This window comes from Coregonus clupeaformis, unplaced genomic scaffold (genome assembly GCF_020615455.1).
Source record: "Coregonus clupeaformis isolate EN_2021a unplaced genomic scaffold, ASM2061545v1 scaf1420, whole genome shotgun sequence".
Lineage (NCBI taxonomy): Eukaryota > Metazoa > Chordata > Actinopteri > Salmoniformes > Salmonidae > Coregonus > Coregonus clupeaformis.
In genome coordinates, this window is record NW_025534874.1 from 1,372 (window position 1) to 73,460 (window position 72,089).

At 45.4% G+C, this 72,089-nt stretch overlaps 2 protein-coding genes across 2 annotated transcripts in view; both read right to left on the reverse strand.

Annotated features, from left to right (window-relative positions):
• Positions 1-18,457: 18,457 nt before the first annotated feature.
• On the reverse strand, positions 18,458-35,030 carry LOC121579376 (NACHT, LRR and PYD domains-containing protein 3-like; the record flags this gene model as incomplete). Its single annotated transcript, XM_045218181.1, has 18 exons — positions 34,880-35,030; positions 30,829-31,022; positions 28,737-30,666; positions 28,587-28,653; positions 28,481-28,518; positions 27,119-27,293; positions 26,589-26,761; positions 26,082-26,128; positions 25,383-25,944; positions 23,793-23,839; positions 23,176-23,213; positions 22,547-22,611; positions 22,200-22,414; positions 21,753-22,012; positions 21,012-21,146; positions 20,754-20,886; positions 20,641-20,670; positions 18,458-18,575 (listed from the first exon to the last, which is right to left on the reverse strand). Coding segments are annotated over exons 1-18 (4,346 nt in total), but the record flags the coding sequence as incomplete, so codon positions are not given.
• Positions 35,031-60,152: 25,122 nt separating this feature from the next.
• Positions 60,153-72,089, reverse strand: part of LOC121561643 (protein NLRC3-like) — a 20,597-nt gene continuing 8,660 nt past the window's right edge. Inside the window, exons 9-18 of the mRNA XM_045218180.1 lie at positions 66,353-66,411; positions 65,710-65,747; positions 64,919-64,983; positions 64,572-64,786; positions 64,125-64,384; positions 63,840-63,965; positions 63,542-63,674; positions 63,427-63,456; positions 60,985-61,267; positions 60,153-60,192 (exon numbers count right to left, since the gene is read on the reverse strand). Of these exons, the coding sequence (XP_045074115.1) occupies positions 60,186-60,192; positions 60,985-61,267; positions 63,427-63,456; positions 63,542-63,674; positions 63,840-63,965; positions 64,125-64,384; positions 64,572-64,786; positions 64,919-64,983; positions 65,710-65,747; positions 66,353-66,411 (1,216 nt within the window). The 3' untranslated portion in view covers positions 60,153-60,185. The remainder of the gene's footprint in view (positions 60,193-60,984; positions 61,268-63,426; positions 63,457-63,541; positions 63,675-63,839; positions 63,966-64,124; positions 64,385-64,571; positions 64,787-64,918; positions 64,984-65,709; positions 65,748-66,352; positions 66,412-72,089) is intronic.

Here is a 72,089-nt window from a genome sequence, read left to right on the forward strand (position 1 = left end):
CCCCCACCACCCAACAGACTCTTACCTGCCCCCCCACCACTCAACAGACTCTTACCCTGCCCCCACCACCCCCCAACGGACTCTTACTCCTGCCCCCACCACCCCCCAACGGACTCTTACCCTGCCCCCCACCACCACCCAACAGACTCTTACCCTGCCCCCACCACCACCCAACAGACTCTTACCTCTGCCCCCACCCAACAGACTCTTACCCTGCCCCCACCCAACAGACTCTTACCCTGCCCCCACCACCAATCAATCAATCAATCAATTTTATTTTATATAGCCCTTCTTACATCAGCTAATATCTCGAAGTGCTGTACAGAAACCCAGCCTAAAACCCCAAACAGCTAGTAATGCAGGTGTAGAAGCACGGTGGCTAGGGAAAAACTCCCTAGAAAGGCAAAACCTAGGAAGAAACCTGAGAGGAACCAGGCTATGAGGGGTGGCCAGTCCTCTTCTGGCTGTGCCGGGTGGAGATTATAACAGAACCATGCCAAGATGTTCAAAAATGTTCATAAGTGACAAGCATGGTCAAATAATAATCAGGAATAAATCTCAGTTGGCTTTTCATAGCCGATCATTAGAGTTTAAAACAGCAGGTCTGGGACAGGTAGGGGTTCCATAACCGCAGGCAGAACAGTTTAAACTGGAATAGCAGCAAGGCCAGGCGGACTGGGGACAGCAAGAGTCACCACGGCCGGTAGTCCCGGCGTATGGTCCTAGGGCTCAGGTCTCTCAGTTGGCTTTTCATAGCCGATCATTTAGAGTTGAAAACAGCAGGTCTGGGACAGGTAGGGGTTTCGTAGCCGTATGGCAGAACAGTTGAAACTGGAATAGCAGCAAGGCCAGGCGGACTGGGGACAGCAAGGTGTCATCATGCCCGGTAGTCCTGACGTATGGTCCTAGGCTCAGGTTCTCAGAGAGAGAGAGAACGAGAGAATTAGAGAGCATACTTAAATTCACACAGGACACTGGATAAGACAGGAGAAGTACTCAGGTATAACCAACTAACCCCAGCCCCCGACACATAAACTACTGCAGCATAAATACTGGAGGCTGAGACAGGAGCGGTCCGGAGACACTGTGGCCCCATCCGAAGAAACCCGGACAGGCCAAACAGGAAGGATATAACCCCACCCACTCGCCAAAGCACAGCCCCGCACCACTAGAGGGATATCCCCAACCACCAACCTACAATCCTGAGACAAGGCCGAATATAGCCCACAGAGGTCTCCACCACAGCACAAACCAAGGGGGCGCCAGCCCAGACAGGAAGATCACGTCAGTAACTCAACCCACTCAAGTGACGCACCCCTCCCAGGGACGGCATGAAAGAGCACCAGCAAGCCAGTGACTCAGCCCCTGCAACAGGGTTAGAGGCAGAGAACCCCAGTGGAGAGGGGAACCGGCCTGGCAGAGACAGCAAGGGGCTGTTCGTTGCTCCAGCCTTTCCGTTCACCTTACACTCCTGGGCCAGACTACACTCAATCATATGACCTACTGAAGAGATAAGTCTTCAGTAAAGACTTAAAGGTTGAGACCGAGTCACGCGTCTCTCACATGGGTAGGGCAGACTGTTCCATAAAAATGGAGATCTATAGGAGAAAGCCCTGCCTCCCCGCTGTTTGCTTAGAAATTCTAGGGACAATTAGGAGGCCTGCGTCTTGTGACCGTAGCGTACGTATTGGTATGTACGGCAGGACCAACTTCGGAAAGATAGGTAGGAGCAAGCCCATGTAACGCTTTATAGGTTAACAGTAAAACCTTGAAATCAGCCCTTGCCTTAACAGGAAGCCAGTGTAGGGAAGCTAGCACTGGAGTAATATGATCAAATTTCTTGGTTCTAGTCAGGATTCTAGCAGCCGTATTTAGCACTAACCTGAAGTTTATTTAGTGCTTTATCCGGGGTAGCCGGAAAATAGAGCATTGCAGTAGTCCAATCTAGAAGTAACAAATGCATGGATCAATTTTTCTGCATCATTTTTGGACAGAAAATTTCTGATTTTTGCAATGTTACGTAGATGGAAAAAAGCTGTCCTTGAAACAGTCTTGATATGTTCGTCAAAAGAGAGATCAGGGTCAAGAGTAACGCCTAGGTCCTTCACAGTTTTATTTGAGACGACTTTACAACCATCAAGATTAATTGTCAGATTTAACAGAAGATCTCTTTGTTTCTTGGGACCTAGAACAAGCATCTCTGTTTTGTCCGAGTTTAAAAGTAAAAAAGTTTTCAGCCATCCACTTCCTTATGTCTGAAACACAGGCTTCTAGCGAGGGCAATTTTGGGGCTTCACCATGCTTCATTGAAATGTACAGCTGTGTGTCATCCGCATAGCAGTGAAAGTTAACATTATGTTTTCGAATAACATCCCCAAGAGGTAAAATATATAGTGAAAACAATAGTGATCCTAAAACGGAACCTTGAGGAACACCGAAATGTACAGTTGATTTGTCGGAGGACAGACCATTCACAGAGACAAACTGATATCTTTCCGACAGGTAGGATCTAAACCAGGCCAGAACTTGTCCGTGTAGACCAATTTGGGTTTCCAGTCTCTCCAAAAGAATGTGGTGATCGATGGTGTCAAAGGCAGCACTAAGGTCTAGTAGCACGAGGACAGATGCAGAGCCTCGGTCTGACGCCATTAAAAGGTCATTTACCACCTTCACAAGTGCAGTCTCAGTGCTATGATGGGGTCTAAAAACCAGACTGAAGCATTTCGTATACATTGTTTGTCTTCAGAAAGGCAGTGAGTTGCTGCGCAACAGCTTTTTCTAAAATTTTTGAGAGGAATGGAAGATTCGATATAGGCCGATAGTTTTTTATATTTTCCGGGTCAAGGTTTGGCTTTTTTCAAGAGAGGCTTTATCACTGCCACTTTTAGTGAGTTTGGTACACATCCGGTGGATAGAGAGCTGTTTATTATGTTCAACATAGGAGGGCCAAGCACAGGAAGCAGCTCCTTCAGCAGTTTAGTAGAATAGGATCCAGTATGCAGCTTGAAGGTTTAGAGGCCATGATTATTTTCATCATTGTGTCAAGAGATATAGTACTAAAACACTTAAGTGTCTCTCCCGATCCCAGGCCCTCGCAGAGCTGTGCAGATCCAGGACAGCTAAGCCCTGGAGGAATACGCAGATTCAAAGAGGAGTCCGTAATTTGCTTTCTAATGGTCATGATCTTTTCCTCAAAGAAGTTCATGAATTTATCACTGCTGAAGTGAAAACCATCCTCTCTTGGGGAATGCTGCTTTTTAGTTAGCTTTGCAACAGTATCAAAAAGAAATTTTGGATTGTTCTTATTTTCCTCGATTAATTTGGAAAAGTAGGATGATCGAGCAGCAGTGAGGGCTCTTCGGTACTGCACGGTACTGTCTTTCCAAGCTAGTCGGAAGACTTCCAGTTTGGTGTGCGCCATTTCGTTCCAATTTCCTGGAAGCTTGCTTCAAAGCTCGGGTATTTTCTGTATACCAGGGAGCTGGTTTCTTATGACAAATGTTTTTCGTTTTTTGGTGCAACTGCATCTAGGGTATTGCGCAAGGTTAAATTGAGTTCCTCAGTTAAGTGGTTAACTGATTTTTGTCCTCTGACGTCCTTGGGTAGGCAGAAGGAGTCTGGAAGGGCATCAATGAATTTTTGTGTTGTCTGAGAATTTATAGCACGACTTTTGATGCTCCTTGGTTGGGGTCTGAGCAGATTATTTGTTGCGATTGCAAACGTAATAAAATGGTGGTCCGATAGTCCAGGATTTTGTGGAAAAACATTAAGATCTACAACATTTATTCCATGGGACAAAACTAGGTCCAGAGTATGACTGTGGCAGTGAGTAGGTCCAGAGACATGTTGGACAAAACCCACTGAGTCGATAATGGCTCCGAAAGACTTTTGGAGTGGGTCTGTGGACTTCTCCATGTGAATATTAAAATCACCAAAAAATTAGAATATGATCTGCTATGACTACAAGGTCTGATAGGAATTCAGGAAACTCAGAGAGGAACGCTGTATATGGCCCAGGAGGCCTGTAAACAGTAGCTATAAAAAGTGATTGAGTAGGCTGCATAGATTTCATGACTAGAAGCTCGAAAGATGAAAACGTCATTTTTTTTTGTAAATTGAAATTTGCTATCGTAAATGTTAGCAACACCTCCGCCTTTCGGGATGCACGGGAATATGGTCACTAGTGTAACCAGGAGGTGAGGCCTCATTTAACACAGCAAATTCATCAGGCTTAAGCCATGTTTCAGTCAGGCCAATCACATCAAGATTATGATCAGTGATTAGTTCATTGACTATGACTGCCTTTGAAGTGAGGGATCTAACATTAAGTAACCCTATTTTTGAGATGTGAGGTATCACGATCTCTTTCAATAATGGCAGGAATGGAGGAGGTCTTTATCCTAATAAGATTGCTAGGGTGAACACCACCATGTTTAGTTTTGCCCAACCTAGGTCGAGGCACAGACACAGTCTCAATGGGTATGGCTGAGCTGACTACACTGACTATGCTATTGGCAGACTCCACTAAGCTGGCAGGTTGGCTAACAGCCTGCTGCCTGGCCTGCACCCTATTTCACTGTGGGGCTAGAGGAGTTAGAGCCCTATCTATGTTGGTAGATAAGAGGAGAGCAACCCCTCCAGCTAGGATGGAGTCCGTCACTCCTCAGCAGGTCAGGCTTGATCCTGTTTGTGGGTGAGTCCCAGAAAGAGGGCCAATTATCCACAAATGTTATCTTTTGGGAGGGGCAGAAAACAGTTTTCAACCAGCGATTGAGTGCTGAGACTCTGCTGTAGAGCTCGTCACTTCCCCTAACTGGGAGGGGGCCAGAGACAATTACTCGATGCCGACACATCTTTCTAGCTGATTTACACGCTGAAGCTATGTTGCACTTGGTGACCTCTGACTGTTTCATCCTAACATCGTTGGTGCCGACGTGGATAACAATATCTCTATACTCTCTACACTCGCCAGTTTTAGCTTTAGCCAGCACCATCTTTTAGATTAGCCTTAACGTCGGTAGCCCTGCCCCTGGTAAACAGTGTATGATCGCTGGGTGATTCGTTTTAAGTCTAATACTGCGGGTAATGGAGTCGCCAATGACTAGGGTTTTCAATTTGTCAGAGCTAATGGTGGGAGCCTTCGAGTCTCAGACCCCGTAACGGGAGGAGTAGAGACTAGAGAAGACTCAGACTCAGACTCCGACTCGCTACATAATGGGGAAAACCGGTTGAAGGTTTCTGTCGGCTGAATGAGCGACACCGGTTGAGCATTCCAACAGTATTTCTCCAGAAGCCATGAGAAAGTTGTCCGGCTCTGCGGGGACTGTGCGGGGATTTATACTAACGTTACTGTCTGTACTTGCTGGTGGCACAGACGCTGTTTCTTCCTTTCCTACACTGATATTACTCTTGCCTAACGATTGCGTCTGAAGCTGGGCTTGTAGCACAGCTATTCTCGCCGTAAGGCGAATTCTCCTGTATATTATGAGTACAGCGACTGCAATTAGAAGACATCATGTTAATGTTACTACTTAGCTCGGCTGTTGAAGATGTTGATGAACCATGTCCAGATGAAGCGTCCGGGAGTGAAAAAAGTTGAATAAGGGAAAAAAGTTGCGATGGAAAAAAGGAAAATAACGTAAAGTTGGCAAAGCTAAAGCGCACAGGAAAGTGACTCTTCTGTCTCGGGATAAACGTCCGGGGTGAAAAAGTTTAACGAAAAAGATGAGTGAGGACAAAACTAAAAAGTTGGTAAATTTAGTTGAACACAGAGATTAATTAAACGTTTATTAAAAGTAAAACGTGAATAGTTTGGCAGGTAGCCAAGTAGCAACAAACAGCAGAGCAGCACGGAGACAATGCGGAAGCGAGACGGAAGTCACGTGCTGTCCTGGAGAGTTACAGCAGGTGGCAGCGGGAGGAACCACCCAACAGACTCTTACCCTGCCCCCACCACCACCCAACAGACTCTTACCCTGCCCCCACCACCACCCAACAGACTCTTACCCTGCTCCCACCACCACCCAACAGACTCTTACCCTGCCCCCACCACCACCCAACAGACTCTTACCCTGCCCCCACCACCACCCAACAGACTCTTACCCTGCCCCACCACCCAACAGACTCTTACCCTGCCCCACCACCCAACAGACTCTTACCCTGCCCCCACCACCCAACGGACTCTTACCCTGCCCTCACCACCCAACGGACTCTTACCCTGCCCTCACCACCTAACGGACTCTTACCCTGCCCTCACCACCCAACGGACTCTTACCCTGCCCCCCACCACCCAACGGACTCTTAACCTGCCCCCACCACCCAACGGACTCTTAACCTGCCCCCACCACCCAACGGACTCTTACACTGCCCTCACCACCCAACGGGACTCTTACCCTGCCCTCACCACCCAACGGACTCTTACCCTGCCCTCACCACCCAACGGACTCTTACCCTGCCCCACCACCCAACGGACTCTTACCCTGCCCCCCACCACCCAACGGACTCTTACCCTCCCCTACCACCCAACTGACTCTTACCCTGCCCCCACCACCCAACAGACTCTTACCCTGCCCCCACCACCACCCAACCGACTCTTACCCTGCCCCCACCACCCACCAACGGACTCTTACCCTGCCCCACCACCCCCCAACGGACTCTTACCCTGCCCCACCACCACCCAACGGACTCTTACCCTGCCCCCACCACCCAACAGACTCTTACCCTGCCCCCCACCACCACCCAACAGACTCTTACCCTGCCCCCCACCACCACCCAACAGACTCTTACCCTGCCCCCACCACCACCCAACAGACTCTTACCCTGCCCCCACCACCCAACAGACTCTTACCCTGACCCCACCACCCAACAGACTCTTACCTTGCCCCCACCACCCAACAGACTCTTACCCTGCCCCCACCACCCAACGGACTCTTACCCTGCCCTCACCACCCAACGGACTCTTACCCTGCCCCCACCACCCAACGGACTCTTACCCTGCCCCCCACCACCCAACGGACTCTTACCCTGCCCCCACCACCCAACGGACTCTTACCCTGCCCCCACCACCCCCAACGGACTCTTACCCTGCCCCCACCACCACCCAACGGACTCTTACCCTGCCCCCACCACCCAACAGACTCTTACCCTGCCCCCACCACCACCCAACAGACTCTTACCCTGCCCCCACCACCACCCAACAGACTCTTACCCTGCCCCCACCACCACCCAAAAGACTCTTACCTGCCCCCACCACCCAACAGACTCTTACCCTGACCCCACCACCCAACAGACTCTTACCTTGCCCCCACCACCCAACAGACTCTTACCCTGCCCCCACCACCCAACGGACTCTTACCCTGCCCTCACCACCCAACGGACTCTTACCCTGCCCCCACCACCCAACGGACTCTTACCCTGCCCCCACCACCCAACGGACTCTTACCTGCCCCCCACCACCCAACGGACTCTTACCTGCCCCCCACCACCCAACAGACTCTTAACCTGCCCCCACCACCCAACGGACTCTTACCCTGCCTCACCACCCAACGGACTCTTACCCTGCCCTCACCACCCAACGGACTCTTACCCTGCCCTCACCACCCAACGGACTCTTACCCTGCCCCCACCACCCAACGGACTCTTACCCTGCCCCCCACCACCCAACGGACTCTTACCCTGCCCCCACCACCCAACGGACTCTTACCCTGCCCCCACCACCACCCAACGGACTCTTACCCTGCCCCCACCAACCAACAGACTTTTACCCTGCCCCCACCACCACCCAACGGACTCTCACCCTGCCCCACCACCACCCAACAGACTCTCACCCTGCCCCCACCACCACCCAACAGACTCTTACCCTGCCCCCACCACCACCCAAAGACCTCTTACCCTGCCCCACCACCACCCATTAGACTCTTACCCTGCCCCCCACCACCACCCAACAGACTCTTACCCTGCCCCCACCACCACCTAACAGACTCTTACCCTGCCCCCCCACCACCACCCAACAGACTCTTACCCTGCCCCCACCACCACCCAACAGACTCTTACTCTGCCCCCACCACCACCCAACAGACTCTTACCCTACCCCCACCACCCCACACAACAGACTCTTACCCTGCCCCCACCACCACCCAACAGACTCTTACCCTGCCCCCACCACCACCCAACAGACTCTTACCCTGCCCCCACCACCACCCAACAGACTCTTACCCTGCCCCACCACCACCCAACAGACTCTTACCCTGCCCTCACCACCACCCAACAGACTCTTACCCTGCCCCCACCACCACCCAACAGACTCTTACCCTGCCCCCACCACCACCCAACAGACTCTTACCCTGCCCCCACCACCACCCAACAGACTCTTACCCTGCCCCCACCACCACCCAACAGACTCTTACCCTGCCCCCACCACCACCCAACGGACTCTTACCCTGCCCCCACCACCCAACGGACTCTTACCCTGCCCTCACCACCCAACGGACTCTTACCCTGCCCTCACCACCCAACCGACTCTTACCCTGCCCTCACCACCCAACTGACTCTTACCCTGCCTCACCACCCAACGGACTCTTACCCTTCCCCACCACCCAACGGACTCTTACCCTGCCCCCCACCACCCAACGGACTCTTAACCTGCCCCCACCACCCAACGGATTCTTACCCTGCCCCACCACCTAACGGACTCTTACCCTGCCCTCACCACCCAACGGACTCTTACCCTGCCCCAACGCTACCCTGCCCTCACCACCCAACGGACTCTTACCCTGCCCTCACCACCCAGCGGACTCTCACCCCTGCCCTCACCACCCAACGGACTCTTACCCTGCCCTCACCACCCAACGGACTCTTACCCTGCCCCCACCACCCAACAGACTCTTAACCTGCCCCACCACCCAACGGACTCTTACCCTGCCCCCACCACCCAACGGGACTCTTACCCTGCCCTCACCACCCAACGGACTCTTACCCTGCCCTCACCACCCAACGGACTCTTACCCTGCCCCCACCACCACCCAACAGACTCTTACCCTGCCCCCACCACCACCCAACAGACTCTTACCCTGCCCCCACCACCACCCAACAGACTCTTACCCTGCCCCCACCACCCAACAGACTCTTACCCTGCCCCCCACCACCCAACAGACTCTTACCTTTCCCCACCACCCAACGGACTCTTACCTGCCCTCACCACCCAACGGACTCTTACCCTGCCCTCACCACCCAACGGACTCTTACCCTGCCCCCACCACCCAACGGACTCTTACCCTGCCCCCACCACCCAACGGACTCTTACCCTGCCCTCACCACCCAACGGATTCTTACCCTGCCCTCACCACCAACGGACTCTTACCCTGCCCTCACCACCCAACGGACTCTTACCCTGCCCCACCACCACCCAACGGACGCTAACCCTGCCCCCACCACCCAACGGACTCTTACCCTGCCCCCACCACCCAACTGACTCTTACCCTGCCCCCACCACCACCCAACAGACTCTTACCCTGCCCCCACCACCACCCAACAGACTCTTACCCTGCCCCCACCACCACCCAACAGACTATTACCCTGCCCCCACCACCACCCAACAGACTCTTACACTGCCCCCACCACCACCCAACAGACTCTTACCCTGCCCCCCACCACCACCCAACAGACTCTTACCCTGCCCCCACCACCACCCAACAGACTCTTACCCTGCCCCCACCACCACCCAACAGACTCTTACCCTGCCCCCACCACCACCCAACAGACTCTTACCCTGCCCCACCACCACCCAACAGACTCTTACCCTGCCCCCAACACCACCCAACAGACTCTTACCCTGCCCCCACCACCACCCAACAGACTCTTACCCTGCCCCCACCACCACCCAACAGACTCTTACCCTGCCCCCCCCACCACCCAACAGACTCTTACCCTGCCCCCCACCACCCAACAGACTCTTACCCTGCCCCCACCACCCAACGGACTCTTACCCTGCCCCTCACCACCCAACGGACTCTTACCCTGCCCTCACCACCCAACGGACTCTTACCCTGCCCTCACCACCCAACGGACTCTTACCCTGCCCCCACCACCCAACGGACTCTTTCACCTCTGCCCCCACCACCCAACGGACTCTTACCCTGCCCCCACCACCCAACGGACTCTTACCCTGCCCCCACCACCCAACGGACTCTTACCCTGCCCCCCACCACCCAACGGACTCTTTACCCTGCCCCCACCACCCAACGGACTCTTACCCTGCCCTCACCACCCAACGGACTCTTACCCTGCCCTCACCACCCAACGGACTCTTACCCTGCCCCCACCACCCAACGGACTCTTACCCTGCCCCACCACCCAACGGACTCTTACCCTGCCCCCCACCACCCAACGGACTCTTACCCTGCCCCCACCACCCAACGTCTCTTACCCTGCCCCCACCACCACCCAACGGACTCTCACCCTGCCCCACCACCACCCAACAGACTCTTACCCTGCCCCACCACCACCCAACAGACTCTTACCCTGCCCCCACCACCACCCAAAAGACTCTTACCCTGCCCCCACCACCACCCAACAGACTCTTGCCCTGCCCCCACCACCACCCAACAGACTCTTACCCTGCCCCCACCACCACCCAACAGATTCTTACCCTGCCCCCACCACCACCCAACAGACTCTTACCCTGCCCCCACCACCACCCAACAGACTCTTACCCTGCCCCAAACACCACCCAACAGACTCTTACCCTGCCCCCACCACCACCCAACAGACTCTTATCCTGCCCCACCACCACCCAACAGACTCTTACCCTAACCCCACCACCACACAACAGACTCTTACCCTGCCCCCACCACCACCCAACAGACTCTTACCCTGCCCCCCACCACCACCCAACAGACTCTTACCCTGCCCCCCACCACCCAACAGACTCTTACCCTGCCCCCCACCACCCAACAGACTCTCACCCTGCCCCCACCACCACCCCACAGACTCTTAACCTGCCCCCACCACCACCCAACAGACTATTACCCTGCCCCACCACCACCCAACAGACTCTTACCCTGCCCCCACCACCACCCAACAGACTCTTACCCTGCCCCCACCACCACCCAACAGACTCTTACCCTGCCCCCACCACCACCCAACAGACTCTTACCCTGCCCCCCACCACCACCCAACAGACTCTTACCTCCCCCCACCACCACCCAACAGACTCTTACCCTGCCCCCACCACCACCCAACAGACTCTTACCCTGCCCCCACCACCACCCAACAGACTCTTACCCTGCCCCCACCACCACCCAACAGACTCTTACCCTGCCCCCACCACCACCCAACAGACTCTTACCCTGCCCCCACCACCCAACAGACTCTTACCCTGCCCCCACCACCCAACAGACTCTTACCCTGCCCCCACCACCCAACGGACTCTTACCCTGCCCTCACCACCCAACGGACTCTTACCCTGCCCTCACCACCCAACGGACTCTTACCCTGCCCCCACCACCCAACGGACTCTTACCCTGCCCCCACCACCCAACGGACTCTTACCCTGCCCCCACCACCCAACGGACTCTTACCCTGCCCCCACCACCCAACGGACTCTTACCCTGCCCCCACCACCCAACGGACTCTTACCCTGCCCCCACCACCCAACGGACTCTTACCCTGCCCCCACCACCCAACGGACTCTTACCCTGCCCTCACCACCCAACGGACTCTTACCCTGCCCTCACCACCCAACGGACTCTTACCCTGCCCCCACCACCCAACGGACTCTTACCCTGCCCCCACCACCCAACGGACTCTTACCCTGCCCCACCACCCAACGGACTCTTACCCTGCCCCCACCACCCAACGTCTCTTACCCTGCCCCCACCACCACCCAACGGACTCTCACCCTGCCCCACCACCACCCAACGGACTCTTACCCTGCCCCCCACCACCACCCAACAGACTCTTACCCTGCCCCCACCACCACCCAAAAGACTCTTACCCTGCCCCCACCACCACCCAACAGACTCTTACCCTGCCCCCACCACCACCCAACAGACTCTTACCCTGCCCCCACCACCACCCAACAGATTCTTACCCTGCCCCCACCACCACCCAACAGACTCTTACCCTGCCCCCACCACCACCCAACAGACTCTTACCTGCCCCAACACCACCCAACAGACTCTTACCCTGCCCCCACCACCACCCAACAGACTCTTATCCTGCCCCCACCACCACCCAACAGACTCTTACCCTCCCCCACCACCACACAACAGACTCTTACCCTGCCCCCCACCACCACCCAACAGACTCTTACCCTGCCCCCACCACCACCCAACAGACTCTTACCCTGCCCCCACCACCCAACAGACTCTTACCCTGCCCCCACCACCCAACAGACTCTCACCCTGCCCCCACCACCACCCAACAGACTCTTACCCTGCCCCCACCACCACCCAACAGACTCTTACCTGCCCCCACCACCACCCAACAGACTCTTACCCTGCCCCCACCACCACCCAACAGACTCTTACCCTGCCCCCACCACCACCCAACAGACTCTTACCCTGCCCCCACCACCCAACAGACTCTTACCCTGCCCCCACCACCCAACGGACTCTTACCCTGCCCTCACCACCCAACGGACTCTTACCCTGCCCCCACCACCCAACGGACTCTTACCCTGCCCCACCACCCAACGGACTCTTACCCTGCCCCCACCACCCAACGGACTCTTACCCTGCCCCCCACCACCCAACGGACTCTTACCCTGCCCCACCACCCAACGGACTCTTACCCTGCCCCCACCACCCAACGGACTCTTACCCTGCCCCCACCACCCAACGGACTCTTACCCTGCCCTCACCACCCAACGGACTCTTACCCTGCCCTCACCACCCAACGGACTCTTACCCTGCCCTCACCACCCAACGGACTCTTACCCTGCCCCCACCACCCAACGGACTCTTACCCTGCCCCCACCACCCAACGGACTCTTACCCTGCCCCCACCACCCAACGGACTCTTACCCTGCCCCACCACCCAACGGACTCTTACCCTGCCCCCACCACCACCCAACGGACTCTCACCCTGCCCCACCACCACCCAACGGACTCTCACCCTGCCCCCACCACCACCCAACAGACTCTTACCCTGCCCCCACCACCACCCAACAGACTCTTACCCTGCCCCCACCACCACCCAAAAGACTCTTACCCTGCCCCCACCACCACCCAACAGACTCTTACCCTGCCCCCACCACCACCCAACAGACTCTTACCCTGCCCCCACCACCACCCAACAGATTCTTACCCTGCCCCCACCACCACCCAACAGACTCTTACCCTGCCCCCACCACCACCCAACAGACTCTTACCCTGCCCCAACACCACCCAACAGACTCTTACCCTGCCCCCCACCACCACCCAACAGACTCTTATCCTGCCCCCACCACCACCCAACAGACTCTTACCCTAACCCCACCACCACACAACAGACTCTTACTCCTGCCCCCACCACCACCCAACAGACTCTTACCCTGCCCCCCACCACCACCCAACAGACTCTTACCCTGCCCCCACCACCCAACAGACTCTTACCCTGCCCCCACCACCCAACAGACTCTCACCCTGCCCCCACCACCACCCAACAGACTCTTACCCTGCCCCCACCACCACCCAACAGACTCTTACCCGGCCCCCACCACCCAACAGACTCTTACCTGCCCCCCCCATCCAGTTGTAAATGTCTACATATTATTATCATCTTTATCTTGTCTCATTCACTTCTCTTGATTTGATTTGATTTATTTTGACCTGCGCTGTTGGAGCCCAGAGCACCAGATTTTGCGTCCCTCTCCATGTGACTAATAAACTCATCTAATCTAATTAACGATGGGATTTTAAAGTGTTTTCTAAAATTGATTATTATAATAATTGTATTATTAGTAATAGTGTTATTGCTATTATTATTAATAGTAGCATCATAAATGTTATTTGTATTACTGCTGTTACCATGACAACTGTCTAGTAATCATTACTTTTAATGCTGTTAACAAATGTCAATGCTATAATATTATTTGCGCTTTTAAGGCGATTGACTTTTTTGCTTTTTTCTTATTGTTAAACAACATTCTAAGTCTGCTAACATTTCCTCACAAAATGTTACGAATTTCAGTATAGAAAAAATCACAATCATCATTGCGGGACTTTTATTTTGAAGGAAAATCGCCGAGGTCACGACCTTATCCTTTCTAGGTCTTGTCTATTCATACTGGCGGAACGGAGGTGAAGCGAAGTAGCGGCACCATTGATCTACAATAAGAGGTAGACCCGTTCCTCTACTTCATTATAAATGGACTTCCTATTTCAACACAGTGGGAGGATTCAACACCCATAGGTTCATGTAAAGTCTTCATACACTTAATACAAGTATTCAGCCTATAAGTTAAGATTCTATCTAGTAAAACTGCAATTACATTTTTGTATTTAATGATTGTATTTAATGAGGTGATGTTTTGCAGTGCTACCAGGAGGTGGCAGTGTGACACAACAACCAGGTTTGGCAGAAGGACTCCAGACCAGTGGTTCCCAACCTGTGGTCCTTGGGGGGTGGTGCAGGTGGTCCTCAATTACTTTTTAGATTGTAGTATTTTATTATTCAAAAATAATAACAGTTGGGAGTATTAATGGTATTATAAGCAATTTTACATTCCTTTTCACAATGCAACTAGTTTATAATAATAGACCTTTACAGGTTTTGTTACATTCACATCTATTGATAGAATTTGACCAGCAATATATTTGATGTGAAAAAAGAACAGCGACTCCGTGAATGGTGGTCCTCAAGAGCTTTGGACGGTGATTTGATGGTCTCCAGAATGGGAACGTTTGGGAACCGCTGAGCTAGACAGTCACATCTGTGTGGTAACATGATAGGATGGAAAACCAATGATATACAATGATTCTGCTAACCCAAAACAGACTGATTATAATGTATAGTATATGACGTTACATTGAACTAATCACAGTAATCAGAGACCAACTCACACACAGTATATACAAAGACACACACACACACAAAATACATTCCTTTAATTGACATGTGTATAGATGGGGGCTGATTGGTCCTTCAGCCACTCTCAAGTCATTGGTAAAGAGGTGAGAGGTTGAACAGCTCCTTATATGTCCTTCAGCCACTCTCAAGTCATTGGTAAAGGGGAGAGAGGTTGAACAGCTCCTTATATGTCCTTCAGCCACTCTCAAGTCATTGGTAAAGGGGAGAGAGGTTGAACAGCTCCTTATATGTCCTTCAGCCACTCTCAAGTCATTGGTAAAGGGGTGAGAGGTTGAACAGCTCCTTATATGTCCTTCAGCCACTCTCCAAGTCATTGGTAAAGGGGTGAGAGGTTGAACAGCTCCTTATATGTCCTTCAGCCACTCTCAAGTCATTGGTAAAGGGGTGAGAGGTTGAACAGCTCTTATATGTCCTTCAGCCACTCTCAAGTCATTGGTAAAGGGGAGAGAGGTTGAGCAGCTCCTTATGTCTGTCAATGGTCAATGTGCTCTCACTGAGAAAACTGCTGATAGACTGAGGTGGTTGTGTTGATATCCAGACCCCTCTCATTAACCTCTATCAGGCCAACACTGTACAATATATTCATAAAATACATTTCTGTGGTTTTAAGATGAATGACAAATTCTCAGAGCCATTTTCCAGGACACATTCACAGTGAGTATGCAAATACAGTAAGTAAATTCCAATAACATCACAATACATGAATGCGTACTTAATGCGTATACAATGAAATTTAAAATCTAAAGTTTAAAAAGACATCAGGTAGGTAGGTGTGTTGGTGTGAGAGAGAGACAGAGTTGTATCAACATGTTCTGCTAGATAGGGGTCCAGCTAGGTACCTAGTGGAGGACTAACTGACCCTCCTGCTAGATAGGGGGTCCAGCTAGGTACCTAGTGGAGGACTAACTGACCCTCCTGCTAGATAGGGGTCCATCCTAGGTACCTAGTGGAGGACTAACTGACCCTCCTGCTAGATAGGGGTCCATACCTAGGTACCTAGTGGAGGACTAACTGACCCTCCTGCTAGATAGGGGTCCATGCCTAGGTACTCTAGTGGAGGACTAACTGACCCTCCTGCTAGATAGGGGTCCATGCTAGGTACCTAGTGGAGGACTAACTGAACCTCCTGCTAGATAGGGGTCCAGCTAGGTACCCAGTGGAGGACTAACTGACCCTCCTCTGCTAGATAGGGGTCCAGCTAGGTACCTAGTGGAGGACTAACTGACCCTCCTGCTAGATAGGGGGTCCACTAGGTACCTAGTGGAGGACTAACTGACCCTCCTGCTAGATAGGGGTCCAGCTAGGTACCTAGTGGAGGACTAACTGACCCTCCTGCTAGATAGGGGTCCAGCTAGGTACTAGTGGAGGACTAACTGACCCTCCTGCTAGATAGGGGTCCAGCTAGGTACCTAGTGGAGGACTAACTGACCTCCTGCTAGATAGGGGTCCAGCTAGGTACCTAGTGGAGGACTAACTGACCCTCCTGCTAGATAGGGGTCCAGCTAGGTACCTAGTGGAGGACTAACTGACCTCCTGCTAGATAGGGGTCCAGCTAGGTACCTAGTGGAGGACTAACTGATCCTCCTGCTAGATAGGGGTCCAGCTAGGTACCTAGTGGAGGACTAACTGACCCTCCTGCTAGATAGGGGTCCAGCTAGGTACCTAGTGGAGGACTAACTGACCCTCCTGCTAGATAGGGGTCCAGCTAGGTACCTAGTGGAGGACTAACTGACCCTCCTGCTAGATAGGGGTCCAGCTAGGTACCTAGTGGAGGGACTAACTGATCCTCCTGCTAGATAGGGGTCCAGCTAGGTACCTAGTGGAGGACTAACTGACCCTCCTGCTAGATAGGGGTCCAGCTAGGTACCTAGTGGAGGACTAACTGACCCTCCTGCTAGATAGGGGTCCAGCTAGGTACCTAGTGGAGGACTAACTGACCCTCCTGCTAGATAGGGGTCCAGCTAGGTACCTAGTGGAGGACTAACTGATCCTCCTGCTAGATAGGGGTCCAGCTAGGTACCTAGTGGAGGACTAACTGACCCTCCTGCTAGATAGGGGTCCAGCTAGGTACCTAGTGGAGGACTAACTGACCCTCCTGCTAGATAGGGGTCCAGCTAGGTACCTAGTGGAGGACTAACTGACCCTCCTGCTAGATAGGGGTCCAGCTAGGTACCTAGTGGAGGGACTAACTGATCCTCCCTGCTAGATAGGGGTCCAGCTAGGTACCTAGTGGAGGACTAACTGACCCTCCTGCTAGATAGGGGGTCCAGCTAGGTACCTAGTGGAGGACTAACTGACCCTCCTGCTAGATAGGGGTCCAGCTAGGTACCTAGTGGAGGACTAACTGACCCTCCTGCTAGATAGGGGGTCCAGCTAGGTACCTAGTGGAGGACTAACTGACCCTCCTGCTAGATAGGGGTCCAGCTAGGTACCTAGTGGAGGACTAACTGACCCTCCTGCTAGATAGGGGGTCAGCTAGGTACCTAGTGGAGGACTAACTGACCCTCCTGCTAGATAGGGGTCCAGCTAGGTACCTAGTGGAGGACTAACTGATCCTCCTGCTAGATAGGGGTCCAGCTAGGTACCTAGTGGAGGACTAACCTGACCCTCCTGCTAGATAGGGGTCCAGCTAGGTACCTAGTGGAGGACCAACTGACCCTCCTGCTAGATAGGTCCAGCTAGGTACCTAGTGGGAAGACTAACTGACCCTCCTGCTAGATAGGGGGTCCAGCTAGGTACCTAGTGGAGACTAATTGACCCTCCTGCTAGATAGGGGTCCAGCTAGGTACCTAGTGGAGGACTAACTGACCCTCCTGCTAGATAGGGGGTCCAGCTAGGTACCTAGTGGAGGACTAACTGACCCTCCTGCTAGATAGGGGTCCAGCTAGGTACCTAGTGGAGGACTAACTGACCCTCCTGCTAGATAGGGGGTCCAGCTAGGTACCTAGTGGAGGACTAACTGATCCTCCTGCTAGAGTCCACACCTCCAGGAGGCTGCAGAAGGAGAGGAGGCTGTGTGGCTGGACCTTTGGTTGGTTTATTGCTATTATAGTGGTCATGTTTGATTGACATTTTCTGTAAATTTTTGGGAGCCTGAATTAAAGCAACAGACAACAAGACCACGTTGAACCACCCTGCCTGTCTATTCTGCCTGGTCTCCCCACACCCAGGGGTTGGGTCACAACTGTAGATCTGAAGCCGTGACCAAAGACAGGGGTCCAGCTCCCCAAGAAGGTTGATCATCCTGGAACACCTGACTCAGTTCCTTTTCTCAACACCATGTCGATGATGTAACGTGCCTTATCTGCCCTGCTTCACTTTCTCCTTTGCTGACTCCCATTTCCTCCTGGTTGGTGACTGTGTGTTTGCAGGAGTCCGTCCAGCAGACCTTCCAGGACAGGTCCTGACACTGCGTTTCACAAACTCTGTCAGTACAGAACGCAGCTGCTGCTCTGTAGAACCAGTCAGACTGCTCTCAGCCGGACGCCCTGCCCCCAACACAGCACCTAGAGAGGCGGGTTACAAAATAACTACATTTGTTCATTCACATTTCAGACATTTAGAAACAGACTTCTTTCAGAGTGACCTACAGTAAAAGTCTTCATTGTATTATTAATCTTTGCTATTAAGAACACATTCTGTAACAATAACAATACCTGCATCCAATAAACCACATCACACCACTACTGTTTCATTCATATTTAGAGTCAGTTTTCACAACGGTAGAAAAACAGGCCAGGGCATTCAGAGCCAGGCTAATCTACCTCTCACGTCCCCTGGGAGGAGATGTATTGGGGCATTCAGAACCAGGCTAATCTACATCAAGTCCTGGAGGAGATGTCATGTCAGACCAGGCTAATCTACATCACGTCCTGGAGGAGATGTCATTCAGAACCCAGGCTAATCTGCATCCGTCCTGGAGGAGATGTCATTGGGGCATTCAGAACCAGGCTAATCTGCATCGGGTCCTGAGGAGATGTCATTCAGAACCAGGCTAATCTACATCACGTCCTGGAGGAGATGTGTGGGCATTCAGAACCAGGCTAATCTACATCAAATCCCTGGAGGAGATGTCATTAGCATTCAGAACCAGGCTAATCTACATCAAGTCCTGGAGGAGATGTCATTCAGAACCAGGCTAATCTAGGCATCAAGTCCTGGAGGAGATGTCATTGGGCATTCAGAACCAGGCTAATCTACATCAAGTCCTGGAGGAGATGTCATTCAGAACCAGGCTAATCTACATCACGTCCCGGGAGGAGATGTCATTCAGAACCAGGCTAATCTACATCACGTCCTGGAGGAGATGTCATTGGGGTTCAGAACCAGGCTGATCTACATCAAGTCCTGGAGAGATGTCATTCAGAACCAGGCTAATCTACATCACGTCCTGGAGGAGATGTCATTCAGAACCAGGCTGATCTACATCAAATCCTGGAGGAGATGTCATTGGGCATTCAGAACCAGGCTAATCTACATCAAGTCCTGGAGGAGATGTCAGTTCAGAACCAGGCTAATCTACATCAAGTCCTGGAGGAGATGTCATTGGGGCATTCAGAACCAGGCTAATCTACATCACGTCCTGGAGGAGATGTCATTCAGAACCAAGCTAATCTACATCAAGTCCTGGAGGAGATGTCAGCATTCAGAACCAGGCTAATCTACATCAAGTCCTGGAGGAGATGTCATTCAGACCAGGCTAATCTACATCAAGTCCTGGAGGGAGATGTCATTCAGAACCAGGCTAATCTACATCACGTCCTGGAGGAGATGTCATTCAGAACCAGGCTAATCTACATCACGTCCTGGAGGAGATGTCATTGGGGCAATTCAGAACCAGGCTAATCTACATCAAGTCCTGGAGGAGATGTCATTCAGAACCAGGCTAATCTACATCACGTCCTGGAGAGATGTCATTCAGAACCAGGCTAATCTACATCAAATCCTGGAGGAGATGTCATTGGGGCATTCAGAACCAGGCTAATCTACATCAAGTCCTGGAGGAGATGTCATTCAGAACCAGGCTAATCTACATCAAGTCCTGGAGGAGATGTCATTGGGGGCATTCAGAACCAGGCTAATCTACATCACGTCCTGGAGGAGATGTCATTCAGAACCAGGCTAATCTACATCAAGTCCTGGAGGAGATGTCATTGGGGCATTCAGAACCAGGCTAATCTACATCAAGTCCTGGAGGAGATGTCATTCAGAACCAGGCTAATCTACATCAAGTCCTGGAGGAGATGTCATTCCAGAATCAGGCTAATCTACATCACGTCCTGGAGGAGATGTCATTCAGAACCAGGCTAATCTACATCAAGTCCTGGAGGAGATGTCATTCAGAACCAGGCTAATCTACATCAAGTCCTGGAGGAGATGTGCATTCAGAACCAGGCTAATCTACATCAAGTCCTGGAGGAGATGTCATTCAGAACCAGGCTAATCACATCAAGTCCTGGAGGAGATGTCATTGATCTTGAAGACAGCCTTTTTATAATCAGGACTAGTCCAACAGTAAACCATGTCGACTGGCCCTCAAGCCATTGGTTTGTACCTCTCATGTTTACTTACTAGTTGAATGGGTTTCAGGGATGTATTCATCTGAAAGAAAACAAAAAGAGGTTATAATCACTAAATAGCATCTGTCAGAAAATAACAGAGTTATGATTGACATATTCTCCTACCTGTTGGTACCATATCTCTCCATACTGTCCTCTCATCATCCCCGATTAACTCCATCTCAATGTCAACCCCTGTGTTTCTCATAACCATCTTACAACAGCTTGGTGTGGTGTCTGCAGGTAACAGCTGAATCTTCTGTAGAAGGTCATATGGTGCAACGATTGAGACAACAGACAGAGAGAGAGAAAGAAATAGAATGATATTCCAGTTATTAATATATAATATGACAGATTCATGTCCTCAGCCTGCTAAAACTGCACCTCTGGATTGATGGAGGAGGAATGGGGATTCTTGACTGCAAACCAACTGTTCAGCTTTAAGGACCCGTTTGGACTTGACAGCACCAATTCTGAATATCCTTGGGACACCTGATGTTTCTCCCGGTCCCGAACAGCCTACAAAATGAGCAGTGTAGTAGTCAGTCTGAACAATGTAGTCTAATAATTCACACAACATGCAGCTCACTGAGCAATCCTTTTTTGTCAACATCAAAAAAATGTGTACACTATTTTTTATTTATTTTACCCTTATTTTACCAGGTAATTGACTGAGAAGAGAGTCTATTTTACAGCAACGACCTCGGGAAGTGTTACAGGGGAAAGGGGATGAATGAGCCAATTGGAAGCTGGGGATGATTAGGTGGCCGTGATGGTATGAGGGCCAGATAGTAATTTAGCTAGGACACCGGGGAACACCCCTACTCTTATGATAAGTGCCATGGGATCTTTAGTGTTCACAGAGAGTCAGGAAACATGTTTAACGTCCCATGCGAAAGACAGCACACTACTCAGGGCAATGTCCCCTTCACTGCCCCGGGGCATTGGGTTCTCCTTCGAACAGAGAGAAGAGTGCCGTCTACTGGCTCTTCAAATGAATGAAACAGAAATAGATTTCTCACAGAGCTGCATGTTGTCTTTGTAATCTATAGATTTTCAACAAACTATCAGCTTTCCTTTAGTAAGTTTCAACATACTGGTGTCACTTCAATGATGGTGCCTCACCTCTTTCTGACTGGAGTTTCTGAGGAGCATGTACAGCCGTGAAATTACTGTTGCCTTTTTTACTGCCATATAGAGGACCACGTCACAGTGGACAGCTACGTTCCAAAAAAATATATAGCTCAGTATAACAGCGATAGCTGAGAACTTGGGATGGAGAATCTTAGCATGGAATCTGGTGACCTCATGCACTTCCTCAACAGACACTCCATGTTCCTCTACATGAAGAATCTTCATCTCATTCCTCAGGGAATGGTTGGTCCCTGAACAACACAATAAAAAGGAGACAGAAAGACAAATATTGTATTATTCAAACAACTAAAACACAAAGAATATGCGGTACCAGATCACAGTAAACTCAAATTCCCAGAATATTCATTCATTCATTCAGGAATTGAAACTCAGTTACATGGAAATGTCTTTCTGAATACTATGTGAATATGCTTTTACCTAAACAGACAAAGTGTGGCAGATGAACTTCCTCCAGTTCACCTAACTCCATAGTGATGTCCAGCAATGGACCACCTTGTCCGTACTGCATGTCTTTCAGAAGTTGACTGTAGGGTTCCCAGTTCCTGAAGTGATACTTCAGAATGACATCTCTCTCACACACCCAGCGGAGCCCAGACACTGTGCACTCATAACGCCCTTTGGGTGTCCTGTGCCTGAGGGCAACAACAATATTTGGTAGAGAGGGTCAATCGTCAAATGGAGAGGTTGGATTAGAAGCCTATTCCCAAAGGTAACGGGGAAATACACTAGCAAGTGGAATGAAATGTTAAAAGTAGTTATTTTACCTGAACATTGTCACTTCCTGGACAGTGGAAGTCAACGGTTCAATCTGAAGCCAGTGTGTGGAGTACTGAACAAGGACAAGCATGTCAGTTATACATATGGGGCCAGTTTCCTGGACACAGATTGAGTCTAGTGCTGGACTTAAAGCATGATCAATGGAAGTTTCAATAGAAAGTTTTTTAAGGTCCAAGATTAGGCTTAATCTTTGTCCGGGAAACTGGCCCATTAAATGAACAAAGTAATTTATCTAATGTATTTATTCAATGTTACATGGAATGCTGGTGATTGATCCAATTAAACTGTCTAATGACAAAATATGACAGAAGTTAAAATCCTGTATTCCTACAAGCAGAACACAGGACTGTCTATATCCCAGTATGAATGGTTGGTCAGTACACACCTGGCTTTCAGACTGTGTTTATATTACTAAAGCAGAACACAGGACTGTCTATATCCCAGTATGAATGGTTGGTCAGTACACACCTGGCTTTCAGACTGTGTTTATATTACTAAAGCAGAACACAGGACTGTCTATATCCCAGTATGAATGGTTGGTCAGTACACACCTGGCTTTCAGACTGTGCCTGACTCCTGAAGGTATGTAAAAGTGAGAATTGACATTATGACTAACCTCAACATGGTCACAAGTCTTACAGCTCTGAGGAATCCCTGAAGTCAAAAATAGTTGTTATTTAATGGACAATCTCATGTAATAACTAATTAATCATTATTAAATAGACTTGTAATACAAATCTATATAAGTGAGCAACAGTCTCATTAGTGTTATATTAATGAATGTTTGTGGAAGCAGGAAACAACATGGTTCTGGTCCATGTTTTGGAGATGTTGGGGGCCTGATTTCTGGTAGATCCCAGGATGAGAGCTTAAAGGTAGAGTGAGCTAAATGATGTTGTACGAGCAACACCGCAGATATTGTGATGAGCAAGATGCCTGACTTCTCTCTCACACAGTAACTGCCCATGTGCACGGGTTCTCTTCACTCTTACAGCGTGGTAGCCACGGGACCAAAACAGAGGAGTTTAGCATCGCGCTCCAACGCCCTTAGTTGTTGTAGAAGTTTACCCACTATGCTGTTTTACTTTGTGCATCTACATCATATTGCTGACTCTACCTTTAAGTTTGTTTTGACCAAATAGATCATGATTGTGTTCCTTGCCTGGGACTCAAGTATAATGAACGCTTTAAAAGTATTTTGATTGAAAAACAATTAAATCAGTTAACGCTCACATTTCTCAGGTCCAGGCTTGATACAACACTCTCCACCATGGTCTCTGCTGTTGGGAAAGCAGAAGGATAGACTGTGATTAAACTAAATACAACTTATAAAGGCTTTATATAGCATACATACATTCTTCATAAGCAATACAAAAGGGTGTATAAAGGGTGACAGAACCACTCCCTATGTAGGGTGCATTGCCAAATGTGACATAACACTATGTCAACTTCCATGAAGTCAATACTGATGGTGACATTACAGGTGACATTGCTTATCTTGATGAAAGCCCCTAGAGACGTGAAGTCACCAGGTATAATTTTAACAGGTTCTGATGCCCTCTTGTGGTTAGAGTGAAACTGACACTACAGTGAGACATAGGAGAGGAAACATCTGTACATCCAACAGAACACATTAAAAACACACCACCACCACTAATCTAACTGTCTGTAGGTCCAACAGAACACATTAAAACACACCACTACTACTAATCTAACTGTCTGTAGGTCCAACAGAACACATTGAAACACACCACTACTACTAATCTAACTGTCTGTAGGTCCAACAGAACACATTAAAACACACCACCACTACTAATCTAACTGTCTGTAGGTCCAACAGAACACATTAAAACACACCACTACTACTAATCTAACTGTCTGTAGGTCCAACAGAACACATTAAAACACACCACTACTACTAATCTAACTGTCTGTAGGTCCAACAGAACACATTAAAACACACCACTACTAATCTAACTGTCTGTAGGTCCAACAGAACACATTAAAAACACACCACTACTACTAATCTAACTGTCTGTAGGTCCAACAGAACACATTAAAAACACACCACCACCACTAATCGAACTGTATGTAGGTCCAACAGAACACATTAAAACACACCACTACTACTAATCTAACTGTCTGTAGGTCCAACAGAACACATTAAAACACACCACTACTACTAATCTAACTGTCTGTAGGTCCAACAGAACACATTAAAAACACCACTACTACTAATCTAACTGTCTGTAGGTCCAACAGAACACATTAAAACACACCACTACTACTAATCTAACTGTCTGTAGGTCCAACAGAACACATTAAAACACACCACTACTACTAATCTAACTGTCTGTAGGTCCAACAGAACACATTAAAACACACCACTACTACTAATCTAACTGTCTGTAGGTCCAACAGAACACATTAAAACACACCACTACTACTAATCTAACTGTCTGTAGGTCCAACAGAACACATTAAAACACACCACTACTACTAATCTAACTGTCTGTAGGTCCAACAGAACACATTAAAACACACCACCACTACTAATCTAACTGTCTGTAGGTCCAACAGAACACATTAAAACACACCACTACTACTAATCTAACTGTCTGTAGGTCCAACAGAACACATTAAAACACACCACCACCACTAATCTAACTGTCTGTAGGTCCAACAGAACACATTAAAACACACCACTACTACTAATCTAACTGTCTGTAGGTCCAACAGAACACATTAAAACACACCAATACTAATCTAATTGTAGGAATGATTCCAGAGGAAAACACATGATAAAACATTGCTATGACTCACCTTTGAATGTGTTGGTCATCTATCTGACACAGGGTCACTGAGGAGGAGGAAACCACAAACCTAAACCCAGGATAGAGGGGTTCAGTGAATGTGGTGTGTTCTGTGTAAAGGTGTGTCAGTGTACCAGAGGAGGACACACTATAGAAGGACAAAGTACCAGCTGGCCAGTCCAGATACACTCCAACTCTGTTAGAAACAGGACCAGGGATGGATCTGCTGACTCCAGCATGGTAAAACTGGTACAAGTCATATCCACTGTCATAGCATAATAAACACCAGGACTTCCTACTGTATCCAATCCAACTGTCCTTCTCCTTTCCCATCCTCTGCATTCCTTTGTACACCACACCAATGTAAGCCCCGTCACCATCCTTCTCCACCTCCCAGTAATAACGAGATCCAGATAAGCCTTCTCTGCAGAGAACTTGGTAATGATGGTCAAATCTGTCTGGATGGTCTTCATAATGCTGCTTCTCCTCCACCTGTGTCACCTTCCTGTTCCTCTCAGACAGTATCAGGTTTGGGTTTGCTGTATTTGGGTCCAGGGTGAGATGACAGGCATCTGTAGACAAAAGGAGAGTTTAATCAAACCACATCTTCATATAAAATGTAGTTTTTGTAGGTACAGAACAAGTATTGATTAGTTACTATGTTACTGTAGTTCTGAATATGTAGTTAATTAGGATTGAAGAGACTTACATTTCCTCAGCCCTGGTTTCACCCTGAACTCTCCACCATGATCCACACTGTAGGAGAAACAGGTTATTGACTGACAAAGACCTAATACAGCAGTCAACATTTAAACCATATTGTTGTGTTCTGGTGCACTATCCAAGTTCATTACTAGAGACATACAGGTATTCTATCCTACCTACTGCATTCAGAACAGAGTACAATTCATTACTAGAGAAATACAGAGTATTCTACCCTACCTACTGCATACAGAACAGAGTACAATTCATTACTAGAGACATACAGGTATTCTATCCTACCTACTGCATACAGAACAGAGTACAATTCCAAAAGGATATCAGAGATGCAGAAGAAGAGTATTCATGTGGTGATGATGTATGCTGTGTTGGAGTGCTAAGCCTGCTGGGTAAACGTCCCCTGTATTCTACCATCATGTCCTCATGTTACTGAACCTACTACACTACATAGGACACAACCACTGCTCACACTATTAGGACATCTATTCTGACTTACTTCAGCTTCATCAGTTTATCTGTGGGATCCACCAGAGCAGCTGAAAGCAGTCCCCCTGCAGAGTCTCCTGGGTGATTGTAGCTCAGGTCCAGCTCTTTCAGGTGGGAGGGGTTTGACGTCAGAGCTGAAGACAGAGCAGCACAGCCCTCCTCTGTGACCAGACAGCCAGACAGCCTACAGAGAGACACAACAGCTGTCTAGGTTGGTGGACTGGTGTCAATCATCTTGTAGGACACCCATATATTTGTCCATGACACAAACATTGTCATGAAACATCAGATGTTCAGAGTATTTGTTTTACTAAGCTCAGTACCGACCTGAATGAAACAGCTGTACATACCCCAGTGTGTGTAGTTTACAGTCTGGATCCTCCAGTCCAGCAGAGGGCAGTGTAACTCAGCTCAGTACCGACCTGACTGAAACAGCTGTACTTACCCCAGTGTGTGTAGTTTACAGTCTGGATCCTCCAGTCCTGCAGAGGGCAGTGTAACTCAGCTCAGTACCGACCTGACTGAAACAGCTGTACTTACCCCCAGTGTGTGTAGTTTACAGTCTGGATCCTCCAGTCCAGCAGACAGCAGTGTAACTCCTGAGTCCTGCAGGTCATTGTCTCTCAGCTCCAGTTGTTTCAGTTGTGAGTTGGGTGAACTCAGGACTGAGGCCAGATCTGAACAGCAACCCTCTGTCAGACCACACTGACCTAGACTAGAGGACAGAAGAGCACATGATTAACAAATGTTTAAAACATCCACATAATAACTCATACTGAAGAAAGTTAACTCACACTAGTGTCTGTATGTTGCAGAGTGGACTGGTTAGTCCAACACAGAGCAGCTTCACTCCTCTGTCTCCCAGGTCATTGTAGCTGAGGTCCAGTTCTCTCAGGGGGGAGTTTGGTGTCTGCAGAGCTGAAGCCAGAGTCTCACAGGATTCATATGTGAGTTTACAGCCAGACAGTCTGGAGAGAGGAGATATGTTGATACACTTAAATATGCAAAGCTTTAAGAATAATGAGATGCATTAAGATAATAACAGAAGGACACATGATTAACCAATGTTAAAAACATACTAACTCACTCAAGATATTTACCTTAGTTTTATATATGTTATGTATGTTTCTGGATATGTCCCAAAAATGTTAAAATAATGTTAAAAACATACACATACTAACTATACTGAACAGAAATATAAACCCAACATGTAAAGTGTAGGTCCCACGTTTCATGAGCTGAAATAAAAGATCCCAGATATGTTCCATACGCACAAAAGCTTATTTCTCTCAAATGTTGTGCATAAATTTGTTTAGATCCCTGTTAGTGAGCATTTCTCCTTTGTTAAGATAATCCATTTTGTTAAGATAATCCATTCACCTGACAGGTGTGGTATATCAAGAAGCTGATTAAACAGCATGATCATTACACAGGTGCACCTTGTGCTGGGGACAATAAAAGGCCACTCTGAAATGTGCAGTTTTGTCACACAACACAATGCCACAGATGTGTCAAGTTTTGAGGGAGCGTGCAATTGGCATGCTGACTGCAGGAATGTCCACCAGAGCTGTTGCTAGAGAATCTTATGTTAATTTATCTTCCATAAACCGCCTCCAACATCGTTTTAGAGAATTTGGCAGTACATCCAACCGGCCTCACAACCGCAGATATAGTGATATACTGATAAATATGCAAAGCTTTAAGAATAATGAGATGCATTAAGACAATAACAGAAGGACACATGATTAACCAATGTTAAAAACATACTAACTCACTCAAGTCATTTAACCTTAGTTTGATATATTTATCACATTTGATGTATGTTCCTGCATATTTACCAAGACGTTCAAATAATGTTTAAAACATACACATAATAACTCATACTGAAGATAGTTAACTCACACTAGTGTCTGTATGTTGCAGAGTGGACTGGTTAGTCCAACACAGAGCAGCTCCACTCCTCTGTCTCCCAGGTCATTGTAGCTGAGGTCCAGTTCTCTCAGGGGGAGTTTGGTGTCTGCAGAGCTGAAGCCAGAGTCTCACAGGATTTATATGTTAGTTTACAGTGATCCAGTCTGGAGAGAGGAGATCATCTGTTAGATATACAAATCCTTCAGAATAATGATAATGTATACATCAACTCAATAGCAGAACTTACAGTGCTCTCTTGCAGGTTTTCACTACCGGCAGCAACCTCTGATAACCTGTCTCTGATGTGGTGTATGTCTTCAGGTCAAACTCCTCCAGCACCTCCTCTGACATCAGTAACAGGTAGGCCAGGGCTGAACATTGGTCAGGTTTTAGTCTTGTTACTGAAAGAGTTCCTGATCGCAGGGAGGTTTGCATGTCTTCAACTAGAGAGTTGGCACCAAGTTCATTCAGACAGTGGAACAAGTTGATGATCCTTTCTGGTGAGGATTCCCTTTTGATCTTGTCTGAAAGGTACCTGACTGTTCTCTCGACTGTTTCCGCATTGCTCTGTGTTGTACTTCCTGTCTGTGTCAGAAGGCCTCGTAACAGATTCTGATTGGACTCCAGTGAGAGGCCCAGAAGGAAGCGGAGGAACAGGTCCAGGTGTCCATTCTCACTCTTCAAGGCCTGGTCCACTGCTCTCCTGTGTAAGTCATACAACGGGTCTGACTTCATGTCTCTGTACTGTTGTGTGATGACATTTTGGAGTAGGGTTGGAGTGGTTGCTTCATCAGAGTCATCGTCAGAGGAATAATCATCACTGACTGAAAACGCTTCATCATCATCATCATCGTAGTCATCATAACCACTAGTGACTGCTTCATGGGGGAAAACATTTTCCTTCTTGTCCAGACATGATTCTAAAGCATGCACTGCTGCTAGAAACTCCTGAATGCTCAGATGCACAAAGCTGTAGACCTTCTCTTGGTTCAGCCCAGATTCTTCTTTAAAGATCTCTGTACACAATGCTGAGTACTCTGATGCCTCTGTGACATCAAGGCCACACTCTCTCAGGTCCTCCTCATAGAAGATCAGGTTGCCCTTCTGCAGCTGTTGGAAAGCCAGCTCTGCCAGTTTCAGGATCATCTCTTTGTCTGACTGAGACAGTTCCTTTGGGTTTGTCTCTGTGGCTTTGTTGTACTTCTTGTTCTTCACAATTATTTGGATGCGCGTGAAGTGTGTGAACATCTGGGTCAGAGTTTTGGGGACTTCATCCTTCTCTGCCTCTTTCAGCATCATCTCAAGGACAGTGGCTGATATCCAACAGAAGACTGGCATGTGGCACATGATGTGGAGGCTCCTTGATGTCTTCATGTGTTTGATGATTTCATTGGCCAGATTCTGATCTGTGATTTTCTTCCTGAAGTACTCCTCCTTCTGTGGATCATTGAACCCTCGTACCTCTGTCACCTGGTCAACACATTCAGGTGGGATCTGATTGGCTGCTGCAGGCCGTGAGGTTATCCAGAGGAGAGCAGAGGGAAGCAGATTCCCCTTGATGAGGTTTGTCAGCAGCACGTCCACTGAGGTTGGCTTCGTGACATCACAGCACCTCTCATTGTTTTTGAAGTCTAGAGGAAGTCGACACTCATCCAGACCATCAAAAATGAAAACAGTTTTGGTTTCACCATCTTCAATGCTGTCAATCTCTTTCAGCTCTGAGAAGTAGTGGGAAAGAAGTTGCATCAGACTGTATTGGTCCTTTTTCAGGTTCAGATCACGGAAAGGAAGAGGAAACATGAAATGAACGTCCTGATTTGCTTTTCCCTCTGCCCAGTCAAGGATGACCTTCTGCACAGAGACTGTTTTTCCAATGCCAGCGATTCCTTTTGTCAGCACAGTTCTGATAGGTTTGTCTTGTCCAGGTAAAGGCTTGAAGATGTCGTTGCATTTGATTGGTGTCTCTTGTGTGGTTTGTTTCTTGGATGCCATCTCTATCTGTCTCACCTCATGTTCATAATTGACCCCTCCACTTCCACCCTCTGTGATGTAGAGCTCTGTGTAGACGTCCTTTAACAGACTTTGGTTTCCATGGTGTCCAATTCCTTCAGATATGTGTTGATACTTGTGTTTCAGTTTAGCCTTAATGTCTTGTTGGACTGTCAGAAGAGTTTGACCTGTAGGGAAAACAATGAGATTGATATTAATACCATAACACTAGAAGATTAACTTTTGAAAGTTCAAACTGATCAACATGATCTAATATTAAAGCAGTAATTTGATCAATAGAGAAAGATGTAAGGTGTGGACGGGAGGGCTGTTGTAACTCCCAGTCTTACTCCTCATACCCAGAGGGTTGTGTGTGAACATTACAGCACCCTGGCTGACAATCCCCTCCATCGTCTCAACTGAATCCTGAACGTTTTCATAGTCCAACTGGTAGTCAGAGCTTTTCATCTGTTGTTCAGACATTTTGCCACGTCTCAGAGGTTCCCGGCTGGGTGTAGGTGACTCTGCTCTGGGCTTCTGGACACTTTCAACAAAACAGGGAGAGACAGATCACTTCATCAATAGTGCATCAATATCACATCAACAACTGCATAGCTGAACTCAAGTCCTGATGTTTCTTTGAAATGAGGGGCTGCTGTTCTGAAGCCTTTTCCAGATTGCAAAAAATCTGAAGCATGTACGGGATTCTCTACTTTACACACAGTCTCTACTCTACTCATTCACTGTATGGGATTCTCTACTTTACACACAGTCTCTACTCTACTCATTCACTATGGGATTCTCTACTTTACACACAGTCTCTACTCTACTCATTCACTATGGGATTCTCTACTTTACACACAGTCTCTGTTCTACTCATTCACTGTATGGGATTCTCAACTTTACAAACAGTCTCTACTCTACTCATTCACTATGGGATTCTCTACTTTACACACAGTCTCTACTCTACTCATTCACTATGGGATTCTCTACTTTACACACAGTCTCTACTCTACTCATTCACTATGGGATTCTCTACTTTACACAGTCTCTACTCTACTCATTCACTATGGGATTCTCTACTTTACACACAGTCTCTACTCTACTCATTCACTATGGGATTCTCTACTTTACACAGTCTCTACTCTACTCATTCACTATGGGATTCTCTACTTTACACACAGTCTCTACTCTACTCATTCACTGCCCAGAGAACAGACTACTCTGGCCATTTCAGTGATGAATGGAGAATGGTGCTTGTTTAATAAAGCTACATCAATCAATGTCTGCAAGATCACATCCTGATAGTATTCTACAGAACCCAATATAATAGCATAGTATAAAGTTACTGGAAGACAAAAAAACACCACATTTCTTATGAGATGTTAAGATGTCTGTGCGAATGGTCAAATTTCTCTCTCATGTGGCCAAAACCCAACAGAGTGCCACTAGGCAAAATATGTGCTGTGATTGAAACAAAACACAGGTATGCTGCAGTTTGTTAACATCATCTGCTCTACAATTCGCTCACTGTACTTCATTCAAAACACAAAACAGCACTGTACAAAACTCAACTGATTGAGATGAAATGGTTGACTTGCAAGAATTTCCAAGACCGGCCTGATTGAAACAGCAAATTTGTCAGTAAACTTTCCAAATGTCGACAAAACAAAATACGCGGTGGGATCTTTTTGTGTTTGTAAAATTAATTATGCGAGAAATGGCGGTGGAAACGCATTTATCCGCAAATATTGATATAATAACCATCATATGGAAGTAAAGTTGGAGTCACGAGATGACATGATGTGTGGTCCTCCCACTACGACTCAGGAAAGCATGCAGTTTATTAGGCTACAGATGAAATAAGTTCTGATGAACTTCACAGGGTGGTGAAAGGGCCCGGTGACAAGCTTGATGCTCCTTTCAATAAATATCCAGGGTCTTATTCTGGTGGGTTCTGTCATCATTACAATCCAGATGATGATCTATGGGGTTATAATGATGACAGAACCCTGCCAGTTTGTATTTTGAATTTCATGGTCGCACATTGAGATTCATGGTTGCAAGTACGGTTCCTCTTCAAGCTTCTTCCTGAGATTTGATTGATGGAACAATCTGGCCAATGGTTGCAACAATAGGCAGCTGTGGTTTTGGCTGATTGGTCAGGAGTAAAAAGGTCATGCCCCCAAAGCTGCTGAAACCATTTTTTTTCACATGCAAATCTCTTTCTACAACAGGGGGCGGAAGGGCGGAGGAAGAGGGCGGTTACCTTCTTTTGAAGCTACAGTTTGCAATTTATTTCTGTATGTTTAAAAAATATATATACACTGCTCAAAAAAATAAAGGGAACACTAAAATAACACATCCTAGATCTGAATGAATGAAATAATCTTATTAAATACTTTTTTCTTTACATAGTTGAATGTGCTGACAACAAAATCACACAAAAATTATCAATGGAAATCAAATTTATCAACCCATGGAGGTCTGGATTTGGAGTCACCCTCAAAATTAAAGTGGAAAACCACACTACAGGCTGATCCAACTTTGATGTAATGTCCTTAAAACAAGTCAAAATGAGGATCAGTAGTGTGTGTGGCCTCCACGTGCCTGTATGACCTCCCTACAAAGCCTGGGCATGCTCCTGATGAGGTGGCGGATGGTCTCCTGAGGGATCTCCTCCCAGACCTGGACTAAAGCATCCGCCAACTCCTGGACAGTCTGTGGTGCAACGTGGCGTTGGTGGATGGAACGAGACATGATGTCCCAGATGTGCTCAATTGGATTCAGGTCTGGGAACGGGCGGGCCAGTCCATAGCATCAATGCCTTCCTCTTGCAGGAACTGCTGACACACTCCAGCCACATGAGGTCTAGCATTGTCTTGCATTAGGAGGAACCCAGGGCCAACCGCACCAGCATATGTCTCACAAGGGGTCTGAGGATCTCATCTCTGTACCTAATGGCAGTCAGGCTACCTCTGGCGAGCACATGGAGGGCTGTGCGGCCCCCCAAAGAAATGCCACCCCACACCATGACTGACCCACCGCCAAACCGGTCATGCTGGAGGATGTTGCAGGCAGCAGAACATTCTCCACGGTGTCTCCAGACTCTGTCACGTCTGTCACATGCTCAGTGTGAACCTGCTTTCATCTGTGAAGAGCACAGGGCGCCAGTGGTGAATTTGCCAATCTTGGTGTTCTCTGGCAAATGCCAAACGTCCTGCACTGTGTTGGGCTGTAAGCACAACCCCCACCTGTGGACGTCAGGCCCTCATACCACCCTCATGGAGTCTGTTTCTGACCGTTTGAGCAGACATATGCACATTTGTGGCCTGCTGGAGGTCATTTTGCAGGGCTCTGGCAGTGCTCCTCCTGCTCCTCCTTGCACAAAGGCGGAGGTAGCGGTCCTGCTGCTGGGTTGTTGCCCTCCTACGGCCTCCTCCACGTCTCCTGATGTACTGGCCTGTCTCCTGGTAGCGCCTCCATGCTCTGGACACTACGCTGACAGACACAGCAAACCTTCTTGCCACAGCTCGCATTGATGTGCCATCCTGGATGAGCTGCACTACCTGAGCCACTTGTGTGGGTTGTAGACTCCGTCTCATGCTACCACTAGAGTGAAAGCACCGCCAGCACTCAAAAGTGACCAAAACATCAGCCAGGAAGCATAGGAACTGAGAAGTGGTCTGTGGTCACCACCTGCAAAACCAGTCCTTTATTGTGGGTGTCTTGCTAATTGCCTATAATTTCCACCTGTTGTCTATTCCATTTGCACAACAGCATGTGAAATGTATTGTCAATCAGTGTTGCTTCCTAAGTGGACAGTTTGATTTCACAGAAGTGTGATTGACTTGGAGTTACATTGTGTTGTTTAAGTGTTCCCTTTATTTTTTTGAGCAGTGTATTACAAATTTTTTCTCCCCAATTTGGTAGTTACAGTCTTGTCCCATCGCTGCAACTCGGGAGAGGCGAAGGTTGAGGGCTGTGCGTCCTCCGAAACACAACCCAGCCGCACTGCTTCTTGACACAATGCCCTCTTAACCTGGAAGCCAGCTGGGTTAAGCGTACACCTGGCGACCGTGTCAGCGTGCATTGCGCCCGGCCCGCCACAGGAGTCGCTAGTGCGCGATGGGACAAGAACATCCCTGCTGGCCAAACCCACCCCTAACCTGGACGACACTGGGCCAATTGTGCGCCACCCCATGGGTCTCCCGGTCGTAGCCGGCTGCAACAGAGCCTGGACTCAAACCAGGATCTCTAGTGGCACAGCTAGCACTACGATGCAGAGCCTTAGACCACTGCGCCACTCGGGAGGCCCCCTGGTCAAAGGATTTTTGGAAACACTTCTCTTAAATCAGTTGTACATCTTTAAAATTACTTTATTTACAATTGATCTCTTACCTCTTAGAACTGGTGTCTTGAGTCAGACTCTTTTTAGAGGCAGTGGCCCCCTCCTCTCTCTCAGAATACTTCCTCTTAGTGGCAGTGCCTCTCTCCTCTCTCTCCCCAGACAGACTCATTTTAGAGGCAGTGGTCCCCTCCTCTCTCTCCCCAGAGAGACTCATTTTAGAGGCAGTGGTCCCCTCCTCTCTCTCCCCAGAGAGACTCATTTTAGAGGCAGTGGTCTCCTCTTCTCTCTCCCCAGACAGACTCATTTTAGAGACAGTGGTCCCCTCCTCTCTCTCCCCAGACAGACTCATTTTAGAGGCAGTGGTCTCCTCTTCTCTCTCCCCAGAGAGACTCATTTTAGAGGCAGTGGTCCCCTCCTCTCTCTCCCCCAGAGAGACTCGTTTTAGAGGCAGTGGTCCCCTCCTCTCTCTCCCCAGACAGACTCATTTTAGAGGCAGTGGTCCCCTCCTCTCTCTCCCCAGAGAGACTCATTTTAGAGGCAGTGGTCCCCTCCTCTCTCTCCCCCAGAGAGACTCATTTTAGAGGCAGTGGTCCCCTCCTCTCTCTCCCCAGAGAGACTCATTTTAGAGGCAGTGGTCTCCTCCTCTCTCTCCCCAGAGAGACTCATTTTAGAGGCAGTGGTCCCCTCCTCTCTCTCCCCAGAGAGACTCATTTTAGAGGCAGTGGTCCCCTCCTCTCTCTCCCCCAGAGACTCATTTTAGAGGCAGTGGTCCCCTCCTCTCTCTCCCCAGAGAGACTCATTTTAGAGGCAGTGGTCCCCTCCTCTCTCTCCCCAGAGAGACTCATTTTAGAGACACAGCTCACTCAGCTACAATAAGAAATAACAGAACAGTCAATATTTCTGAACATTGTTGAAGTAGCATTAATAATGACAATACTTTTACAGAGTTCACACAACAACGTCACCTGCTAAATGAAATTACCTCGATAACAGCACGTCAGTTAAATATAACAACCAGAACCGTTATTTTTTTTGTTCACTCTTCAGACCAAAATTAAGTTCTGAACCGGTTCAAATCCCAAAAAAGTAACGGTTTGTATTGTTCATTTCTGTTCCTTTTTTAAACCTCTGAAATCTCTCTATTAATTATTTATACGGTGGACCGGCTTCTGTAAAGGAACTTTTAATGTCTTTGAACTTCAGAGAGTTGGCTTACCTAATGTTCGACCAGCGCTAGCTAGCTAGCTAGTTAGTTAGCAAGCTTGTGTGTGCAGAGCGACACCAGAATAAAATAAAATAAAAGTCTTACCTTTTTGTAGTTAATAAATCTAATGTGAAACTTAATAACCATAGTATCCTTAACTAGCATTGAAAAAGGGAATCCGTTTTCCCGTAATGAATTCTCTCTCCCTAATTTCTGAATCACGCTACAGTAGACTATGCACACTGGCAAAGATTTTCAGCTGGCAGGCAGACACTGGAATACGTTTCTGAGTGACAGAGTGAAGGCTTTGCATAGGCGCTTTTGTTGCGTTTTATGTGTGACTGGAATAATAACTGCCTGGATTCTGTTCCTCAAATCTTGTATTATTCCAACCTTTGATGGTAACAACAACACTATTTTATAAAAAGCAATATATTCATATGGTTTTTGAACACTATAATTTGTTTACAAGCACAACTGATAATAACTACCTTCTGATAGAAGAATTAGGTAATGACTAATTATTACACTCCACTGAATAATAAGACTAATCTAATAATGTGTTAAGCTTAGTTAGAAGAAAAACCAGGGCTTTGGATCTATGCAAGCGGAAAGCAACTGTGAAACCGATAACAGGAAACAGGATGTGAAACTAGACACTGAGAAGCATGTCCCCGCCTGTATACGATGCATATCTGCCCAGCAACAGAGTATTTTTGCCTTCGGAAACCAGTACAGGAAGAAACAACTAGGTTGCTGTGCAGAGCTTACAGAGAAATGTGACAGTTGCCAAAATATGGGCTAGGAGCTTTCTCATTGGCCCACTTAGGGGCATAGTAGAGGTATAAAAAACGTTGTGCATTGTGTGATTTTCAGAGCGCTCTCAATGAATACACCTACTGACCATTGAAATAAGGGGTCTTTGTTTAATTTATTTAAACTAGAGATGTACACCTCTGGGAATTATTCAAAGATTTAAGAAGTGTTTGATTTCAACCATAAAGATAACAAAATTCTCCTGACACCTTCCCACTTGGTTATGAACACAGCATGATGTCCGATGTCCACTAGATGCATATGAGGTTTTGTTTTGCCGGATGTCAGCATTTTCCATACATGACGCACGTGTGCTTTGTTTTTAAACTCGCTAAAAGCTAAAAGCTAGTTGGAGTCTGTGTGTGTACTTCCGTTTGTACCACCCAACGTAGCGTTACAGAACGCACCACAGCCTAGTGGGGCATCCCCAACGTAGCGTTACAGAACGCACCACAGCCTAGTGGGGCATCCCCAACGTAGCGTTACAGAACGCACCACAGCCTAGTGGGGCATCCCCAACGTAGCGTTACAGAACGCACCACAGCCTAGTGGGGCATCCCCAACGTAGCGTTACAGAACGCACCACAGCCTAGTGGGGCATCCCCAACGTAGCGTTACAGAACGCACCACAGCCTAGTGGGGCATCCCCAACGTAGCGTTACAGAACGCACCACAGCCTAGTGGGGCATCCCCAACGTAGCGTTACAGAACGCACCACAGCCTAGTGGGGCATCCCCAACGTAGCGTTACAGAATGCAAAGAGTTTGATCCATCTGGTGGACATGAGGCGTGAGGCAAGTACGTTTGATTGTGGCTGAGCTGGGTCGTTTTCATTAGTGCACACTGTAGAAAACCGTGGCAAAACATTTTGCAACAAAAACTAGAGTTTCTATTAGACAAATTCAGGTAGGTCCCTCTCCGTTTTGGTCCGTTTACTGAAAAGGCAGACACCCACTGCTTGAGTTCACTTGAGGTACGGTCAGATTATCTCAACCTGTACACTGGCTGGCGGGGTTTTCATCAAGACAAATGGTGTGTGCTGATGTAACAGTTCTGCTTCCGTCCCTCTCCGAGCCTCTACCTGGGCTCGAACCAGGGACCCTCTGCACACAATGACAACAGTCACCCTCGAAGCATCGTTACCCATCGCTCCACAAAAGCCGCGGCCCTTGCAGAGCAAAGGGAAACAACTACTTCAAGGTCTCAGAGCGAGTGACGTTACCGATTGAAAGCAGAGGAGGAGCAGCCACTATAGTACCTGGTCAATATAATGGATAATCTGAGAGCAGCCACTATAGTACCTGGTCAATATAATGGATAATCTGATAGAGCAGCCACTATAGTACCTGGTCAATATAATGGATAATCTGATAGAGCAGCCACTATAGTACCTGGTCAATATAATGGATAATCTGATAGAGCAGCCACTATAGTACCTGGTCAATATAATGGATAATCTGATAGAGCAGCCACTATAGTACCTGGCCAATATAATGGATAATCTGATAGAGCAGCCACTATAGTACCTGACCAATATAATGGATAATCTGATAGAGCAGCCACTATAGTACCTGGTCAATATAATGGATAATCTGATAGAGCAGCCACTATAGTACCTGGTCAATATAATGGATAATCTGATAGAGCAGCCACTATAGTACCTGGCCAATATAATGGATAATCTGATAGAGCAGCCACTATAGTACCTGGTCAATATAATGGATAATCTGATAGAGCAGCCACTATAGTACCCGGCCAATATAATGGATAATCTGATAGAGCAGCCACTATAGTACCTGGCCAATATAATGGATAATCTGATAGAGCAGCCACTATAGTACCTGGTCAATATAATGGATAATCTGATAGAGCAGCCACTATAGTACCTGGTCAATATAATGGATAATCTGATAGAGCAGCCACTATAGTACCTGGTCAATATAATGGATAATCTGATAGAGCAGCCACTATAGTACCTGGCCAATATAATGGATAATCTGATAGAGCAGCCACTATGGTACCTGGTCAATATAATGGATAATCTGATAGAGCAGCCACTATAGTACCTGGCCAATATAATGGATAATCTGATAGAGCAGCCACTATAGTACCTGGTCAATATAATGGATAATCTGATAGAGCAGCCACTAGAGTACCTGGTCAATATAATGGATAATCTGATAGAGCAGCCACTATAGTACCTGGCCAATATAATGGATAATCTGATAGAGCAGCCACTATAGTACCTGGCCAATATAATGGATAATCTGATAGAGCAGCCACTATAGTACCTGGTCAATATAATGGATAATCTGATAGAGCAGCCACTAGAGTACCTGGTCAATATAATGGATAATATGATAGAGCAGCCACTACAGTGGGGAAAAAAAGTATTTAGTCAGCCACCAATTGTGCAAGTTCTCCCACTTAAAAATATGAGAGAGGCCTGTAATTTTCATCATAGGTACACGTCAACTATGACAGACGAAATGAGATTTTTTTTCTCCAGAAAATCACATTGTAGGTTTTTTATGAATTTATTTGCAAATTATGGTGGAAAATAAGTATTTTGTCACCTACAAACAAGCAAGATTTCTGGCTCTCACAGACCTGTAACTTCTTCTTTAAGAGGCTCCTCTGTCCTCCACTCGTTACCTGTATTAATGGAACCTGTTTGAACTTGTTATCAGTATAAAAGACACCTGTCCACAACCTCAAACAGTCACACTCCAAACTCCACTATGGCCAAGACCAAAGAGCTGTCAAAGGACACCAGAAACAAAATTGTAGACCTGCATCAGGCTGGGAAGACTGAATCTGCAATAGGTAAGCAGCTTGGTTTGAAGAAATCAACTGTGGGAGCAATTATTAGGAAATGGAAGACATACAAGACCACTGATAATCTCCCTTGATCTGGGGTTCCACGCAAGATCTCACCCCGTGGGGTCAAAATTATCACAAGAACGGTGAGCAAAAATCCCAGAACCACACGGGGGGACCTAGTGAATGACCTGCAGAGAGCTGGGACCAAAGTAACAAAGCCTACCATCAGTAACACACTACGCCGCTTGGGACTCAAATCCTGCAGAGCCAGACGTGTCCCCCTGCTTAAGCCAGTACATGTCCAGGCCCGTCTGAAGTTTGCTAGAGTGCATTTGGATGATCCAGAAGAGGATTGGGATGGTCAGATGAAACCAAAATAGAACTTTTTGGTAAAAACTCAACTCGTCGTGTTTGGAGGACAAAGAATGCTGAGTGGCATCCAAAGAACACCATACCTACTGTGAAACATGGGGGTGGAAACATCATGCTTTGGGGCTGTTTTTCTGCAAAGGGACCAGGACGACTGATCCGTGTAAAGGAAAGAATGAAAGGGGCCATGTATCATGAGATTTTGAGTGAAAACCTCCTTCCATCAGCAAGGGCATTGAAGATGAAACGTGGCTGGGTCTTTCAGCATGACAATGATCCCAAACACACCGCCCGGGCAACGAAGGAGTGGCTTCATAAGAAGCATTTCAAGGTCCTGGAGTGGCCTAGCCAGTCTCCAGATCTCAACCCCATAGAACATCTTTGGAGGGAGTTGAAAGTCCGTGTTGCCCAGCGACAGCCCCAAAACATCACTGCTCTAGAGGAGATCTGCATAGAGGAATGGGCCAAAATACCAGCAACAGTGTGTGAAAACCTTGTGAAGACTTACAGAAAACGTTTGACCTGTGTCATTGCCAACAAAGGGTATATAACAAAGTATTGAGAAACTTTTGTTATTGACCAAATACTTATTTTCCACCATAATTTGCAAATCAATTCATTAAAAATCCTACAATGTGATTTTCTGAATATTTTTTTCTCAATTTGTCTGTCATAGTTGACGTGTACCTATGATGAAAATTACAGGCCTCTCTCATCTTTTTAAGTGGGAGAACTTGCACAATTGGTGGCTGACTAAATACTTTTTTCCCCCACTGTATAGTACCTGGCCAATATAATGGATAATCTGAGAGCAGCCTCTATAGTACCTGGCCAATATAATGGATAATCTGATAGAGCAGCCACTATAGTAACTGGTCAATATAATGGATAATCTGATAGAGCAGCCACTATAGTACCTGGCCAATATAATGGATAATCTGATAGAGCAGCCACTATAGTACCTGGCCAATATAATGGATAATCTGATAGAGCAGACACTATAGTACCTGGTCAATATAATGGATAATCTGATAGAGCAGCCACTATAGTACCTGGTCAATATAATGGATAATCTGATAGAGCAGCCACTATAGTACCTGGTCAATATAATGGATAATCTGATAGAGCAGCCACTATAGTACCTGGTCAATATAATGGATAATCTGATAGAGCAGCCACTATAGTACCTGGCCAATATAATGGATAATCTGATAGAGCAGCCACTATAGTACCTGGCCAATATAATGGATAATCTGAGAGCAGCCACTATAGTACCTGGTCAATATAATGGATAATCTGAGAGCAGCCACTATAGTACCTGGTCAATATAATGGATAATCTGATAGAGCAGCCACTATAGTACCTGGCCAATATAATGGATAATCTGATAGAGCAGCCACTATAGTACCTGGCCAATATAATGGATAATCTGAGAGCAGCCACTATAGTACCTGGTCAATATAATGGATAATCTGAGAGCAGCCACTATAGTACCTGGTCAATATAATGGATAATCTGATAGAGCAGCCACTATAGTACCTGGTCAATATAATGGATAATCTGATAGAGCAGCCACTATAGTAGCTGGCCAATATAATGGATAATCTGATAGAGCAGCCACTATAGTACCTGGCCAATATAATGGATAATCTGATAGAGCAGCCACTATAGTACCTGGCCAATATAATGGATAATCTGATAGAGCAGCCACTATAGTACCTGGCCAATATAATGGATAATCTGAGAGCAGCCACTATAGTACCTGGTCAATATAATGGATAATCTGATAGAGCAGCCATTATAGTACCTGGCCAATATAATGGATAATCTGATAGAGCAGCCACTATAGTACCTGGCCAATATAATGGATAATCTGAGAGCAGCCACTATAGTACCTGGTCAATATAATGGATAATCTGATAGAGCAGCCACTATAGTACCTGGTCAATATAATGGATAATCTGATAGAGCAGCCACTATAGTACCTGGTCAATATAATGGATAATCTGAGAGCAGCCACTATAGTACCTGGCCAATATAATGGATAATCTGATAGAGCAGCCACTATAGTACCTGGTCAATATAATGGATAATCTGAGAGCAGCCACTATAGTACCTGGTTAATATAATGGATAATCTGATAGCAGCCACTATAGTACCTGGTCAATATAATGGATAATCTGATAGAGCAGCCACTATAGTACCTGGTCAATATAATGGATAATCTGAGAGCAGCCACTATAGTACCTGGCCAATATAATGGATAATCTGATAGAGCAGCCACTATAGTACCTGGCCAATATAATGGATAATCTGATAGAGCAGCCACTATAGTACCTGGTCAATATAATGGATAATCTGATAGAGCAGCCACTATAGTACCTGGTCAATATAATGGATAATCTGAGAGCAGCCACTATAGTACCTGGCCAATATAATGGATAATCTGATAGAGCAGCCACTATAGTACCTGGTCAATATAATGGATAATCTGATAGAGCAGCCACTATAGTACCTGGTCAATATAATGGATAATCTGATAGAGCAGCCACTATAGTACCTGGCCAATATAATGGATAATCTGAGAGCAGCCACTATAGTACCTGGTCAATATAATAGATAATCTGATAGAGCAGCCACTATAGTACCTTGCCAATATAATGGATAATCTGAGAGCAGCCACTATAGTACCTGGTCAATATAATGGATAATCTGAGAGCAGCCACTATAGTACCTGGTCAATATAATGGATAATCTGATAGAGCAGCCACTATAGTACCTGGTCAATATAATGGATAATCTGATAGAGCAGCCACTATAGTACCTGGTCAATATAATGGATAATCTGATAGAGCAGCCACTATAGTACCTGGTCAATATAATGGATAATCTGAGAGCAGCCACTATAGTACCTGGTCAATATAATGGATAATCTGAGAGCAGCCACTATAGTACCTGGTCAATATAATGGATAATCTGTGCACTAGGGCAACAAGCGGATATAATAATAATAATAATAATAATAATTAGTCATTTAGCAGACGCTCTTATCCAGAGCGACTTACAGGAGCAATTAGGGTTAAGTGCCTTGCTCAAGGGCACATCGACAGATTTTTCACCTAGTCGGCTCGGGGATTAGAACCAGCGACCTTTCGGTTACTGGCACAACGCTCTTAACCACTAAGCTACCTGCCGCCCTATATATAGTGGTGACGTCACCGGTGACGCGTCCCATTTCCAACTCCTTCTCTCTGTCATATACTATCTATGATATTGACAAGATAGCCGAGTGACCTCTCTAACAATGGAAATATATTACGTCAATGATTAAAGGCAGGCGAGATCAGGTGGGACCATTCTAACCAATGAGAGGGAATACACACGCATGAACAACAGGCACAACTAAGTAGTTTTTCTCAAAGTTGCCATTGTGATGATAGTAATGGTATGTCGGGACTAATGGTCTGTTTACATAACCGGATCATTAACATGACAGGTTAGGATAATGAACATGGCAGGTTAGGATAATGAACATGGCAGGTTAGGAGAACTAACACAGCAGGTTAGGAGGAGAACTAACACAGCAGGTTAGGAGGAGAACTAACACAGCAGGTTAGGAGGAGAACTAACACAGCAGGTTAGGAGGAGAACTAACACAGCAGGTTAGGAGGAGAACTAACACAGCAGGTTAGGAGGAGAACTAACACAGCAGGTTAGGAGGAGAACTAACACAGCAGGTTAGGAGGAGAACTAACACAGCAGGTTAGGAGGAGAACTAACACAGCAGGTTAGGAGGAGAACTAACACATCAGGTTAGGAGGCAAACTAACACAGCAGGTTAGGAGGAGAACTAACACAGCAGGTTAGGAGGAGAACTAAGACAGCAGGTTAGGAGGAGAACTAACACAGCAGGTTAGGAGGAGAACTAACACAGCAGGTTAGGAGAACTAACACATCAGGTTAGGAGGCAAACTAACACAGCAGGTTAGGAGGAGAACTAACACAGCAGGTTAGGAGGAGAACTAAGACAGCAGGTTAGGAGGAGAACTAACACAGCAGGTTAGGAGGAGAACTAACACAGCAGGTTAGGAGAACTAACACAGCAGGTTAGGAGAATGAACACAGCAGGTTAGGATAACTAACACAGCAGGTTAGGAGAACTAACACAGCAGGTTAGGAGAACTAACACAGCAGGTTAGGATAACTAACACAGCAGGTTAGGAGAACTAACACAGCAGGTTAGGAGAACTAACACAGCAGGTTAGGATAACTAACACAGCAGGTTAGGAGGAGAACTAACACAGCAGGTTAGGAGAACTAACACAGCAGGTTAGGAGGAGAACTAACACAGCAGGTTAGGAGAACTAACACAGCAGGTTAGGATAACTAACACAGCAGGTTAGGAGAACTAACACATCAGGTTAGGAGGCAAACTAACACAGCAGGTTAGGAGAACTAACACAGCAGGTTAGGAGGAGAACTAACACAGCAGGTTAGGAGAACTAACACAGCAGGTTAGGATAACTAACACAGCAGGTTAGGAGGAGAACTAACACAGCAGGTTAGGAGGCAAACTAACACAGCAGGTTAGGAGGAGAACTAACACAGCAGGTTAGGAGAACTAACACAGCAGGTTAGGAGAACTAACACAGCAGGTTAGGAGGACTAACACAGCAGGTTAGGAGGAGAACTAACACAGCAGGTTAGGAGAACTAACACAGCAGGTTAGGAGGAGAACTAACACAGCAGGTTAGGAGGAGAACTAACACAGCAGGTTAGGAGAACTAACACAGCAGGTTAGGAGAACTAACACAGCAGGTTAGGAGGCAAACTAACACAGCAGGTTAGGAGGAGAACTAACACAGCAGGTTAGGAGGAGAACTAACACAGCAGGTTAGGAGAACTAACACAGCAGGTTAGGAGAACTAACACAGCAGGTTAGGAGAACTAACACAGCAGGTTAGGAGGAGAACTAACACAGCAGGTTAGGGAGGAGAACTAACACAGCAGGTTAGGAGAACTAACACAGCAGGTTAGGAGAACTAACACAGCAGGTTAGGAGGCAAACTAACACAGCAGGTTAGGGAGGCAAACTAACACAGCAGGTTAGGAGGAGAACTAACACAGCAGGTTAGGGAGGAGAACTAACACAGCAGGTTAGGAGGAGAACTAACACAGCAGGTTAGGAGGAGAACTAACACAGCAGGTTAGGAGGAGAACTAACACAGCAGGTTAGGAGGAGAACTAACACAGCAGGTTAGGAGAACTAACACAGCAGGTTAGGAGAACTAACACAGCAGGTTAGGAGAACTAACACAGCAGGTTAGGAGGAGAACTAACACAGCAGGTTAGGAGAACTAACACAGCAGGTTAGGAGGAGAACTAACACAGCAGGTTAGGAGAACTAACACAGCAGGTTAGGAGGCAAACTAACACAGCAGGTTAGGAGGCAAACTAACACAGCAGGTTAGGAGAACTAACACAGCAGGTTAGGAGAACTAACACAGCAGGTTAGGAGGATAACTAACACAGCAGGTTAGGGAGGAGAACTAACACAGCAGGTTAGGAGAACTAACACAGCAGGTTAGGAGGATAACTAACACAGCAGGTTAGGAGGAGAACTAACACAGCAGGCTAGGAGGAGAACTAACACAGCAGGTTAGGAGGAGAACTAACACAGCAGGTTAGGAGGAGAACTAACACAGCAGGTTAGGAGGAGAACTAACACAGCAGGTTAGGAGGAGAACTAACACAGCAGGTTAGGAGGAGAACTAACACAGCAGGTTAGGAGAACTAACACAGCAGGTTAGGAGGAGAACTAACACAGCAGGTTAGGAGGAGAACTAACACAGCAGGTTAGGAGAACTAACACAGCAGGTTAGGAGGCAAACTAACACAGCAGGTTAGGAGCACTAACACAGCAGGTTAGGAGAACTAACACAGCAGGTTAGGAGAACTAACACAGCAGGTTAGGAGGATAACTAACACAGCAGGTTAGGAGGAGAACTAACACAGCAGGTTAGGAGAACTAACACAGCAGGTTAGGAGAACTAACACAGCAGGTTAGGAGAACTAACACAGCAGGTTAGGAGGAGAACTAACACAGCAGGTTAGGAGGAGAACTAACACAGCAGGTTAGGAGAACTAACACAGCAGGTTAGGAGAACTAACACAGCAGGTTAGGAGAACTAACACAGTAGGTTAGGAGGAGAACTAACACAGCAGGTTAGGAGGAGAACTAACACAGCAGGTTAGGAGAACTAACACAGCAGGTTAGGAGAACTAACACAGCAGGTTAGGAGAACTAACACAGCAGGTTAGGAGAACTAACACAGCAGGTTAGGAGGATAACTAACACAGCAGGTTAGGAGAATTATCACAGCAGGTTAGGAGAACTATCACAGCAAGTTAGGAGAACTAACACAGCAAGTTAGGAGAACTAACACAGCAGGTTAGGAGAACTAACACAGCAGGTTAGGAGGAGAACTAACACAGCAGGTTAGGAGGAGAACTAACACAGCAGGTTAGGAGGAGAACTAACACAGCAGGTTAGGAGGAGAACTAACACAGCAGGTTAGGAGAACTAACACAGCAGGTTAGGAGAACTAACACAGCAGGTTAGGAGAACTAACACAGCAGGTTAGGAGAACTAACACAGCAGGTTAGGAGAACTAACACAGCAGGTTAGGAGGAGAACTAACACAGCAGGTTAGGAGAACTAACACAGCAGGTTAGGAGGCAAACTAACACAGCAGGTTAGGAGGCAAACTAACACAGCAGGTTAGGAGAACTAACACAGCAGGTTAGGAGAACTAACACAGCAGGTTAGGAGGATAACTAACACAGCAGGTTAGGAGGAGAACTAACACAGCAGGTTAGGAGAACTAACACAGCAGGTTAGGAGGATAACTAACACAGCAGGTTAGGAGGAGAACTAACACAGCAGGTTAGGGAGGAGAACTAACACAGCAGGTTAGGAGGAGAACTAACACAGCAGGTTAGGAGGAGAACTAACACAGCAGGTTAGGAGGAGAACTAACACAGCAGGTTAGGAGGAGAACTAACACAGCAGGTTAGGAGGAGAACTAACACAGCAGGTTAGGAGAACTAACACAGCAGGTTAGGAGGAGAACTAACACAGCAGGTTAGGGAGGAGAACTAACACAGCAGGTTAGGAGAACTAACACAGCAGGTTAGAGGGAACTAACACAGCAGGTTAGGAGACTAACACAGCAGGTTGGGGGGAGAACTAACACAGCAGGTTAGGGGAGAACTAACACAGCAGGTTGGAGGAGAACTAACACAGCAGGTTAGGAGGAGAACTAACACAGCAGGTTAGGAGAACTAACACAGCAGGTTGGGAGAACTAACACAGCAGGTTAGAGGAGAACTAACACAGCAGGTTGAGGAGAACTAACACAGCAGGTTAGGAGGAGAACTAACACAGCAGGTTAGGAGGAGAACTAACACAGCAGGTTAGGAGGCAAACTAACACAGCAGGTTAGGAGGCAAACTAACACAGCAGGTTAGGAGAACTAACACAGCAGGTTAGGAGAACTAACACAGCAGGTTAGGAGGAGAACTAACACAGCAGGTTAGGAGGAGAACTAACACAGCAGGTTAGGAGAACTAACACAGCAGGTTAGGAGGATAACTAACACAGCAGGTTAGGAGGAGAACTAACACAGCAGGTTAGGAGGAGAACTAACACAGCAGGTTAGGGAGGAGAACTAACACAGCAGGTTAGGGGAGGAGAACTAACACAGCAGGTTAGGAGGAGAACTAACACAGCAGGTTAGGAGGAGAACTAACACAGCAGGTTGAGGAGAACTAACACAGCAGGTTAGGAGAACTAACACAGCAGGTTAGGAGGAGAACTAACACAGCAGGTTAGGAGGAGAACTAACACAGCAGGTTAGGAGAACTAACACAGCAGGTTAGGAGGCAAACTAACACAGCAGGTTAGGAGCACTAACACAGCAGGTTAGGAGAACTAACACAGCAGGTTAGGAGAACTAACACAGCAGGTTAGGAGGATAACTAACACAGCAGGTTAGGAGGAGAACTAACACAGCAGGTTAGGAGAACTAACACAGCAGGTTAGGAGAACTAACACAGCAGGTTAGGAGAACTAACACAGCAGGTTAGGAGGAGAACTAACACAGCAGGTTAGGAGGAGAACTAACACAGCAGGTTAGGAGAACTAACACAGCAGGTTAGGAGAACTAACACAGCAGGTTAGGAGAACTAACACAGCAGGTTAGGAGAACTAACACAGTAGGTTAGGAGGAGAACTAACACAGCAGGTTAGGAGGAGAACTAACACAGCAGGTTAGGAGAACTAACACAGCAGGTTAGGAGAACTAACACAGCAGGTTAGGAGAACTAACACAGCAGGTTAGGAGGATAACTAACACAGCAGGTTAGGAGAATTATCACAGCAGGTTAGGAGAACTATCACAGCAAGTTAGGAGAACTAACACAGCAAGTTAGGAGAACTAACACAGCAGGTTAGGAGAACTAACACAGCAGGTTAGGAGGATAACTAACACAGCAGGTTAGGAGGAGAACTAACACAGCAGGTTAGGAGGAGAACTAACACAGCAGGTTAGGAGGAGAACTAACACAGCAGGTTAGGAGGAGAACTAACACAGTAGGTTAGGAGTACTATCACAGCAGGTTAGGAGAACTAACACAGCAGGTTAGAAGAACTAACACAGCAGGTTAGGAGGAGAACTAACACAGCAGGTTAGGAGAACTAACACAGCAGGTTAGGAGGAGAACTATCACAGCAGGTTAGGATGAGAACTAACACAGCAGGTTAGGAGGAGAACTAACACAGCAGGTTAGGAGGAGAACTAACACAGTAGGTTAGGAGTACTATCACAGCAGGTTAGGAGAACTAACACAGCAGGTTAGGAGTACTATCACAGCAGGTTAGGAGAACTAACACAGCAGGTTAGGAGAACTAACACAGCAGGTTATGATAACTATTACAGCAGGTTAGGAGAACTAACACAGCAAGTTAGGAGGAGAACTAACACAGCAGGTTAGGAGAAGTAACACAGCAGGTTAGGAGACTGAGGTTAAGGTTAGGAAAAGGGTTAGGCTTAGCTAAAATGCTACATTTGTCAACAACTGTTGTCCCCAACGCAACCACTAGACAGAGCTGTAGGCCTACTCCATCTAGCCACAACGGTAGAAATGTAAACAAACCATCGGAGTTGTGCCTGTTGCCATAGAAATAGAGGACTCATCAGGGATATAACCGGTTTTAGCATGGACATTGCGCTTGAGGCCTTCCACCATTTTAAAGTAGTCAACTGGATGGGGATTCCTGTGAGTTGGGAGCAATCAGCCAATGAAGAAGAAGAAAATGTACTACTTTAAAATGGAGATAGCCTGAATGGCGCTGCCCATGCTGTCACAGATGCTATAATGGCACAGATACAAAGATGAGTCCCTTTATCTCTATGGCCTGTTGTTCACACACATATCTGCCCTCTCATTGGCTAGATGGTCCCATCGAAAATGTATGCATAATCTTTTAAGATGGAAAATGGTTGAAAAATGTATCTATGCCTTCTGATTTCCCTAAAACACAGACTCTTAGCTTTCATTTGATACCCAATTTGATATTCTCCTATGACCTTCACATGTTGGTGCTCATGGGTCCTTTTACATGGAAATTACCTTATGCAGAAAAATGTCCAATGATGGAAAAGTTTGTTTGTCTGGCAAGTGCATTTGATAGTGCCTGAGCTTGGGTGTACTCGTTAGTGAACACCGTACCAAACCGTAGCAAAATGTTTCAACAACAAGACTTTTCTATTGGACAAATTCTGGTAGGTCCCTAGTGGTGGGATGGGCAACTTTGATGGGGGTGGGTGCCACAAAAAAAACAGAACTCATCATGGGGTGCCGCAGTGTCTCTGCGTCCCCACATCCATAATAGTTTTCATGTTCATTTCCTGCAATTCTACACATTTCGCCATGAGGGCGGAGAGAATATTTCGCAATTTTCTAACTCATTTCCTGCAATTCTACACATTTCGCCAAAGGGTGGAGGCAAATGTTTGCCGTTTTTAATATGATAACTGACGATCAATGGTCCCCACCCGCGGTCTGTAATTCAGTAACCTACCAATCTAAAAACAAATGTAGCTGACATGGGCTAATTGAGTGACTGCTGAGGCACAACCACATTTCGAAATTGCACCTCGTGTGTTCTATTATTCTAACGGTCAACAGCAAGTTGAGACCCAGACTGAGTTCCAAAACAACGTCTTTTATTATTGGTCCGCGGGACTACAAAAGGTGGGTCGCGGCCCGCCAGTTGCCCATCCCTGGTTTAGTGAATACACCCATGCAGCGCTTGAGTTCCCTTGAGGTGCGATCAGTTTATCTCGCCCGGGGCACCGGGGTTTTGCATTCAGAGAAAAGGTGTGCTGCCGATTCAACCTGTGGTTAACAATGCGCGTACGTGAGCCGGTAAATTATATCGAGCGCACCTGCGCCAAACGGACCACCGCCTTTCTGATCCGTCACCAGAAAGGTTTAAACTTAACATTTGATTTAGCCCTACATTTAAATAGTTTCTATGCACATTGTTGCACGTCACTTTTACTTGACGAGACATACTATTGTATTTAGTGGACAGCTTTACATAATTCCGATGCACGTCTTCTTTCAGGAAGTGAAAGTGCGCAGTTTCCACAGTCTTTCACGCGGATAATTATCACGATAATGTGCTGTCAATCGCCAATAACAATAATACCCATAATCACAGCCCTGTAGCCTTTCACATCACATTCGATCTTATCGATTAGGCTGATCACTAACACCAATGTTAATTAGCCAAAATTATCATTCACGGAAGCTGAAATCAATATTGTAATAACTTGGCGGATGTCTTACCCCCCTAAATCATCTCTCTCTTTATGATAGCATAACTTCTCAATAAATAATAGTCTACATTAAATTGTACAAGAACGCTACAAACCTCTTAAACATGTTTCCTCGACGACAACGTCCTCTTCTTCCGTATACATGTATTTCCTATTTCAAACTAGTGATGGGGTCGTTCGCGAAAGAACGGCTCTTTGTGAACGGATCTTTTTTTGGTGAACGTCGGGAATCGAATTGCATCGGTGAAAGAGCCGTTAATTTGTCTCCCTGATTTACATGCAGCCAGGAGGTGCTTTTTGAGCTCAAAACAACGATCACCCGCAGATAAGTTACACAATAATTATCTAAAGAGGGTGAATCCTTACTGCAGAAACAGTAAATAGTGGGGAGAGCGCGTCATTCTGCTCCAGGCTTATGTTTGTAGTGCGTTGAAAATAAACTTTATTTTTAAGCAGGTGATCTAATAATTTATCCAGGTAAAAATGTATTTGAACGCGCATTTCACTATCTGACGTAATGGTAGTCTACCGTTTGACCTTTATATTGTAGATTTGCAATTAAGCATTTTAAATGAAGAGCCATTTGGGAGCCAAATGATGGCTCTCTTATGTGAACGGAGTCAAATGAACCGGCTCACCAAAAATACTCATAGGTTTATAGCCTATTATATATTGATATTTAGGTCATGTAAAGTCTCCATACACTTAAGGCAAGTATCCAGCCGATACGTTCATATTCTATCTAGTAAAAGTCGATTTATATTTTGTATTTCATGATTTAATGAAATTAGGGAGTGGTCGAAATGCACGCAATTGTTCACAATGGGGGAGGGTCATGCTCTTTCGCTTGGTCTCAATCACATGATCCATGGCCTCTACTGTAGGCCTAAGGCTATAGGAAGAGAATGCTCGGAGAAGAACAGCGCCAAGTTCCATTTCTAAGAAAATGTACTTCCTTTTCCGAGTTTTTGCACTGCTGCTGGGATGGTGTATACAGTGTTACACAGTGCAATGGATAGGTTATCCCAATCATGAGCCCTGTCCTACCCTGCTCTTGCTGATGTAAACCCTGGTGTGCTTCCTAATCAATGGATGTGCTGTGTACAGTGGGACTTCAGGAGGCGAGTCAAAGGCTTCTAACGGAAAAATACATTTAAAAAAAGGTTTTAAAAAAAATGCAATATCTGTGTGCGCGGACTAGTCTTACTTACTTCCTGTTCAGTTTGAGAGGGAGTACGTGAACATGAGAAGGAAGACAGGAGGTAAGCTCGCTACTGCTGTAATTGATATGAATAAAAACCAATATGTTTTGTTGCCCCATAATGAAGCTATTTATCAGAGTTATTGACCTCTCTTTACAATTTATATAAATACTACTGGTCTATGTATTAAAATCCTGTAATATTCTTCTATATGCAGACTATACGGTTATGCGCCGACTGTTGACCGAGCTATGTTAGAGCTGCAATCTGATTTAGTTACATTACAGGAAGCCCTTGTTGATTTAAAACTCGTACTTATTGCGGGCAAAACTAAATATGTTGTTCTCTTATTCACTGAATAAACGGTCTCAGATGGGCTACATATTCACTCACTGGGTGGCTCTGTTATGGAGCGCGTTCCCGCGTATAAATATCTGGGCATTTGGGTTGATAAAGATCTAACGTTTAAAAAACATACTGATGAGCTAGTTAAAAAGCTAAGATTTTAAAGTGGGCTTCTTTTTTTATTAACAGCAGGAAGCAGATTGTGCTGTCAACTTTCTATGTTTTTACATTTTTAGTCATTTAGCAGACGCTCTTATCCAGAGCGACTTACAGGAGCAATTAGGGTTAAGTGCCTTGCTCAAGGGCACAGCGACAGATTTTTCACCTAGTCGGCTCGGGGATTAGAACCAGCGACCTCTCGGTTACTGGCACAACGCTCTTAACCACTAAGCTACCTGCCGCCCCAGCCGGGAAGACAAGGGAAACAAAACATTGACTTTGCAAATTCATTGATGATCAAATACTTCAGTTGTAACTGGTTCTGTTGCACTTAATTTTTTACAGTTGAAATACAACTTTAGCACTGTTCCAAAACTTAGACTATCCTCTTTCTTAACAACAGCCTGTATAGAAATCAAAACGTCTCCGGTGAACAGCCTGAATAGAAATCAAAACGTCTCCGGTGAACAGCCTGTATAGAAATCAAAACGTCTCCGGTGAACAGCCTGTATAGAAATCAAAACGTCTCCGGTGAACAGCCTGAATAGAAATCAAAACGTCTCCGGTGAACAGCCTGTATACGATATTATAACCGCGATTGATAATAGACAGTACTGTGCAGCCGTCTTCATCGACCTGGCCAAGGCTTTCGACTCTGTCAACCACCGCATTCTTATTGGCAGACTAAATAGCCTTGGTTTCTCAAATGACTGCCTCGCCTGGTTCACCAACTACTTCTCAGATAGAGTTCAGTGTGTCAAATCGGAGGGCCTGTTGTCTGGACCTATGGCAGTCTCTATGGGGGTGCCACAGGGTTCAATTCTTGGGCGGACACTTTTCTCCGTGTATATCAATGATGTCGCTCTTGCTGCTGGTGACTCTCAGATCCACCTCTACGCAGACGACACCATTTTGTATACATCTGGCCCTTCATTGGACACTGTGTTAACAAACCTCCAAACGAGCTTCAATGCCATACAACACTCCTTCAGTAGCCTCCAACTGCTCTTAAACACTAGTAAAACTAAATGCATGCTTTTCAATCGAACGCTGCTGGCACCCGCCCACCCGACTAGAATCACCACTCTTGACGGGTCTGACCTAGAGTATGTGGACAACTACAAATACCTAGGTGTCTGGTTAGACTGTAAACTCTCCTTCCAGACTCACATAAAGAATCTCCAATCCAAAGTTAAATCTAGAATTGGCTTCCTATTTCGCAACAAAGCCTCCTTCACTCATGCTGCCAAACATGCCCTCGTAAAACTGACTATCCTACCGATCCTTGACTTCGCGATGTCATTTACAAAATAGCCTCCAACACTCTACTCAGCAAATTGGATGTAGTCTATCACAGTGCCATCCGTTTTGTCTCCAAAGCCCCATACGCTACCCACCACTGTGACCTGTACGCTCTTGTTGGCTGGTCCTCACTACATGTTCGTCGTCAAACCCACTGGCTCCAGGCCATCTATAAATCACTGCTAGGCAAATCCCCGCCTTATCTTAGCTCATTGGTCACCATAGCAGCACCCACCCGTAGTCTGCGCTCCAGCAGGTATATCTCACTGGTCATTCCCAAAGCCAACACCTCCTTTGGCCGCCATTCCTTCCAGTTCTCTGCTGCCAATGACTGGAACGAATTGCAAAAATCTCTGAAGCTGGAGACTCTTATCTCCCTCACTAACTTTAAGCATCAGTTGTCAGAGCACCTTACCGATCACTGCACCTGTACACAGCCCATCTGAAATTAGCCCACCCAACTACCTCATCCCTATATTGTTATTTATTTTGCTCTTTTGCACGCCAGTATCACTATTTGCACATAATCTCTTGCACATCTAGCATTCCAGTGTTAATACTATTGTAATTATTTTGCACTATAGCCTATTTATTGCCTTACCTCCATAACTTGCTACATTTGCACACACTGTATATATATTTTCTGTTGTATTTTTGACTTTATGTTTTTTATCCCATATGTAACTCTGTGTTGTTTTTATCGCACTGCTTTGCTTTATCTTGGCCAGGTCGCAGTTGTAAATGAGAACTTGTTCTCAACTGGCTTACCTGGTTAAATAAAGGTGAAATAAAAATAAATAAAAGTTGTAGTTCTACATCAGTTGTACAACTTCAGTGTGGACTTTACAGGTCCCTATGGCTGTGTTTACACAGGCTGACCAATTCTGGGTTCTTTTCTTTCACTCATTGGCTTTTGACCAATCAGATCAGCTTATTTTGCCAATTAACAGGAAAAATATCAGAATTGGGCTGCCTGTGTAAAACGCAGGTGATCCGCCTTCTCAATGAGACAGTCTGTTATAACATGGCCAGAAACTTATGACAGTGGAAACATTATGCTTTGGGGGTGTTTTTCTGCTAAGGTGACAGGACAACTTCACCGCATCAAAGGGACGATGGACAGGGCCATGTACCGTCAAATCTTGGGTGAGAACCTCCTTCCCTCAGCCAGGGCATTGAAAATGGGTCGTGGATGGGTATTCCAGCATGACAATGACCCAAAACACACGGCCAAGGCAACAAAGGAGTGGCTCAAGAAGAAGCACATTAAGGCCCTGGAGTGGCCTAGCCAGTCTCCAGATCTTAATCCCATAGAAAATCCGTGGAGGGAGCTGAAGGTTCGAGTTGACAAACGTCAGCCTCAAAACCTTAATGACTTGGAGAAGATCTGCAAAGAGGATTGGAACAAAATCCCTCCTGAGATGTGTGCAAACCTGGTGGCCAACTACAAGAAACGTCTGACCTCTGTGATTGCCAACAAGGGTTTTGCCACCAAGTACTAAGTCATGTTTTGCAGAGGGGTCAAATACTTATTTCCCTCATTAAAATGCAAATCAATTAATAACATTTTTGACATGCGTTTTTCTGGATTTTTGTTTTGTTATTCTGTCTCTCACTGTTCAAATAAACCTACCATTAAAATTATAGACTGATCATGTCTTTGTCAGTGGGCAAACGTACAAAATCAGCAGGGGATCAAATACTTTTTTCCCTCACTGTATGTACATGGTTTGAGTCAATTTCATTTGAATTCCAGTTAATTCAGAAAGTTAACCAAATTCCAATGCCAAATTGTCTTAATTGAAAAGCATTGAAGGAGAATTGGAATTAGAATTTCAGTCTGCTTCCTGAATTGACTGACATTTTAATGGAATTGACCCCAACCCTGACTATGTATTGGTTTACCAACCTTTCTCAATATATTTTTCAATTATGAATTCTCACACACAGGGGCCATTTTGAGGCAGAACCATTCTGTGTCAGTTTTGAGCCACAGCACTTGTCAGTTGCACTGCAGAGACTGGGTTAAGATGTCAACAAACCTGTCTTGGGGTTGATGAACATGGCAGGTGGCATGTTGAGACAGTCAACCTGTCTCTTAAAGTCATCCAGTTCAGCAGTGGTGAGCTCCCTTCACTTACCTGGAACATTAAGTCATTATAGTGAATACATATGACTTCATTTAGTGAATTACATGACTCATTTCTTTATTTTATTCAGTTCAATCCAATTCAATTAAACTGAATCCAATCCATGCAATTCAATTCAACAGAGTCCAATCAATTCAATTCCAATCCATTCAATATGATTCAATTCAGTTGTTACTGGAGATTTCCAGAGAGGTGTAGGTGTGTCCATGGATGGTGGTTGTAGTCTGGGTCAGATAACAGTCTGGACAGGTAGACAGGAAGATGGTGGTGGAAGAGACAACGAACACTGTGAAGACACAGGCAGGCAGGCAGATAGGCAGGCAGGCAGATAGGCAGGCAGGCAGATAGGCAGGCAGGCAGATAGGCAGGCAGATAGGCAGGCAGATAGGCAGATAGGCAGGCAGATAGGCATGCAGGCAGATAGGCAGGCAGATAGGCAGGCAGGCAGATAGGCAGGCAGATAGGCAGGCAGGCAGATAGGCAGATAGGCAGGCAGATAGGCATGCAGGCAGATAGGCAGGCAGATAGGCAGGCAGGCAGATAGGCAGGCAGATAGGCAGGCAGGCAGATAGGCAGATAGGCAGGCAGATAGGCAGGCAGATAGGCAGGCAGGCAGATAGGCAGATAGGCAGGCAGATAGGCAGGCAGATAGGCAGATAGGCAGGCAGGCAGATAGGCAGGCAGATAGGCAGGCAGGCAGGCAGGCAGATAGGCAGGCAGATAGGCAGGCAGATAGGCAGGCAGATAGGCAGGCAGGCCTGAATGATGTAATGTGACATTTCTTGCGTAGAAAATATTTCATTTACAAACATAATACATTATCATAATCATTGCATAATAAATTCCTCACCTTTTCTGGCCATGATGAGTTCATATTCCCGATGTAGCCATACAACAAATGACCATGCGCATTTCTCATTTAATTGGTCCTATTAGAGAGGCTATTATTTAAAGTGTTTGCTCTATGCAGATGACAGGGTGCGCGGCGCGGTTTATAACATACAGCAGAATGGAACAGGTGAACAGACAGATGATCTTTTGTATTGAAGTGTGTAGGCTACCAATAAACTCTAGTTTATTTTTATTTTTTCGAGTAGACAACGTTTCCGAATTTGTGGGCAGTGAAGCATATTTAGTTTCGGGAAAAAGTCAATGCAAAACATTACTTCATTCCAACGATCTGTTTACAGGTCCACAACTATTTGCAAGTGTTTTTGTCTTTCAGAAACGGTCAGATAGACCGACAGCAAATGTCACTGTAAAATAAAACATTCTGCCAACACCTCCAAAGACATTTGAAGTTCGCCATGGATATGTTCTTTAGATATACTGTCTGGGCCTAATTCCAATACTTCCCAACTATACAGCAAATAAGGGGGTTATTGTCACCATGAAGGGTGAATGATGGGCGTATTTCACGTGGAGTTGTAACGCTCATTGTTACTCATCAAACCACAACTGAGTGAGACAAATAAAACCTTTTGGTTGTGTTCAATATCTGACACTAGCAGTAGGCAATACTCACCAATACGCCATCCATCCTCAACAGCTCCCCCTGTAGGCGGATCGGCAACATTGCTGTTCTGCAGAATGAACAAGTCGTGCTTTCCACCTGAGCACTAAATTCAGTAGTTTCTTTTGCACATAACATCACCTATCACCTGCACATTAAGAGTAGAAGCCTTCTCTGTTCACATAGCCTAGTTGAACTCGTTTTGGGATGGTGCTTTTATGGCGATGTGGGGGCTGTCTATTTCTCCGTTCGTATTTGGGAACCCATTGATGGCAAAGAAACCCCTCTTAACCTGTTGCGTGATGGTGGAAATTGTATGTTACAGTACGTTTTGCTGATGATTGCATCCAAAACATTGACTCTTCGAGGGATGTGAGATGCCGCTGGCCGATCGGCAAGCTCCGACTGAAAAGTGTCCGTTGCCAAAAACCCGAGGATGGATAACACTTTGGCGCGCACCCGAATGGCATGGGTTTGCCTTTCTAAAGTAGGTCTTAAATCCTCTCAAAGATCCTATGAGATTGGTTTTGGGAAACGATATCTGATGAGCCAATCTGTACTTTCTGCTAAAAAGTCCCACCTGTCTCTAAAAACGTGCTCTCTGTGAAATGCAGCGGTGCCAGATCTTCCAACAGAGCAGATCAGCCATCTCTCATTGGATTTCCATTATCTCAGTCTTTTATAGGATTTACACAATAGTTTCACTTTCACACGTACCTCTAATTTAACAAATGACTGTACTTTATATGGATTATTATCGTTACAAATGCACCAATGTGGTCAATTATATTTAACCTGTCAAGCCGTTGCATGAATTCACAATGTCAATACAATTAAATAAATAAAATAATGTCATGATTACTCTCACAATAAAACACATTTTCAACATACAGTATATTTTCCCCATTCTACGCTTGACAAGCAGTTCCCTTATTCCACCACTTGGCACTGATCGTGGTCATGGGGCTGAACACTCTCAAGCTAACATTTATATTGATCAATCTCACAACTATCTAGTAATCATTACTTTTAATGCTGTTAACAAATGTCGATGCTATAATATTATTTGTGCTATAAAGGCGATGGACTTTATTGCTTTTTTCATATTGTTAAACAACATTCTAAGTCTGCTAACATTTCCTAATTAAATGTTACGAATTTCAGTATATAAAAAATCACTATCATCATTGATCTACAATAAGAGGTGGACCCGTTCCTCTACTTCATTATAAATGGACTTCCTGTTTCAACACAGTGGGAGGATTCAACACCCATAGGTTCATGTAAAGTCTTCATACACTTAATACAAGTATTCAGCCTATAAATTAAGATTATATCTAGTAAAACTGAAATTACATCCTTTAATTTAAAAAGGTGATGTTTTGCAGTGCTACCAGGAGGGGGCAGTGTGACACAACAACCAGGTTTGGCAGAAGGACTCCAGACCAGTGGTTCCCAACCTGTGGTCCTTGGGGGGTGGTGCAGGTGGTCCTCAATTACTTTTAGATTGTAGTATTTTATTATTCTAAAATAATAACAGTTGGGAGTATTAATGGTATTATAAGCAATTTTACATTCCTTTTCACAATGCAACTAGTTTATAATAATAGACCTTTACAGGCTTTGTTACATTCACATCTATTGATAGAATTTGACCGGCAATATATTTGATGTGAAAAAAGAACAGCGACTCCGTGAATGGTGGTCCTCAAGAGCTTTGGACGGTGATTTGATGGTCTCCAGAATGGGAAAGTTTGGGAACCGCTGAGCTAGACAGTCACATCTGTGTGGTAACATGATAGGATGGAAAACCAATGATATACAATGATTCTGCAAACCCAAAACAGACTGATTATAATGTATAGTATATGACGTTACATTGAACTAATCACAGTAATCAGAGACCAACTCACACACAGTATATACAAAGACACACACACACAAAATACAAGTGTCTTAGTCCACAGACTAGGAGACAGGCCTCAGCGTCTTCAGATTAGGTGAAGAAGTGTCTTAGTCCACAGACTAGGAGACAGGCCTCAGCGTCTTCAGATTAGGTGAAGAAGTGTCTTAGTCCACAGACTAGGAGACAGGCCTCAGCGTCTTCAGATTAGGTGAAGAAGTGTCTTAGTCCACAGACTAGGAGACAGGCCTCAGCGTCTTCAGATTAGGTGAAGAAGTGTCTTAGTCCACAGACTAGGAGACAGGCCTCAGCGTCTTCAGATCAGGTGAAGAAGTGTCTTAGTCCACAGACTAGGAGACAGGCCTCAGCGTCTTCAGATTAGGTGAAGAAGTGTCTTAGTCCACAGACTAGGAGACAGGCCTCAGCGTCTTCAGATTAGGTGAAGAAGTGTCTTAGTCCACAGACTAGGAGACAGGCCTCAGCGTCTTCAGATTAGGTGAAGAAGTGTCTTAGTCCACAGACTAGGAGACAGGCCTCAGCGTCTTCAGATTAGGTGAAGAAGTGTCTTAGTCCACAGACTAGGAGACAGGCCTCAGCGTCTTCAGATTAGGTGAAGAAGTGTCTTAGTCCACAGACTAGGAGACAGGCCTCAGCGTCTTCAGATTAGGTTCTACAAGAAAGAGGATGGAGGAGAAGGGAAGAGAGAGATCAGAAAGTATGGAGGAGAAGGGAAGAGAGAGATCAGAAAGTATGGAGGAGAAGGGAAGAGAGAGATCAGAAAGTATGGAGGAGAAGGGGAGAGAGAGATCAGAAAGTATGGAGGAGAAGGGGAGAGAGAGATCAGAAAGTATGGAGAAGAAGGCAAGAGAGAGATCAGAAAGTATGGAGGAGAAGGGAAGAGAGAGATCAGAAAGTATGGAGGAGAAGGGAAGAGAGAGATCAGAAAGTATGGAGGAGAAGGGGAGAGAGAGATCAGAAAGTATGGAGAAGAAGGGAAGAGAGAGATCAGAAAGTATGGAGGAGAAGGGAAGAGAGAGATCAGAAAGTATGGAGGAGAAGGGAAGAGAGAGATCAGAAAGTATGGAGGAGAAGGGAAGAGAGAGATCAGAAAGTATGGAGGAGAAGGGAAGAGAGATCAGAAAGTATGGAGGAGAAGGGGAGAGAGAGATCAGAAAGTATGGAGGAGAAGGGGAGAGAGAGATCAGAAAGTATGGAGGAGAAGGGGAGAGAGAGATCAGAAAGTATGGAGGAGAAGGAGGAGTTCCACCTGAGATAATGATGTGATGATGGTCCTATGATGTAACTACAATAAGATAACAGTCATTTATTACAGACAGAAACACAAAAACATGCTTCCATTCTGGAAAACAGTTCCTCTTTGATCTGGGTAGCTGTGTTTTTATTTGACCTATATTTAATCATTACACATATTCAAGGGAGGGAGCAATGAAAACTGTCTTACCTAGATTCACTCAAGTCCTTAACAAGATGGTTTTCATGTTCAACGAGAGCTTTGAGACAAGCTCCCGTCACTTCTGGTCCTTTGGGGATGACTGCTTTCAGTAGTTTTCTCATTCGGTCCTGTTCAGTTGTTTCAGCTGTTATTCTGGAGTGCTCTTCTTCACCAATCATGTTCTTTGACCACAGATCATCTGCTATTGGCATTGAGTTTTTGGTTCGCTGAATTAGTTTAGCCCAGTGTTTCTTCAGAAACTCCTCAGCAGGAATGTCAGGGACTGTTAATGCTGAAGGGGGGGTCAATTAAATTAATATGGCTTTAGGGTTAACAGCAGCTGTTTCTACATCTTCCAGTCTCTCCAGTTATCATTCCTCTGATAGTCATTTATTGTATAGAGCCGACTCCAGGGTTGTGGTCAATTCCAATTAAAGTCAGTCAATTTAAAATAGAAAATATAAATAATAATTTTTCCTATTAGGTTTATTGAGAAGTCATTGAAAATTGATGCCCTTATTAATGTTTTATCAACAATCTACTCAGAATAATCTAATGTCAAAGTGGACATGTCCCCCATACATTCAACATCTGTAAGGTCCCTCAGTCAAGTATCGCATTTCAAGCACAGATTCAACTATATACAAAGACCAGGGATCTTTTAGAAAGCCTCATAAAGAAGGGCAGTGATTGGTAGATGGGTAACAATAACACATCAGACATTGAATATCTCTTTAAGCATGGTCAAGTTAATAATTATCCTGTGGGTGATGTATTAAACCACCCAGACACATCAAAGATACAGTCGTCCTTCTGAACTGAGCTGCAGGACAGGAAGGAAACTGCTTAGTGATGTCACCATGAGGCCATTGGTGATTTTAAAACAGCTACAGAGTTCAATGGCTGTGACGGGAGAAAACTGAGGATGGATCAACAACATTGTAGTGACTCCACAATAATGACTTAAAATAACACAAATATACAGAATAAAAATATTCCAAAACAGAAATACCTTATCGAAATAAGTATTCAGACCCTTTGCTATGAGACTTGAAATTGAGCTCAGGTGCATCCTGTTTCCATTGATCATCCTTGAGATGTTTGAACAACTTGATTGGAGTCCACCTGTGGTAAATTTAATTGATTGGACATGTTTGGGAAGGAACACACCTGTCTATATAAGGTCCCACAGTTGACAGTGCATGTCAGAGCAAAACCCAAGCCATGAGGTTGAAGAAATTGTCCGTAGAGCTCCGAGACAGGATTGTGTCGAGGCCCAGATCTGGGGAAGGGTACCGAAACAGTTCTGCAGCATTGAAGGTCTCCAAGAACACAGTGGCCTCCATCATTCTTAAATGGAAGAAGTTTGGAACCACCAAGACTCTTCCTAGAGCTGGCCGCCCGGCCAAACTGAGCAATCGGGGGAGAAGGGCCTTGGTCAGGGAGGTGACCAAGAACCAGATGGTCACTCTGAAAGAGCTCCAGAGTTCCTCTGTGGAGATGGGAGAAACTTCCAGAAGGACAACCATCTCTGCAGAACTCCACCAATCAGGCCTTTATGGTAGAGTGGCCAGACGGAAGCCACTCCTCAGTAAAAGGCACATGACAGCCCACTTGGAGTTTGCCAAAAGGCACCAAAAGACTCTCAGACCATGAGAAACAAGATTCTCTGGTCTGATGAAACCAATATTGAACTCTTTGGCCTGAATGCCAAGCGTCACGTATGGAGGAAAGCTGGCACCATCCCTACGGTGAAGCATGGTGGTGGCAGCATCATGCTGTGGGGATGTTTTTCAGCGGCAGGGACTGGGAGACTAGTCAGGATCGAGGGAAAGATGAATGGAGCAAAGTACAGAGAGAGCCTTAATGAAAACCTGCTCCAGAGCGCTCAGGACCTCAGACTGGGGCGAAGGTTCACCTTCCAACAGGACAACTACCCTAAGCACATAGACAAGACAACGCAGGAGTGGCTTCGGGACAAGTCTCTGAATGTACTTGAGTGGCCCAGCCAGAGCCCGGACTTGAACCCGATCTAATATCTCTAGAGAGACCTGTAAATAGCTGTGCAGCGACGCTCCCCATCCAACCTGGCAGGGCTTGAGAGGATCTGCAGAGAAGAATGGGAGAAACTCCCCAAATACAGGTGTGCCAAGCTTGTAGCATCATACCCAAGAAGAATTGAGGCTGTAATCGCTGCCAAAGGTGCTTCAACAAAGTACTGAGTAAAGGGTCTAAATACTTATGTAAATGTGATTTTATTTTATATATACACATTTGCAAAAATGTCTAAAACCTGTTTTTGCTTTGTCATTATGGGGTATTGTGTGCAGATTGATGAGGGGGAAAAAACGATTTAATCAATTTTATAATAAGGCTGTAACGTAACAAAATGTGGAACAATTCAAGGGGTCTGAATACTTTCCGAATGCACTGTAACTCATGTTTACTTACTTGTTGAATGGGTGGCAGTGATGTATTCATCTGAAAGATAAACCAAATGAGGTTATATCACTCTAAATAGCATCTGTTACAAAAGTACAAAGTTATGATTGACATATGCTCCTACCTTGTGATACCACTTCTTTCCATGCAATCCTCTCATCATCACCGAATAACTCCATCTCAATGTCAACCCCTGTCATTTTCACAACCGCCCTGAAAAAGCTTGGTGTGGAGTCTCTATGTATGAGATGAATCTTCTGGAGAGAGACGGAGAGAGCGAGAGAGAGATTGCTTGCAATGTAAACATATGTTTCCCATGCCAATAAAGCCATTTGAATTGAGAGCGAGCGAGCAAGAGAGAGCAATGGATATAAATGTGATTTAAATGTCCGATTCATGTTCTTACTTTACTAAAACTGTACCTGTGGATTGATGGCGGTAGAACAGGGAATGTTCAGTCTGAAGAAACTATTCAGTTTGAAGGCCTGCTCTGGTCTTGAGATGAGAACCCTTGAAGACCCTTGAGACTTTTCCTGTTGTTCCACAGCCTGCGAAACGAGGCATGAAATACACAACCAGTCAATGTATAGTATTATTCAAACATTATTCAGAAAACTAGCAACAAACTATTAACTTCATGTTATGAGTGTCAACATAAACCGTACCACTGCTTAGTTAAGGTCACCTCTAAAAGAATGGTACCTCACCTGTATTTGGCTGGGGTTACTGGGGAACAGGTATAGGCGTGGAATTAGTGTTTGCTTTTTCACTGACAGATAGAGCATCAGCTCACAGTGGACATCTATGTTCCGCCAAAAGATAAAGCTCAGTATAACAGAGATAACTGAGAACTTGGGATGGAGAATCTTAGCATGGAATCTGGTGACCTCATGCACTTCCTCAACAGACACTCCATGTTCCTCTACATGAAAAATCTTCATCTCATTCCTCAGGGAAGGGTTGGTCCCTGAACAACACAATAAAAAGGAGACAGAAAGACAAATATTGTATTATTCAAACAACTAAAACACAAAGAATATGTGGTACCAGATCACAGTAAACTCAAACTCCCAGAATATTCATTTATTCATTCAGGAAGTGAAACTCAGTTACATGGAAATGTCTTTCTGAATACTATGTCTATATGGTTTTACCTAAACAGACAAAGTGTGGCAGATGAACTTCCTCCAGTTCACCTAACTCCATAGTGATGTCCAGCAATGGACCACCTTGTCCGTACTGCATGTCTTTCAGAAGTTGAGTGTAGGGATCCCAGTTCCTGAAGTGATACTTCAGAATGACATCTCTGTCACACACCCAGCGGAGCCCAGACACTGTGCACTCATAACGCCCTTTGGGTGTCCTGTGCCTGAGGGCAACAACAAGATATGGTAGAGAGGGTCAATCGTCAAATGGAGAGGTTGGATTATAAGCCTATTCCCAAAGGTAATGGGGAAATACACTAGCAAGTGGAATGAAATGTTAAAAGTAGTTATTTTACCTGAACATTGTCACTCCCTGGACAGTGGAAGTCAAGGGTTCAATCTGAAGCCAGTGTGTGGAGTCCTGAACAAGGACAAGCATGTCAGTTATACATATGGGGCCAGTTTCCTGGACACAGATTGAGTCTAGTGCTGGACTTTAAGCATGATCAATGGAAGTTTCAATAGAAAGTTCTTTAAGGTCCAGGACTAGGCTTAATCTGTGTCCGGGAAACTGGCCCATTAACCAAAGTAACTAATCTAATGTATTTATTCAATGTTACATGGAATGCTGGCGATTGATCCAATTAAACTGTCTAATGACAAAATATGACAGAAGTTAAAATCCTTCATTCCTACAAGCAGAACACAGGACTGTCTATATCCCAGTATGAATGGTTGGTCAGTACACACCTGGCTTTCAGACTGTGTTTATATTACTAAAGCAGAACACAGGACTGTCTATATCCCAGTATGAATGGTTGGTCAGTACACACCTGGCTTTCAGACTGTGTTTATATTACTAAAGCAGAACACAGGACTGTCTATATCCCAGTATGAATGGTTGGTCAGTACACACCTGGCTTTCAGACTGTGTTTATATTACTAAAGCAGAACACAGGACTGTCTATATCCCAGTATGAATGGTTGGTCAGTACACACCTGGCTTTCAGACTGGGTTTATATTACTAAAGCAGAACACAGGACTGTCTATATCCCAGTATGAATGGTTGGTCAGTACACACCTGGCTTTCAGACTGTGCCTGACTCCTGAAGGTATGTAAAAGTGAGAATTGACATTATGACTTACCTCAACATGGTCACAAGTCTTACAGCTCTGAGGAATCCCTGAAGTCAAAAGTAGTTGTTATTTAAAACGGACAATCTCATGTAATAATGAATTAATAAATATTAAACAGACTTGTAATAAAAATGAATGTAAGTGAGCAACAGTCTCAGAATGTACACTCATTATCATACCATAATCTGACATTAGTGTTATATTAATGAATGTTTGTGGAAGCAGGAAACAACATGGTTCTGGTCCATGTTTTGTAGATGTTGGGGGCCTGATTTCTGGTAGATCCCAGGATGAGAGCTTAAAGGTAGAGTCAGCTAAATGATGTTGTACGAGCAGCACCGCAGATATTGTGATGAGCAAGATGCCTGACTTCTCTCTCACACAGTATCTGCCCATGTGCACGGGTTCTCTTCACTCTTACAGTGTGGTAGCCACGGGACCAAAACAGAGGAGTTTAGCATCGCGCTCCAACGCCCTTAGTTGTTGTAGAAGTTTACCCACTATGATGTTTACTTTGTGCATCTACATCATATTGCTGACTCTATCTTTAAGTTTGTTTTGACCAAATAGATCATGATTGTGTTCCTTGCCTGGGACTCAAGAACGCTTTAATCGTATTTTGATTTTAAAACAATTATCAGTTAACACTCACATATCTGGTCTCTGGTGTTCTCAGGTCCAGGCTTGATACAACACTCTCCACCATGGTCTCTGGTGTTGGGACAGCAGATGGATAGACTGTGATTAAACTAAATACAACTTATAAAGGCTTTATATAGCATACATACAGTCTTCATAAGCAATACAAAGGGTGTATAAAGGGTGACAGAACAGCTCCCTATGTAGGGTGGATTACCAAATGTGACATAACACTATGTCAACTTCCATGAAGTCAATACTGATGGTGACATTACAGGTGACATTGCTTATCTTGATGAAAGCCCCTAGAGACGTGAAGTCACCAGGTATCATTTTAACAGGTTCTGATGCCCTCTTGTGGTTAGAGTGAAACTGACACTACAGTGAGACATAGGAGAGGAAACATCTGTACATCCAACAGAACACATTAAAAACACACCACCACCACTAATCTAACTGTCTGTAGGTCCAACAGAACACATTAAAACACACCACTACTACTAATCTAACTGTCTGTAGGTCCAACAGAACACATTAAAACACACCACCACTACTAATCTAACTGTCTGTAGGTCCAACAGAACACATTAAAAACACACCACCACTACTAATCTAACTGTCTGTAGGTCCAACAGAACACATTAAAACACACCACTACTGCTAATCTAACTGTCTGTAGGTCCAACAGAACACATTAAAACACACCACTACTACTAATCTAACTGTCTGTAGGTCCAACAGAACACATTAAAACACACCACCACCACTAATCTAACTGTCTGTAGGTCCAACAGAACACATTAAAAACACACCACTACTACTAATCTAACTGTCTGTAGGTCCAACAGAACACATTAAAACACACCACTACTACTAATCTAACTGTCTGTAGGTCCAACAGAACACATTAAAAACACACAACCACTACTAATCTAACTGTCTGTAGGTACAACAGAACACATTAAAACACACCACCACTAATCTAACTGTCTGTAGGTCCAACAGAACACATTAAAAACACACCACCACCACTAATCTAACTGTCTGTAGGTCCAACAGAACACATTAAAACACACCACTACTACTAATCTAACTGTCTGTAGGTCCAACAGAACACATTAAAAACACACCACCACCACTAATCTAACTGTCTGTAGGTCCAACAGAACACATTAAAAACACACCACCACCACTAATCTAACTGTCTGTAGGTCCAACAGAACACATTAAAAACACACCACCACCACTAATCTAACTGTCTGTAGGTCCAACAGAACACATTAAAACACACCACCACTACTAATCTAACTGTCTGTAGGTCCAACAGAACACATTAAAACACACCACTACTACTAATCTAACTGTCTGTAGGTCCAACAGAACACATTAAAACACACCACTACTAATCTAACTGTCTGTAGGTCCAACAGAACACATTTAAACACACCACTACTACTAATCTAACTGTCTGTAGGTCCAACAGAACACATTAAAACACACCACTACCACTAATCTAACTGTCTGTAGGTCCAACAGAACACATTAAAACACACCACCACTACTAATCTAACTGTCTGTAGGTCCAACAGAACACATCACTACTACTAATCTAACTGTCTGTAGGTCCAACAGAACACATTAAAACACACCACTACTAATCTAACTGTCTGTAGGTCCAACAGAACACATTAAAACACACTACTAATACTAATCTAACTGTCTGTAGGTCCAACAGAACACATTAAAACACACCACTACTACTAATCTAACTGTCTGTAGGTCCAACAGAACACATTAAAACACACCACCACCACTAATCTAACTGTCTGTAGGTCCAACAGAACACATTAAAACACACTACTAATACTAATCTAACTGTCTGTAGGTCCAACAGAACACATTAAAACACACCACTACTACTAATCTAACTGTCTGTAGGTCCAACAGAACACATTAAAACACACCACCACCACTAATCTAACTGTCTGTAGGTCCAACAGAACACATTAAAAACACACCACTACTACTAATCTAACTGTCTGTAGGTCCAACAGAACACATTAAAAACACACCACCACTACTAATCTAACTGTCTGTAGGTACAACAGAACACATTAAAACACACCACCACTAATCTAACTGTCTGTAGGTCCAACAGAACACATTAAAAACACACCACCACCACTAATCTAACTGTCTGTAGGTCCAACAGAACACATTAAAACACACCACTACTACTAATCTAACTGTCTGTAGGTCCAACAGAACACATTAAAAACACACCACCACCACTAATCTAACTGTCTGTAGGTCCAACAGAACACATTAAAAACACACCACCACCACTAATCTAACTGTCTGTAGGTCCAACAGAACACATTAAAACACACCACTACTACTAATCTAACTGTCTGTAGGTCCAACAGAACACATTAAAAACACACCACTACTACTAATCTAACTGTCTGTAGGTCCAACAGAACACATTAAAACACACCACTACTACTAATCTAACTGTCTGTAGGTCCAACAGAACACATTAAAAACACACCACCACCACTAATCTAACTGTCTGTAGGTCCAACAGAACACATTAAAAACACACCACCACCACTAATCTAACTGTCTGTAGGTCCAACAGAACACATTAAAACACACCACCACTACTAATCTAACTGTCTGTAGGTCCAACAGAACACATTAAAACACACCACTACTACTAATCTAACTGTCTGTAGGTCCAACAGAACACATTAAAACACACCACTACTAATCTAACTGTCTGTAGGTCCAACAGAACACATTAAAACACACCACTACTACTAATCTAACTGTCTGTAGGTCCAACAGAACACATTAAAACACACCACTACCACTAATCTAACTGTCTGTAGGTCCAACAGAACACATTAAAACACACCACCACTACTAATCTAACTGTCTGTAGGTCCAACAGAACACATTAAAACACACCACTACTACTAATCTAACTGTCTGTAGGTCCAACAGAACACATTAAAACACACCACTACTAATCTAACTGTCTGTAGGTCCAACAGAACACATTAAAACACACTACTAATACTAATCTAACTGTCTGTAGGTCCAACAGAACACATTAAAACACACCACTACTACTAATCTAACTGTCTGTAGGTCCAACAGAACACATTAAAACACACCACCACCACTAATCTAACTGTCTGTAGGTCCAACAGAACACATTAAAACACACTACTAATACTAATCTAACTGTCTGTAGGTCCAACAGAACACATTAAAACACAACACTACTACTAATCTAACTGTCTGTAGGTCCAACAGAACACATTAAAACACACCACCACCACTAATCTAACTGTCTGTAGGTCCAACAGAACACATTAAAAACACACCACTACTACTAATCTAACTGTCTGTAGGTCCAACAGAACACATTAAAAACACACCACCACTACTAATCTAACTGTCTGTAGGTACAACAGAACACATTAAAACACACCACCACTAATCTAACTGTCTGTAGGTCCAACAGAACACATTAAAAACACACCACCACCACTAATCTAACTGTCTGTAGGTCCAACAGAACACATTAAAACACACCACTACTACTAATCTAACTGTCTGTAGGTCCAACAGAACACATTAAAAACACACCACCACCACTAATCTAACTGTCTGTAGGTCCAACAGAACACATTAAAACACACCACTACTACTAATCTAACTGTCTGTAGGTCCAACAGAACACATTAAAAACACACCACCACTACTAATCTAACTGTCTGTAGGTCCAACAGAACACATTAAAAACACACCACCACTACTAATCTAACTGTCTGTAGGTCCAACAGAACACATTAAAACACACCACTACTACTAATCTAACTGTCTGTAGGTCCAACAGAACACATTAAAACACACCACTACTACTAATCTAACTGTCTGTAGGTCCAACAGAAGACATTAAAAACACACCACCACCACTAATCTAACTGTCTGTAGGTCCAACAGAACACATTAAAAACACACCACCACCACTAATCTAACTGTCTGTAGGTCCAACAGAACACATTAAAACACACCACCACTACTAATCTAACTGTCTGTAGGTCCAACAGAACACATTAAAACACACCACTACTACTAATCTAACTGTCTGTAGGTCCAACAGAACACATTAAAACACACCACTACTACTAATCTAACTGTCTGTAGGTCCAACAGAACACATTAAAACACACCACTACCACTAATCTAACTGTCTGTAGGTCAAACAGAACACATTAAAACACACCACCACTACTAATCTAACTGTCTGTAGGTCCAACAGAACACATTAAAACACACCACTACTACTAATCTAACTGTCTGTAGGTCCAACAGAACACATTAAAACACACCACTACTAATCTAACTGTCTGTAGGTCCAACAGAACACATTAAAACACACTACTAATACTAATCTAACTGTCTGTAGGTCTAACAGAACACATTAAAACACACCACTACTACTAATCTAACTGTCTGTAGGTCCAACAGAACACATTAAAACACACCACTACCACTAATCTAACTGTCTGTAGGTCCAACAGAACACATTAAAACACACCACTACTAATCTAACTGTCTGTAGGTCCAACAGAACACATTAAAACACACTACTAATACTAATCTAACTGTCTGTAGGTCCAACAGAACACATTAAAACACACCACTACTACTAATCTAACTGTCTGTAGGTCCAACAGAACACATTAAAACACACCACCACCACTAATCTAACTGTCTGTAGGTCCAACAGAACACATTAAAACACACCACTACTACTAATCTAACTGTCTGTAGGTCCAACAGAACACATTAAAACACACTACTAATACTAATCTAACTGTCTGTAGGTCCAACAGAACACATTAAAACACACCACTACTACTAATCTAACTGTCTGTAGGTCCAACAGAACACATTAAAACACACCACTACCACTAATCTAACTGTCTGTAGGTCCAACAGAACACATTAAAACACACCACCACCACTAATCTAACTGTCTGTAGGTCCAACAGAACACATTAAAACACACCACTACTACTAATCTAACTGTCTGTAGGTCCAACAGAACACATTAAAACACACCACTACTACTAATCTAACTGTCTGTAGGTCCAACAGAACACATTAAAACACACCACTACTACTAATCTAACTGTCTGTAGGTCCAACAGAACACATTAAAAACACACCACCACCACTAATCTAACTGTCTGTAGGTCCAACAGAACAAATTAAAACACACCACCACCACTAATCTAACTGTCTGTAGGTCCAACAGAACACATTAAAACACACCACTACTAATCTAACTGTCTGTAGGTCCAACAGAACACATTAAAACATACCACTACTACTAATCTAACTGTCTGTAGGTCCAACAGAACACATTAAAACACACCACCACCACTAATCTAACTGTCTGTAGGTCCAACAGAACACATTAAAAACACACCACTACTACTAATCTTACTGTCTGTAGGTCCAACAGAACACATTAAAAACACACCACTACTAATCTAACTGTCTGTAGGTACAACAGAACACATTAAAACACACCACCACTAATCTAACTGTCTGTAGGTCCAACAGAACACATTAAAAACACACCACCACCACTAATCTAACTGTCTGTAGGTCCAACAGAACACATTAAAACACACCACTACTACTAATCTAACTGTCTGTAGGTC